General features: G+C 46.2%; 1 protein-coding gene across 4 annotated transcripts; it reads right to left on the bottom strand.

Moving 5' to 3' along the window:
• Positions 1-38,332: 38,332 nt before the first annotated feature.
• NAB1 (NGFI-A binding protein 1) lies at positions 38,333-63,474 on the bottom strand. Of its 4 annotated transcripts, none has more exons than XM_034065472.1 (8): positions 63,211-63,474; positions 56,993-57,826; positions 51,366-51,499; positions 50,345-50,396; positions 45,306-45,416; positions 42,903-43,044; positions 41,584-41,757; positions 38,333-41,012 (listed from the first exon to the last, which is right to left on the bottom strand). In XM_034065472.1, exons 2-8 carry the CDS (start codon positions 57,809-57,811, stop codon positions 40,921-40,923), a joined length of 1,524 nt encoding a protein of 507 aa, XP_033921363.1. In that variant the 5' UTR covers positions 57,812-57,826; positions 63,211-63,474; the 3' UTR covers positions 38,333-40,920. The 4 variants fall into 4 exon arrangements, with proteins under 4 accessions (XP_033921363.1, XP_030901721.2, XP_005145634.3 ...); XM_031045861.2 differs by lacking the exon at positions 63,211-63,474 and adding an exon at positions 62,522-62,804; XM_005145577.4 differs by lacking the exon at positions 63,211-63,474 and adding an exon at positions 62,522-62,800 and having other exon boundaries at positions 41,584-41,733.
• Positions 63,475-72,089: the final 8,615 nt, after the last annotated feature.

Here is a 72,089-nt window from a genome sequence, read left to right as displayed (position 1 = left end):
GCTCAGGTGCAGTGGGTCTTCCGGCAGGACATGGAGCAGAGGGGTTCAGGAGCAAGGGAAGAAAACAATAACAAAGAAATCATGCAAGTACATATGAAAATTACAGCTCCCTGAGTTTTGGCTAAACTTGAACATTAATAAAGTTGTGTGCATCAGAGGAAAGACACGCTGTTTCAGGAGCAAGGACATGAAGCTAATAGATGAGAGAAGCAGAAGCAAGGCAAGGCAGGAATCCTCCCAGCTTGCCAGAAGTGACCATCCATTCTAGACAGCTACTGCCGGTTAACCTGGAGGAACAGATGCTACACGTGGAAGGAAAACTGCCTCACTGGAGTGCAGCAACAGCATCTGGCATGTAATTTGTCACTTTAATGATAATGAAAGGATTATGTTGATAGGCAGGTAGCTATAATGAGAATAGCGACACAGAGCACACAGGGTACATCTTTTCAGATGCAAAAAGGAATGGTCATGGTGACTGAGCAGCCTATTGACCATACAGACAGATGTTTAAAGGTGGGTGCTTAAAACCATATTTTTTCATGAAGAGCAGAGCAAGTGAGTCTTATGTTTTTCCTGTCAGGGTAAGGTGCTGGTTTTCCACAATAGGTCTGATGGCCATCAGCTCAAGAACAGCTGGGATTTTTCTTTCGCAGTGAAAGAAAATATATCATACATTTCAACCCTTAGCTAAAAGCTGTCATCCTGAAATGCTGGATAACATGCTGCAAAACACCAAAGCTGTTTTGTACCATTGCAGAGTTGATTCATGCCTTTGAAGGCTGTGCTAAGCCAAGACAGATGCTAAGCCATGAGGCTACTGGACATAACGCTCAGTATGTGCCACACCAACCCTGGTCAGGTTTAAGGCTTGTTACAGGAGCAGTGCTAACAGCAGCACCTCAGCAGCTGCCTTCGACCATTCTTATTGCCATGGTAGTGCTGCAGCCAGTGGCTGCCCTGGACCTGCTGCAAGGTCTACTGCTATGTGCTTTCCAGGTGTCTGGAGACCACCACGCCAAGGAGCTCACAGCCTGAGGTGTTTAACATCTCTGGTGGACACCAGAGGCACATCACATTGTCTGTTTCTTGTCACCAGCAATGCAGGTAGTACATCTCAACCTGCATAGCAGTGATGCTCAAGAGGACACGTGAACAGCTGCCACCACCACTATGTCAGACACTGCTGTTTACCAGAGCACAAGATGAATGGCGAATGAGCCCAGAAGAGCCTTTGAGTCAAAGGCAAGTCACACTATGCACCTGAAACAACGTTATGTGTTACAACTGTCTACTCAAAAAAGCTACATTATACATTTAGGGATAGACATCAGAAGAGTGGTTAAGGAAAGCATACGCTAAAATCACAGGTTAGAAAAAGGATGCTCAAGAATACTTTTCTACATGTTAAAATACTGGCAAGAGGCAAAGCTAGGGTTTTAACCAAGGCTCACACAAAAGAACTCACACTCTGTTTCCCAAACTATGTGTTGAAGTTACTCATTAGCAGTTCTCAGTCAGACAGAGGGATGGCTAGTCAGGGCAGGAATGTATGTTAGTTTTTATTTTCTCAGAAGCATGTAGCTTACATCTAAGGAAGATCAATTATTAACTCCAGCCTGAGATAGAAGTGTACAGGTTTACCTTTCCTTAGGGACATCATGTTTCTAGATCGGACAGGTTCTGTTGTGGCTTGCTCCCATGCAGGTCACTAGATCTCAGCAAACAGTGAAATGGTCCCACTGGGAGAAAGAACACCACAGTAACTACTGATGGGGATGAGATATGCATTGATTTAATTTAAATTCAGTTGTCTACAGTGTTAATAGAAACAATGTTGTGGGGAAAAAAGGGATTTATTCTTCCTCAGTAATCCTAGGGCTTTGGTTTTGCTAAAACCTGTTAAAGAGTTTTTGTCAAGGTGCAATGTTCTGCACCTGTACTTCATGGGTGATGCTTCAGTCTTATGTATGCATGCATTTAATGGGGAAAACATCCTTGCACCTCTGAAGACTGCTCTTGAAGTATAACTTTAGGCTCATTCATCAGACTTAATTGAGCTTTTGAATACCAGATGTTTCTGCACAAATAGTTTTTCCATGCACAGCCATATATATGTATTTTTACCATTTTATTCTGTCAATCCTTCTGTGAGGGGAATTGTTGCTTTAATTTAATAACACCAGCTCTTTATCTTTGCCACCTAAAATTAACCCGGCTTCACAGCTATGTGACAGAGCAACATCACCCGTACCTACCAAGAGCAGCGGCAGCGGTAGGTACACGAGTGCTCTCGCAAGTGGGTTTCACATGTTACACAGCCAGTTGGCCTCAGGGTGTATTCTGGAGCTAGACCTGCTCCCCAAAGGACCTACCCAGGTTCAGAGCACCTCTGATGACATGTATTAAATGCCTTCCTCAGAGGTACCTCTCCCCTCAAAAGCAGGAGGAGGCTGATCAAGCTGAATTCCCGAAGTGTGGAGGTCTCTGCACCGTGCTGTGGTCTTCAAAGCTGTGCTCAACACCAGGTAAGATCAGGTGAAGCTCTTCTGCTGGATGACAGTCAGCACACAGCAAGCTGGCGGTGGTTTCTCAGTTTTGGCCCTTGTCTTCTAAAATGAGCAAGGGAACTTCCCCACATCTGCTGGTTTGCAAATGCAGTTTCTGTCTGACAGTACACTACAGCAGCCTGCGACAGCAGCCCTGGAGGAAGCACAGGCAGAGCCAGGGGCTGGAGTATTGCCACAATACTCTGCTTTGGGAAGCTGCCTTCCATACAAAGAAGACCTTATACTCTCCCACTAAGGCTGTGTTTCATCCCGCCCCATCCCAGCAAGCCCTCTGCAACCGCTGCCTCACAGCTGAGATGCTGAAACCCAGGGGAGTGACGTGGCTGCGTGGCAGACATTAGCAGATCTATTTAAATTGATTATACTTCAAACAAAACTGGTGCTGTCAACGTCTATTTTTATTAAGGTTTCAGGAACAATTCATAACCACTTACCCTTTTAATTAAAAACATGCATTACCTCTGTTGCTGAGCCAGCAGGTCTGGCAAAGCATCTTTGCTAACTCATAACACTGTGTTAACCCAGGAAGGGACCTGTGGCACAGGAAAAGGAGCTACTGGCCCAATTTCCCCTCTCAAAACCAGTGCACTGCTTGGGCACATCTTCAGATGGATAAGGTTCTTAGAGACTGCAGCATGAATGATCTGCCCCAAAAACCAGAGAGGACAGCTCAGAGTGGGGAACAAGGTGAGAGCCAGGAGCTAAGCCAGGAATGTTTCTTAAACTAGGGAAGGAACCCTCTCCATCCAGCTGAAAGTGCCTGGCAGTCCAGAAGGCATTTATAGCTTCCAGCTGAGGAGAAGTCAGTAGTACCAGTCTGCAACAGAGACACTCCGCACTGGCTGTTACAAAGGAGGCTCCTGTTCAGGCCAATTTGTAGATGTTTCTTTGGCATGTCTGCACACACTGCTCTTCAGAAGGAAGCTGGTGGCCTCCTTCACACTGAAGTCATTTAAAGGAGGGTTGTTTTTCTGGCCATCCTTGCATCCTCCTGTCTGACACATCACAGCATCGCGTTATGGATTGCTCTGCCAAGGACAGGCTTGTTGGAGAACTGCACTTTCCGGCAGCTCCCTTATAAGGCAAAGCTCTGGGCTCAGCTGGGTTTAGCCATTCCCTTAATCTTTAGTCTTCATTGCAAAAATAGACCCGCGCTCTGTTGTCCATTGTACTGGTGTCAAACTGGAGAGAACACGATTCTTCTTTTTCCCTTGGCTAAACACCAGCTGACTTCATCTATTGAAAATAAATAAATAAACAATCACTTCCCCCCAAAACAAGCAGCACAGAGAATGTGTCATGATTGTACCATTAGCTCTGGCCACCAACAATAGCTGGCGAACTCTTCAGCACCCATCTCTTGACCACATGCCCATACAGTGCTTGACTCAACATAGCTCTGCCCCTCATCCCTGAGCCCTGGGCATTACAGCCATGTGATCATCACAGGACATAGGGACAGACCCATCAGACAATGCCCTGTGATGACTTGGGTTACCAGGAGACTGGGCTGGGCCCTTACTCATGCCTCCAAGGAGCCCTCTCACAAAGGGCACCAGAGAATCGCTAATAACACACGCATCAACCCAGCTAACTCCCTTTTGGGCCTTTAGCCAAAAACAACTATTGTCACAAAGGCAGGGGGTGCAACACAGTTTGAAGATGACAGATGCTTTGGTTACTGCAGCAGCAATCCTGAGAAACAAATGGAAGAGGCAGAACACATGTACATGGGTACATTTATGTTTATGCTACGTTCAAGTTAGAAGCCAGGTTTAAGCCCAACCATGCTCATGCTGATAGGGCTCAGCCCAGATCTCAATTCCTAAGTTTTCCAAGGAGTTGCAGAGGTGTAAGTTTTTACTTGGTTCTGCACGTGATTGTGGTGCCCTGGGTAAAGTTATTCTATGTCAACTATCCTAAACCATAAAGTCTTAACCATTAACACTTCACTGCTGTGTAAAGTGGACTAAGCATTTGCCAAAAATGTGCTTTTCTTAAAGAAAACCTATGGCTCAGATCCAGTTTCGACCACAGAGTTGATGAACTACATGGGCAAAGGTGACAGAGAAGATGATAATCTGCAGCAGACAGGGCAGCTGAGGATAGCAAGCCAGTGACCAAGCATGTGTTTAGCTTCAGCCTCCTCTGCTTAAGCAACAGCAATTACTCTGGGATAGCAAAATGACGAAGTCTATTTGTAAATTATTAGCAATACCCCTATTGATCTTCCTATATGCCTGTCACTGGTCTGCTTAGAGCTTGGTGATGAGCTACAAATGCAAGTCACCCTGCTCTGCAAGGCAACTGAAAGGAGTCATTGTGTGCTCCTTGACTTGGAGATGACTCACTTTCAAAGCTGAAATGCACTTAGTTACCTGGTGGTTTCTCAAGCCCAAAGAGCATTCAGTTGGAATAAAGTAATAGGGGAGCGAAAAAGTCACATTAGCTAAAGGGACAAGCTGAAATTCACCACCTTGCAGGTGCTGCCTGCTTTGTTACATGTCTGGCAGGACATCACCTTACTACACGTTGTTTCCGTTTTGAAGGGACACTTCATGAGCCCTTTGCAAAACCAGTGCACAACAGGCTCTCCCTCCTGAGTCCTTTTTCCTCCCTAGCAAACCAGCCATGCTCTTGGGTTGGAAGAGAAGGGCTGGCTCCGTGCACATGTGAGCCCTGCTGAATGAGTGCCTGGACATGTGCAGAGTCAACGGGGGATTTGCTGCTCCACCCAAAATTAATCTCATCATAATCAAAGCTACTTGTACATGAGCATCCGCTTTGCTTTAGATAACAACCAGAGCTGCTGTGATACAGGAGGCTTGTCTATTAGGTGGGGCACGTAGTATCGCCCATTGCTTTCACGTGTTATCTTACAAATACTACTGCTGCAATAAGAACAAAGGCAGGAGGTCATAAAAGGTACTGGAGAACAACACAAATATTTTGATTGGTAGGTTTGTAGTGTGTTGTGTTTACTTCCTTCAGTAATACCACCATGCATACCACAGCAACTGCTTCATCCAAAATAACATTAGTTTTGTGTGTGACAGGAAGAGAACTGGGAGAGGAACGTGCTGTAAAAACAATGAAACTGGGTATACAGAAATGAGGGATAGCTTTTTCTGCGACGTCACTAAGCAAAGCAAAATCAAACCTGTCATGACTAAATTCAACGTATACAATTCCCCTACCACCTCCTGCACCTGCCATGTCCAAGTTACTTCTGCATTTAGCAGCACAGCCCTTCCCTAATGAAACACCAAAATCAGCCCAAGCTATTCAAAAAGTTTGAGAGCTGGTACATTATCAGGCATGGCAAATGACAGTGATATTTCATCATGAGAAACAAACAAACAAATACACATGCTCAACCATAAAAAACTTTATCAATCCCAGCATTTGCCTCATTCCACTGACATTCATTATGCAAGCTCAAACATCCCCACTATATTAGGCACTTCCTTGCAGCCCTTCCCCTGAATGACTGTTTGCTTTGTGAGTGCTGCAGGGCAAAGATCTGTCTTCCAAGGCTTTAAAGTGCTCAGCACACTGTAAAAATATCATAAAGAATACACAAGCATGTATCAGCATAATTATTACCATTCAGGCTGCTGCCGCATTTGCTGCTGTTTTACCCTGCAGTGGCTACCTCACTCTGATTTATTATGAGCTCATGATGGGTTTATGGAGATGCAAGGGTAATCCAGCAAATGCAAGCGATTCATAATTCCCCCAACAAAAATAATCTGCGAGGAGTGAAATACCAAGTGCGTCACTGTGCAGGCAGGGTCTAGGAGAGCAATTGGAGCTGATGAGAAAAGCTGTCCAGAAGCACAACCTACAGGTGTAAAGGGATACTGCACTTAAGGCTGCAGGGCTCACGCTGAGCTTGTGCTTAGGGAAAACCAGCTCGGCTCAGAAGGTAAAGCCCCCTAACAGGATAAAACCGGGTTATGACTGCAAAAGAAAAATGCCCAGAGCATAGCATCCACACGCACCCTCACAAGAGCAAAGCCTGCCACTCACCCGTCCCAGGGAAGGATCTGAAAGAGGATTTCCAACCCAGTTATGAACACAGCACAAAGTGCTGGGGGAAAAAAGAGTGAATGAAGGTTGAATCATCATATTAATGACGATTTTCCCTTTAAGTTCTTCCCTTGAAGTGAATTAGGCACCGTAATTTGTGATATCACTTCCTTCTCCAACAAGTCAGGAAGACTTGGAGTCCGCACAAGCATCATTTACACCTGATACAGAGAAGATAAACAGCATGGCTTACCTCCAGGTGAGGGTCGTGGTCTTCAGGTCTGCATGCACCCTGTCAGCTACCACTTCCATCTCTATCCCCTTTTCCCACAGTGATTTCACAGGGAGAAGTCCAAACTCCATATTCCTATGTCCCAAGGACATCACTTTTATTACGAGGCAATACCAGGAACACCCCAACGGCTTCCTCCAGTCCCACCAGCATACCTAGGTCCAGCAAGCTTATGCACAACCCTAGCAAACAGCTACAGCCAGGGGACTAGGGGTTGTAGGGCACCCATCTATCATGAGCAGAACCATGCTGCTACCAGGTTGCTGTGGTTATCCAAATCATGGGTGGGGGAAGAAGAGGTGAGACCCTGTTGGGTGCTAATGCTCTGACAGCTGTGCTCCCTGGGGTCATACACCAGAAACAAGGAGTCCTTTCAATTTCTCTCTCCCAGGGCAGCTATTTCTACATCATGCTTATCTCTACATCAGTCTTATGACTCCTAAATACATTAAAATCATGTATGTGTCTCAAAGCCCACAGGTGCTCAGCCACTCCAGAACTAGTGAACAAGGGTGTCTCTGGCCTGACAGCTCTAAAAAAGCCTGGATTTCATCTGCAATTCCTCAAAATTGGCTCCACTGGAGAGGTTTTGAGTGGGATGGCCAACAATTGTCTTCAACTCTTCAGACTATCAGCCTTTGTGTTTGCCCTGTGAAGGCCAAATGCAACTGCTCCCAGGTAATTCAGTCTTGCTGTGAACAGCAGCGGGTCTCTGTGTGGAAATTGACTGGAAAAGCTATTTCTGAATCACTGCAGACATTTGGGGATAAAGGGAGCATTATTTCCTTGATTCCTTTTCTTTCTTTCTTTTTTCCTTTCTTTTGGTGGAGAGTCATATGGAGGCAATCATCACATGGGCATCTGGGAGAGATTCCAGAGCAGAAGCAAAGAACAGGTTTTTCTCTGTTGCTATTCCAGTAATTTTCTTCATGTGGAGAAATACTGACAGTGGTCAAGCCCAGTGTTGCTTACCTCTCTTAGGGCATGGAGAAGTGTCACACATGACCTACTTTAGATCTCAGCGTTCCAGCTACACGTGTGATGAAGGCATTCAGCAGGCACACAGATCTGGTAGAGATTTCCAAAAGCATTGGGACCCAGGGCAGGAGTCCACCCAGACAGGCAGCCTCCCCAGCTCCTGCAGGTCCCTCCTTAGCAGCTCATGCTTTCAGGAATGGCAAAAAGAGTTAATGTAGATTCTAAAAGACAAGAAAGCTGCCTTTTTATGAACAATGCATGTATTTCCTTTGCACTCTCCTTGCAAACCAGCAGGGTGTGCCTGCAGACCAGCTTTCTTGCACATAAACAACTCCTGTATTGCTCTAAATGATGCAAACTCTCTTCTGTATGCATCATGGCTTTTTTCAGTCAATAAAAAGGAGAGGCTATGCACCCAGTTAAACTCATGAAAAAGGATCACCCTTGCTGACACTAAACCACCGCTCAGTAGTCTCTCACAAAGAGTGCAACTAAACTTCCTCAATGCATAAAATGAGCAGTGAGCTGAGAAATGGAAACCACCTCTGGTTTCCTAATGAACACAAAATACTCTCAACCTCCTCTTTACGCTACCTGCTCTTAGGCGGATCAGCTTGGCAGCCTTCCCACCAGGACCTCTAAAAGCAGACAGAAGGCAAACGAGGGCACTACAGCTCATTCTTCCACCCTGGTCCCGCCAGACCCTGCTTAGCACCACTAAATTTAGTGACTTCTCCAGCTCATGGGGTTAAGAAGGGACCATGCCTCCAGGAAGTGCCCCATCAGCAGCACAGCCAAAGCCAAGAACTGGATGCGAAGACTGGATTGCACCACACTGAAGGCTAAAGCTATGCAGAATAATACCTTTATAGTATCAGGCAATTTAGTTTACTGCTGGGACACAAAGAACTGGGCTGTGCAAAAGGACAGGAGAAATAGAATCTGAAAAGCTGTTTAAAAGCACTTTGTGCTGCTAAGAGGAACTCTAGGTTTTTCCCTGCCATTGCAATGTTATGCACATCACTTTGTGAGTTCACCTCCACTGACCCAAAAGAGCTACAGCTGGCATTTGATCTGTTTTTGACACTAATGCAAAAAAGCTGTCCTGGATCACTAGCGAGCACCATCTGCTCTTTGCAACTGAAATGCCATCAATTCACACACCAGGGCCAGGAGCTGCAAAAATAGCTAGTCTAAAGTGAGATGCCTTGATCTGTATTTAGGCACCTGCTTGACTCTATGAGAGAGCTGAGCATGCTGCAGCTCCATTAACCTGGATTCAGTGCCCCCTGCCACTGCAGCCTTGGTTGTGTCCTCTGGGATTCTCCAGCCTGGAGGATGGCAAAAAAAGGGCTGGTTTGTATTAAATGCAGATTTAGCAGTCTCCGAGATGAGTGAAATTCTCCAAAGCCTGTAGAGCACCAAAGCTTGAAGTGATCAGATTGCTACTGACTTCCCATTTCTTAAGCCAGAACTACTTTTATCTCAGTTACTTTAAAAACCATAAAGTCAGAATGGTAATTTTCACTTCACGGAGATAATAAAAGACAAACTCCAATTCTAGTGTTTACAAGGTAAAAACCAGTTTGCACGAGCAATGGGAATGCTATACTAAATTGGCAGCTACAGTCCCTTATGCCCTATTTACATGAAAAACTTTCAGGAATATCTTTGTTCATACCACACTGATACACTATTTCATTTTCTTCCAAAGGGGACCAGAGAAATGCAGTCTCATATCTACAGTGTAGGTCCAGGAAGACATTTCTGTACCAGTGGAGATCTGGCATTTTTACAACACAACATAAAAATCCTGAAAGCTATAAAAGATGTTTTCACTGTATTAGTGACTATCATTTTGATGTGAAACTCTCTCTAATGAATACCTGACAACCAAAACTTTTAAAGGAATGATTTGACTTTGACATGAATGCATTCAACTGCTGTTTGTTGAATGATATCCCTCTTAAACAGCCAGCCAAAGAATATAGTGACACTGTAAATCAAGGGTTTGCAGCACTCAGGACCCTGTTTGAAACCTGCCAGTGTGTTCAGGGCAATACGGTACTGGATTTAAGAATCAGATTATGGGGATTTGCACAAGCAGAGAGAGGCCTTCAGCAAGTCTGTAGTTACTGTACAGCCAAAAACCAATCCTCACCACAAATATTACCAGGTGTTGTACACAGAATAGTTTTTTCCATCAAATGCAGACTGACACAAAGCCAGCCTCCATGGACAAGGTGCTCACCAGTTTTAGGTCAGGTCTAGCAGCCAGTAATTCCTGCTCAACTCCAGCCTCACTGCTCCAACCAGAGCAGAACACCGATGTGTGAGTATGCCTGGCAGCTCCATGGCCCATCCAGGCTCTACAAAATGCCATTCAAGCACTCTTGGACCAAGCAGGTCCCTCCTGCACCAGACTTTTGCTGGGACCCATAGAGGTTAGCAGGCTTGCAGGCATGGGGTCTCCATGCTCCTCCTCTCCATCAGTAGTGCCTTCCTCCACAAATGCAGCAGGCAGTTCAGATAACACAGACATCAAAGGCTGCACAAAGCTGATGGTATCTTTACAGCAAAATGACAAAGCATAAAATAAAATCTGGTGACGTTCAAGGGCCCCGCTTCAATGTGAAAATGCAGTCACTTTTGTTCATGGAGATGGCATTAAGCTACACTGCACTGGTTCACATTCAGAGCAGCTTCTGTTGCCACTGAAACATTTTCAAGTTTAATGAGTTTAGGGGTTGGATTCTTTGGAAAGCTTATCTTTTGCAGAATCAAAGAAACTTGATACCTATAGATATATCCTGTACACATAGGTGCCTTGAACAAGTACATTCCCACTGCCAAAATGCATCAGAGTACTGAGAATACCGAATCAGAGCACCAAGAAGCCCTGTACAGGCAAGCGGTAAGAGATGCATGCCTTTTGGATAAATAAAAAGCCACCAAGCAGGTCTGTTTTCTGAAGGGCAGCCATGCCTTTGGTTTACCAGCAGGTGTCAGATGGAAATAAGATGTCTCAGCTGACATTGTATTGTCCCTTTCCCCCACGCCAGCAAGCCTGTCCCCAGCTCAAGGTGGTCCTGTGTCTGTCAGCCGCGATCCTCATCATTTACAGGCACATTACATTCCACATAGGGGTCCCGGATAGCATTTCAGAAGCCACCTCTCGCTAGACAGCTCTCTAACAGGACACACCAGCTTGCTTTCTCATATGAATAATGACTGATAAGGGCAGAGATGCCTGACAAGTAACACTTAGTGTACATGCACGGATGGGGGAATTTAGCAGGACATGTGAGAGCAAGGGTTTGGGTGGTGGTTCTTTCTAGAAGCACTGAGATTCCTTTTCCAAGATGTGAGTTGTAAATGGTGAGCAAAAGAAATCCAGGCGAATAATGATTTCTCATCTCATGGCAATTTCTAAGTGTTGAGTAAACACCATCTAGGTCATTTTCTAAAGCACTTCAACAGCTGCTCTCACTCAGTGGAGTCCTATGGAGCTGGAATCTCTTCTCAAACAGCCTGCCAGAAACAACATGGGCCTCAGCATGTCTGCACAGCAGTGACACTATTCCCACCTCTCTCAGAGCATCATCTGCTGGAAGGAAACCTGCATGGGTGTATGCTAGGAACTCACCCACATTTCTACCACTACTTGCATTGCAGACTCCCCTGCTCCTGAGGACTTTTCACAGGAGGCTTGAGAAAGGTGTCCCCAAGTGCACCATGGGATGGGGCATCTTGATGACAGCCACGCCATAGGACCTCAGCTCTGCAGGGGAAACCCTCTGCTGGACACCGGGATGAAGGGAGTTTGGCCTTGGATAAGTGCGTTCAGCTCTGCTGGACCACTGGTAAGAGGGAGTGACAGCCATTTCTTTGCCCAAAAGGAGAGTCCTGAACTTTAAGTTCATTAATACCCAGACAGTACATGTTACCTGAGGGAATTCTCCATGTAAGCAGCTGCTGCACCACAAAGTCTAGGAGATGTCTAGGGGAGAAGCAAATCATGACAACTGCAACTCTATTAAACATAACTGTTGATTAGCACGATTCACAAAGTCAGAAGTCTTCTAGAACTATGCCATGTTATCTCACTTTAGAAAGAGGTTTTGCTTCTAACTTTGCTTCCAGAAAAGTGGGCATCCATTCCAGAATCCATACAGCCTTGTACTCTGTTCCTCTCTTGGAACAAATACAAAGGGGAAGATAGATGCTTCACAGGTATCATTTTTCAACAGCCCTGTGAAAGTGTGGGAGTATGAATGTCTGACATCCCCCTGCATAGCTCCAAGCATCCTCAGCCCCATCTACTGCTTGCTGGCTCCACCAGCCTATGCTAACCTGAAATACCTTGAAATAGAAATGATTCATTTGTACAAGCCGGTAGCTAGCGTTTCTTTCATCAACCTTCCCTAAGCAAGAGAAGAGCCTTTCAATATAAAAAAGAAAAAAAGACCAACAAAAGCATGAGTTTTACTGAAATGAAACCTTCCACAAAGCTTTGAAACTTAAAAATAAAACATCAGGGTGACTAACATCCTCACTGCAGCTTTTTAAAACATAAAGCGGGGGTTTAAGTTTCCGTCCAATGCTCTCCTTGTTGGTCACGGGATTTGTCTGCCTTTCACAACCTTCTCCAGGGACGGCCAGCCCTTCACATGGACTTGTCAAGCGCTGTTTTTACTGGTTTATAGCACTTCTTCCTTGTGGCTGAACCATTCTGCAGCAGCAGCAGTGCCAGTTCAGGCATGCCCCAGCACTTGCTTCAGCTGAGGTTTGGGTTGCCACCCCTGCTGTGGCCGGCACCTCCTCTGCCCTGCATGAGATGGTCCTTCTATCTGCGTTTCCACTACAGGACAGCTTTTGCTCCCTCCCTCTCCTTCTCCATTTGGTGGGCAGGTTTCCAGTACAGACCTCAGGAAACAAAAACACAGGAGATTTGTGCTTTGTTGACTTGTAGCAAGCAGAGAGCACAGATTGAGTAGCACAAGAGGCACCGAAACGCTCTGCAGCACTGGGACTGAAGTGACCCACACTCATTGTTGCCAAAGAAGCACCAAGTGAAGCCATCTCAGGATGGATATACTCTATCCGGGATGCAGGGTGGAATTTCCCATGCACACACAATGCACACACAGGGGAGAGGAGCAGACAGGAAACACACATGCAGAAACATTTCATTGACCCTGGTGGCTTTGCTCAAGAGCTGCATGGCCGCATCATTCCATCATCTCACCATCAGCCTATTTCCCCACCATCATTTCTCTCCCTTCCCAGGTCTCATTCATCCTGGGACCAGCAGCTCCAAGAGGCTCATGGCAGGGAACACGTCCTTGTGCAAGTCCAGTATAGTGGCTACAGGCAGCAAGCAAACACCTAACTGTTCCCATCTTCCTCTCTGGAGTACAACTGACTTTGACACCCTAACATCTACCAATGTTCAAGTAGAGATAAAATAAGAAACCTATTTAAGCAAACAGATTCACTCTGTAAATGCAATGGGTGGCCAAACTGGATCTCACAAGACACACTGAGCTGCTCCTCAGCTGGTCCAAAGCATACTGCTAAAGGATATTTGTTCAGAGATAACAGCTCTGGGGAGCAAAGGCCGAGCCTTGTGACAGGACAGAGATAGAAATGATTGGAACTGAAAAGGAGGAAAAAAGAAAAAAAAAATCAGAAGGAAATTCAGTGTCACCTTTTCAACCACATATTAATGGACATTGAAGGAAGGCTAATGTTACACTGAAAAACAAACCATATTTTGCCTTGAAGCTGTCACTTACGCTATGCTCTGACGTATTTTTGCAATGACTGATGATTTCCTTGTGCTTTCTTCATCAAGGGCAGCACCATCAGTGAAGGGACTGGCATTTAACCCTGCACAGGCCCAGAGGAGCCCTCTCTGCTCACTCAGAGGGCAAGGAGGCAGGAGCGGAGGCAGAGAAGGGTCCCACAGGGCCAGGGCAGCTCATGCGCCCCTTGCTCCTAAGGCAGAGCTGTGGGCAGGCAGCAGGGCTGGTGGACCCTGGTAAGGTGTTACACCAGATTCATCCGTATGAATCACAGCTCAAAGGCACCAGGAGGAGCAGAGCTGTGTTTTGCTCCTCATATGTCTCTTCTCCTGCAGAAAGACCAGGCTACAAGCACATACATCATGATTTTCTCAATGTGAGTCTTTACTGACCAAAACCCGACCTGCAAGAAACATGTTTCTGGTTGCTACATATAACATGACTTAACCCTTCCTCCTTTACAGGAGGGGAACTGTTATCAATAAAAAGGGGTTTTTTTGAGTGCATATATTTGGATGGAAAAAGAGGATTGTTATTCTTGTGGTTTTAGCTGCATGTGTCAGAGCTACTCTTGTCTTCCTCCCACAGCTGGTTTGCTCCCACAGTCGTTGAATCCCAGCACAGCCAAACCCCTGTGCATTAAACCCATTTACAGACCATTAGCCCTACTGACCTCTTCACACGCTCAGCACTTGCTTGGGAGCCTGGGGCAGCCACAGCCAAATTGTTCAGCTGTATCAAAGCTCTGCTGTGACAATGGTGGGAACAAATTAGCCTCCTGCATCCACAACATCTCACCCATCCTGACTCTTCCCTTCTTCATCTCAATGCTCCCTTCGATTACAGATGTTTGAGTTGGACTTGTTTACTTTTCTCCCTAACCCAAAGGCCTTTGGTTAAACTGAATTACTTTTCCCCTAACCTGCACAGCACAGGTAGTGAGGGGTGATCAGAGTTTCACCATCACCACGTCCTTCTGCAGCTATTTGGCAGTGTAGCACCAGGGAAGCCCCAATAGCAGGACTGTTGATCTAGGAAAAGAGATGGTTTGGAATCAACAATTTCCAAAACATGAGAAGTGGAATGCTTTAGCAATTATGCAATTATGCCATTTAGCAGAAGCAACGTAAAGATAATGCTTGTTTACATTGTCTGAAACAGAACTAAAAATGAATCAGTGTATTTTTTTTAAATGGAAAATTGTTTGTGTGAGTTCACAAAGGAAGAACACTCTCTTGTTCCTCCCTGGTCGCTGACTGCATCTGGTCCGCCACTGGGGGCACAGCAGAAGCAACCCTGTCCCCTGCTCCACTGGGAAATGTCCCCCCAGCACTGGGAAATGTACCCCCAGCACTGGGAATGGGTGGCGTGAGGTGATACACTCCACTGCCCCTTTCTGTGACTGAAAACCAGACACAGAGCTCATCACCACTGAGCTTTGCTGCCTTAGATCACCTGTCAGGCTGCTATCTGGTGCCCCACCACCTTGTTCAGGACAATGAAAGTCGAGGGAGGAGCTGGTCCTGCTGGGCTGTGGGATCCCAGTACTAAGGGGACCCAAGTTTTTAGAGATTGCCAGGCTCTTGGCACCATCCCCTGGGGCATCTGGGCAGATCCAGGAGACATCGTGACTGAACCACATGCGAGGAGGTGAAAAACCAGCATGGCAAAAGGCTGTCATTCACGGTCATCCCGGGTGGCAGAGGGGAACAGCAAGAAGAATGGTTTTGGTTTGTAACTGCTTCATGAGCCTTACAGAAAAAGGAGGAAAAGGGAAAAATAAGGCAGATGCAGTGAGTGGAGGAGCAGCAAATGGCAGCTTTGGTGCAAAGGTGGGGCAGCAGGAGGCTGAGTCAGTGTGAGCAGGCTGGAGCAGGGACATGGGTGGACATAGTCCGGTACAGGCATAGCCCCATGGGTCAGGGAGGCTCGGGGTTCTTGCAAAACACTTCTGCTCCAATTGCCATGGGGAAAACCAATAAATAATAATGGCAATAGTAATTATACTAATGCCTGGATTTACACAAAAGTAGAAAGCAGAAAATTCCACCAGTTAATGGCTCCGGGCTCTCTCCTCCATCCCAGACCTCGGGCAGTCATCTCAACCTGGTTTTAAACCTACAACGCTTCTACCATCAGATATAAGATGCTCCTGCCTGGTTGCAGAGCCACCATGGCTCCACCTGCAGTGTGAGGGGTTTTGGGAGCAGCCCTGGCTCTGGGGAGAGCCTCCAAGCAGGAGAGGGCTCCACTCGCCCAGCCCTTGGTCCCCTTGGAATAGCTTTCCAGATTGAGTGATCATTGTAATTAAACCAGAGTCAAGTGTCATGGCAGGGCAGCAGCTAAATTACAGGTCTCAGAGGTGGGCCAAGGCTTACAGCTGGCTGCCTGGCAATCACATTTGTAAATGGAACTCTGAGCTCCCATACACTGTAATTGCACCCCGATCTGAGAACAGACAGGAACAGGAATTTCCCTCCAAAAAACCCATGTTGCAGTTAAATTTCTCTCCCTTTCTTAACATATAAGTTGAAATATAAGTATTTTAAATTACAGTGGGTGATACTTCTGGAAACCAGATATTGTTGAAAATGAAAGGGCAAAATAAAAAGCTATGTAGTAAGTAAACCTGGGCCACCTCCAGTAATTTATATTCCATGAAACATCTTGCAGACAGTGAAACAGAAACTGCAGCAAATAAGGTGAGCACCAGGGCAGCTGAAGCTGCCCTCCATTCCATTCCTCAGATCCATCCAGGATATCCACCACCCAGGTGGTGATCCCAGCTCATCACTGGGTGCCTGTCCATCCTGCTGGCAGGGATACCTGGCTGTAAGGTATTGGACTGGGCAATCATTTCAGCACAGCCTTCTTTAGCTACAAAGAGCAGACCAGGACTTGTCCAGAAGGGAAGGGAGATCCGGGATTGGAGCCGGCAATGGCTGTGTTGGCGGTGGCCTCTGACTGCACTCAGCAGAGGACAGTGCTGCTCACACACGCTGGGAAATGCTGTGTGGGCTGCTCATGCTACAGTGGACACATTTAGAAGCACTTGCACTGACACTTCAAAAAACACATTAATTTTACACATCTACTAATTCAAGAGGGCTGCCTTATTTATTTTTTAATTTAATTATTCAGAACATCACCCTTTCTCCCTGCTAAAATGTGCTCTGTGTAGCAATCAGGGCGGAGAGCAATCCTGTGGACCTTCCTCTGTGCAGAACATCCCCAAAACATAAAAATACCAATAAGTTATAAAACCTTCCTTCCACAGCCATCTGCTTGGGGAAGGAAATCCCCACTATGCGCATCTCCTTGCAGGGCCAGCAAGGGGGATGCAGGGAAATAACAGGTATTTACCCAGCAATGTCTTAAAAAAGATCTGTGGAAATGCTCTATTAAAATACCACCAACAAACACAGACTGTTTCCACTAGAAGCTAAGGGTTTTTCTGGAGCACATGGGTAATCCTGGACTGGCAGTCTTGGAACATGCAGGAACCCAGTTGTAGGACTCCAGGAGGACATCTCTTCCGGGAGATGTGTTTCAGCACATGAGGCTTCATGGTTTATGAGATGCCTGAGCCGTTTACCCTGGTTGGCAGGAAATCTAACTACAATTCATCATTGAATGCAGCAGGAAAATACATAAGGAACTATTTCCCTCTCATCTCACTTTTACATAATGGCAAAGCTGGCTTCTGAGGATGACTTTTTTCATCTTTTCCCCTTAAAGCACATAAAAATTACTAACAGACCCGAGTAAGGTGATACTACCTATTAAGCCAGCAGCACCGTTACTTAGAAATGAGGCTTAAACATCAAAAGCACAGACGTCAGTCCCAGGCAAGTATCTGCTACTGCAAATCGCTTGCCCAGGTCATGCATGGAGATTTAGCTGGTTATGCAGGTTTGTGGCTACAAGATGTTTCCTCCATCACTTCTTGAATAGGAGCTTATTGATTTATTCATTTTAATCAGATTTCTCTCATGTCATGCACACTTATCAAATCTGACTGACAGGGCATGAAATAGCAATGCCTAAAAACAGTAGCGAGGAAGAGTCTCGCTCTGCTTCCCCCTGAAAGCCCCTGTATGGGGCTGCCCAGAGGTGGGGTCCTGCAAGGATGGAGCCAGCAGGCACTGTTGCCATCACAGGGGCATTGAGACCAGTACACAAAGGAGCCAAATCCAGGTCCCTTGGAGGCAGTTAACTGCAAGTGGTTTGCATTCTCTACAAAGGCAGAGGTACAGCCCAAGAGTGGGCTTTCTGGATTGGAATACTGAAGTCACATCATGAGGGGGATCCAGTGCCAGTCTTTAGAAACGCTAGCATTGGACACCATAGAAAACCCCTCACCAACCTGAGCTTTTCTGTGAGCTCTGGGCATGATCCTAGTCCCACAGAAGTGTGTGGGTGTTCTGCAACTATTCCCAGTAAATGTAGATCTGTTCTCCACTCCTTGTTCCCTTAACATGTCTGCTTGGCACCTCTTCCTCCCCTCGGCTCTCCTTCCCTGGCAGGAGTCTGCAGGTCAGTGCCCGCGGCCTAGGGCAGGGCTCCACCACCCGTCCCATGAGCTCCTTGTGGTGTGCACAGCAGCTGGAAAACATCCAGTTTCCAGCAAGCAGCTGCCTGAGATACCTCCCACATCAGCAGGGATAGCTGGCTCCTGGAGCCGAGCATCCGACGGGAAATGCCCGCCAGTCCCCGAGCTGCTGGGAAGCAGCTATTTGGGAATGCCGCGTTTGTAACCTGTGCCTTTAAATTCGTTTTACTATTACAGTCATTTCACTAAGCACTTAATTGCAGCCATCCCTCTGCGTCTGTCTCGGTCCGACTCCCACAGATGCTCCCACGCCAGCCCACGCTCTGACTCACGCGCCCAGCCGCTGTCAAAAATCCCTGCTCCGCGCCGAACACAAGCGCTCCCTTCAAATGTGTGCTGCCACTTTGATCTATTTCCATAGATTCCTGTGAGTCATCCTATCCGTCTCTGATCTAAACCCAGTAGACTAGAGCCTACATGTATGTTGTTTCACATCAATTTGACTCTCATGGAGGGCTGACCCTGCTGTAATGCATGGGCATGCGAGAGCAGATTCATGGGAACTTCTAGAGTGAATTGCTTACCTATCCAAAAAGAAGAGCAATTATTTCCTATTAAAAAGACCTGTTGTACTCTAAAAATATTATATATATGTATATACACACACATCAGGGATAACAGTATTCTGACATACGTGAGGTCACAGTGATGCTCAGAAACCCTTTCCAAAACCCATTTGCAGCAAGCACTGTATCACGCAGCCTTTTCCTACCTCTACCAGCCCAATACCCTCTCCCTCACTTTGCAGATGGCTCCATGGTGGTGCCAAACCTTAACATGCCCATTCCAGCAGGAGCAGGAGCCAGCCTGCCACTAACAGCACAGCTTAATTAAGGCATCAGGGATGATTAGTCCTGGGCACCTCAAGGTCTGTGCAATTTGGCTGCTGTCACAGAGGAAGGCAATAATGACACCCAGGCTACCACTGAGATGCTGTGCTCATCTAAGATTTGGTATCTACTACCTGTCAGATTTGTGGCCCCTCATTATCCCAAATTCTGAAGCTATGCCCCAGGGGGTACCCAGATTCCTCCCAGGTGGGTATTTTCACCTAGCAATCTGTCCCCATGTAGCAGTTGTGACTGAATCCATGAAAGCCATCAGGGAACATCTCTAAGCCTGCCATCTCTTCAAGCCATGACGTAGTTTTTGGGGCCACTGACGTGGGTAAGTGTGGATACTCAGAGGATGCTCACTCCTATGTGGAGGCTGTTTGCCTCCATGCCAACCTGGGCCTGAGAGAACCCCATTGCCCCTCCACTCCGTGCAGGCAGGACAGCTGGCCATGCCTGCACTTGACATTGCTTATACACTCTCTGCAAACATTGCTTCCAAATCCACTGTTACTATTCTCATTGCCACAGCCTCTCTGCGTGCAGCAGGCGGGCAGGATCCCTTCTTGAATGCGTTGCAGGCATGTAGCAGATGGTGCCTGTCACTGAAAGCAAATAAATGCTTTGGTGCCCTGATTTATCTGTACAAATACCACCTGAATTATCGAGGACAGAAGGCCCAGTTACAAACGCCTTTCTTGGTGTATTTGCACTTGGTGGTAACAAGCACTGAGCACGCAGGGTTCATGCTTTTACAGAGTGTAGGTTATAGCACTGTCGATGGCTTATTTAGATCTGCACAGATGCATTTGAAAGATAATTTAAAAAATAAGAGAAGCCAGATGGGTTTCATGAAGTTGTCACAAGGATCATTCCAAGACATGCCTAAAATGCTAAATATTAAGGAAAAAAATAATGAAACTGAAGGTCTACACCTGAGCTTCCTGAGCTCATTGGCAAAGCTCCCATCATCTCCCTGTGAGCAGAGGCTGCAGGCATGCAATTAGGGATGGGGAACCCAAGGCTAAATTGCTTCCTCTTGCTCCCTGGGTATAAATCCAGCTTAACTCCCTTCTGCACAGCAGATTAGTAACCGAAAGCCAAACCTTGCTGCTAGATTCAAAGCTTCCTGCTGGCTAAGGCTTAGGCTCACCATTTTATTTTCCCTACCCAACCATCCGTTCTCCTAATGGGTCTCAGCATTGCCATCACACCTGCACCAGCGGGGTGGAGGGTACCCACACACATCCATCTCCCCCTGCAAAGCACAGCCCAGTTGTAAAGGAGTTCTGGGAGCTGGAGGTTTATTTAAACCAAGACAGCAGGGGCTCACTCCACCCTGTGCTCAGGCCTCAGCTCTCCCCAGCTGCTGGCAAGAGAGGTAGCACTGCATCACCAGGCCATTCATCACGGGGATGCACCATGGAGGATGCTGTGCCTGGTGGAGTGCGATGACTGTTATTGAAAACATCTCGGACTAGTGAAGCGTGAGTTTCGGCCAGGTAGATTTCCACAGGAAAAGCATCTGCACCAGGAGGGTGACCAGCCCTCACTGCAACACACAGCGGTCCCCTGGTCCTGAACACCCCCAGAAGTGAAAGACATTGGCTGAGCAGCCTGGGGAGCACAGCAGGGCTCAGCAGCCACCAGGCTCTCTTCCAGGGAACCTATAACTATGTAGCACATCGGTAGTGAGTAACCCCTCTCCCTTTTCCCCCCTGCTTGTTTCCATTAATTTTTATTTGTTTTCGGGAGAACTGGGGGAGGAGGAAGAGAAAGGGGTAGAAAAAACATTGCATGATTTGATTTCAATCACACTGCACTTTCCCCATGCTTTTTCATGCTCAATGGGAGCAACATGTGCAAGCCAGAGAGAAGAACAGTGCATCACACCAGCCTAAAACACATTGCCTTGGGCAGAACCCAAGTGTTCTCCAGCTTCACTGGAAGCTGGATCAAGTCTTTTGAATAGCCAGAGCTGCAGTCTGTGATACGAGGGTGTTTAAGGGAAAAAAAAAAGGTATTATATGGCAACTTAGGTTGCAACAGCCTCAAATATTTTTGATGGCTGTCAACACTGCTGAGCATCACACTCAAAGAGGCACTCAGCCTTTCCTGGTCCCTCGCAGTGCTTCCGAGACGGAAGCAGCAAAGCTATCAAAGCTCAGGAGGGAGAACTTTTGTCTCCCAGTCTACAAATGACATGCAGTACATTAGTAGAGTGGGAAAGAATCACAAACAAACATGTAAACTGACCGTTTTCCCCTCTTCCTCCTAACACATAAACTCTATAGGATACACCCCAGAGGTGCTGCAGTTAAAACATGGTTGTTTACTCATTTATTTCCATATGCATCATCTTTATTGAAGATCAAGACAAATAGAAGCCTGCTCTGCTGGCATTAATCATCTCCCGCATCCCGGGCTGCCGGGGATGCGGGAGGTGGAAGGAACGCGATAGCCGCACACGTGGCAGGCACGGAGGTGGGTGTTTGCCTGTTGGAGCAGAGGTTTGGAGCAAGCCAACATGAATGCTGAAATTCAGAGCATCCCCAGGGTCTATCACAGCACCCCCTGATTATCTGTGCTGTTTCTTTAAAAATCCCTTTTCTTTGCAAGCTTTATCTGTGACAAGGCACTCACTGTCAGGGTTTGGGGCTGGATGTCTCCAGGGAGAAGGCAAAATGTTTGTTTCTCTTTGGTGGAGGCTCACACATCTGACCTCTTTGAACACCTACTTTCAGGCTTGCCTCCGCACCGTGGCTGTAGCACCTTGGCACTTGAGCCCTCTCACCACAAGCCCTCCCCCGTTCAGAGCCACTGAAAGCACCTTGGCCATGTTTGAACAGGAGAAAGTTTGTTCCCACTCTCTGTGGCACAGGGAGAAAGCTGGATGTCAAGAAACAGCATCGGTACAGCGCTCAAAAGTGCACTCAGCATAGCCTCTAACACTGCAGGCGCCTAAGCACGGGCATGGCTAGCACAGCTTGTGGCAGGAATGAAATCGGTTTAGAGGAGTGAAAATGGGCTTGTTGGGAAGAATCACGGCAAAGAGCCATGTCATTGCTCCACAGAGCCGAAGAAGGCCACAGACACCCTCTGCCACACAGGACAGGTTTTCCCTCCACTGCCATCTCTCTGTGTTCCCCCAGCCACTGACTCTTAAACCAGGTCAGACCCCTTCTTGAACATTTATTTAGCTTGACAGCAGCTAATTTCACTGTGAACGTGGCCCTAGTCTGTTTAATTAGCACTGATTAATACCATTTCTACACAAACAGGCTTTTGCACCAACACTGGCAAACCAAATCACACTAAGCCTGATTAAACGCTCCTGATTTAAATATCTCAGTTAATATCTGAATAGCAACACCTGAGAGTTAGTCCTTTAGTTTAAACCCCAGTGGCAGTGTACACCTCACAGGGTGCTATCCCACCTCTTTAATACCTGAATGTTACTTCTTACTGTCATTGAGTCCAACTGTAAACCTAACACTGCCAAGCCCACCACTAAACCATGTCCCTAAGTACCACATATCCTCTTACATCCCACCTAGTTACAACAACAAGGAAACCCATAACATCTCCTATACATGTGATACATGACCCAGCTGTATCCACAATGAATTACATGGCTTTGTAGCACAGCAGGCAGAACAACTCCCTCATTGGGTACCCTCTGCCATAAACAGAGCCCGCATTGGTTTACAGGACTGCTGATGTGAAGATCAACCTCACGCAGAAGAAGCTGACAACAGGCAAAGCTCACAGAAGCAGCAAGGCAAAAGACAGTTTGACCCACCTTTACCTTCTGCTGATGACTGCCAGTAACAGCAAGGGAGGTTTCAATCTCACCAATACCTTAGGCAGTGTGTGATAGCACCCATCCTCTTGCATCCTTCCTTCCCCATCCTTCCTGAAGAAACTCCTTAACATAGCAATGAAGAAAACAGGTCAAAGTGTAGGAACTGCTTAAATTTGCTTTGTGCCTTCTTTTCAGAATGCTTAGCAAAGACCCTGAGGTGGGAGCCCAAGGAGGAACAGGCTGTATTCCGTCCTGCCCAGAGGAAATGTAACCAGCAGAACAGGGGGCAGCTGCTGTCCCTCTCCCAGCTGCGCCAGCACCACCTGTTTGACTTCAGCTCATTTCACTTTAAATGTAAAAACAAAAAAAGATATAAAATTCATGTATTTGGTTCCATTCACCAAGCAGCAAAATGCTGGTGTGGATATGGCAAATGGGAATCCAAGGTGATCTGCACAGCAAAAAGGGCCTCATCTTCCTGCTTTGAAATACATGAAAAGCTTTAAAAGATGATTCTTGTTTAAAGCTAAACAATGAGGAGAAAAACATAAACTTGCCAGTTTTGCCCTCAACCACAAAGACTGCAAATTTATTTTGGGAGAAAGCAAAATGGCATCTCAGAGCCTAACACGTTCAAGACTCCAAGTGCTCCAAAAATAAACCTGAGCATCACAAGGCAGGCAGCACTGTGAGCAGGCTCTGTGCGGAGATCGCCTGCCCCTGTCAGAACAGGTTTTGTGAGGCTTTATAGCAAAGTCATCTGGTGAGAACTCTACTGTCTAATCCACAAAGCACACCTGATCCTGTAGGAAGAAATCTTGCATGTACTCAGTATTCATACTGTCAGATTGGGCCTCCACGGTGCATCAGGAGCACTTTCTAAAGAGGAAAAGTGAGTGATTGGGAAAAGAGGAAAAAAAGGGAGTAAAATACAGGATGATGCTTATATAGATGCAATGGCTATCAAATGGCTTACTTGTTACTTGTAGAAACATGCCTGTTGAAAAATACTAGGTCAGTTGTCTCCCAGTGTTGGAGGATGGACACCTTGTTCTTATACAAAGCACCAGGTAAATATGGTCCTTATGGCAGAAAATTGGTGGGATTTTGCTCCAAGAATAGAAATGGATCATTTCTAGAATTAATATTGAAAGTCAATGCAATGCTTTATCAGACTATAAAATACACATTCCATTTTCTGGGTAGATCAGCTTTTACACAATGCGAGCAAAGGGAGAAGTTCTCTAAACACCACTGAGGGATCAGCTCACTTGAAAGGCCCCATTTTACACAGTTTATTTGTCATTATAAGGTGGTCTTGACAGAAACTCTTTGATCTCATAAGATGCCCCTTGCAGTCCTGCATCCAGCTCTGGAGCTCCCAAACACAAGAGGAACATGGAGCTGCTCAAGCAGGTCCAGAGGAGGCCATGGAGATGCTGTGAGGGCTGGAACAGCTCTCCTATGAAGACAGGCTGAGAGAGCTGGGCTGGGGCAGCCTGGACAAGAGAAGGCTCCTGAAGGGGAGACCTCAGAGCAGCTCCAGTGCCTAAAGGGGCTGCAGGAAACCTGGAGAGGGGCTTGGGACAGGATAAGGGGAATGGCTTGAACCTGCCAGAACAGGGGAGACTGAGATTTTATATGAGGAAAAAACTCTTCCCTGTGAGGGTGCTGAGGCGCTGGCACAGGGTGCCCAGAGAAGCTGTGGCTGCCCCATCCCTGGCAGTGCTCAAGGCCAGGTTGGACACAGGGGCTTGGAGCAAGCTGCTCTGGTAGAAGTTGTCCCTGTCCATAGCAGGGACTTGGAACTGGATGAGATTTAAGGCCCCTTCCAACAGAAACCAGGCTGGGATTCTATGTATTTCCTGCACTCCTAAAAGGGAGTGGGTATCTACCAGCCCCTGGTGCGATGTATTGTAGTAGACAGCCCCAGCAAACAGCAATTGCTCCTGCAGGGAATAGCTGAATAATCCCACTCCCTCCTCCACCTCCTCCTCCTCCCAGCCAGGTCCTTGGCATGACTTCCCTACCCCTGCCAAAACACAGTGGGGATCCCGGCTGCATCATGGTACAAGGCTGAACAGCAGAGCACCCTGACCCTCATAGTTTATTCACTTTCACTGCTGAAGGAAGGAGGTCAGTTTTGGGATGCAGAGTTGGGCTCTGGCAGAGCATCTTAGGAGCCAAGCCGCAGGGTGTCCTCTGCATTTGCTCTGTTGTAGTAGGTCTGTGTAGAATTGATGATGCTTTTGCTATGGGTAGGTGTTAATAATATCTAGACAAACTGTGATTTCAGATGCTGTGTTAAGGCTGTATCCCACAAACATCTACGCTCCTGAGTAGGGTGAATAAATATGCATATGCCTCTGTGGGATCATTCCCCTGACTCACTTGCTATCTTAAACCCTGCTGAAACAAAAGGTACTGTCACCTCCACTGCAGCTCAATATTTAGGCTTTGTGGAAAAACAACAACAAATCTTTACATGTAGTGGAATGTCTTTTGAGGGGGGCCTTGGCACACCCTCTGCTCTTCACCAAGCTTTTCTATTTGGGAACACCATGCACCCATTACTCACTGCTCTGGGCAGTGTGATGGATTGAGCTGTGTTTAAGGGAAGGAACAGCAGTTCCGTGAGCTCCAGCTTTCACAATGCCTGCGTCTCTTCCTCCCCTCTCCTGTGGAAAACAACAGCCATGACAAGCGAGGGTGCAGCATCGCCCACTGCCTGCTCCCACTCGCTTCAGGAAGAAAACAGCCTGCTTCCTCCTCGCTTGTGTTGGCTTCCAGCAGCACACCAGGCTGCCAGCGAGGTAGGGAAGTCATGTCAGCCCAGTGGGAACACCTCTGTGTACATGGGGAGGTCACAGGTTAAGAATCTCATGATTCAGTGCCAAGGAATTATAGGAGTGCTTGAGGGGGTTGCACATTGCCACCGTTACAGGGTGGTGCTCACCTGTAACAGTCACCTATTTGCTATTTATTTCCCTTGGTATCCACAATACTAGGGTGACACCCATCCAAAAAGCTCCGGGCTCCGTGCCATTACTTAAAACACATCCATCCAAAGTCATCCACCCCCAGCAACACCAGCTGCGAGCTCCAAAGGGGAAATAAAAGAAAAGGAAGAAGTAATCCGTGTGCCTGAGATCCTCCTCACGCATCAAACCTCCCTATAACCTCTTTATGACACCAGGTCCCCATATGCTCTCCATCTGTAACCAGCCACAGAGTCAGGACACAAGGCAGACCCCAAGCCTCAGCATCAGCTAATGGCATTGCCACAGCCTTGTCCTGCTGCCGGACTTAGCTAAAACCTCTTCACATCCCTGCAGGTCGCAGGGACACGGGTGGCAATGCCAAGACTGAGGGGTTCTAAATCCTGGTTTCTGAGCAGTTAAATCAGGACAAGAGACCGTCTGCAAGGCGAGGAAGAGCTTTTACTCAAGCCAGGAAAGGGAACAGTGCCTCTTAATATAGCAAGGGGAGTAATATAAAAAGAGTTTTCCCTATCTCCCACCTCACATCCCTCCTACAGACTGACTTATTTTAGTGCCTAACTACACCCCAGCATGAAGAAAATCATTAGGGTTGCCAAACGCCTGTTTCAGGAGACAATTTACATACACAAAATAATTAAGGTTTTATTTGCTGCTCCTCACCAGAGCACCCGAGGCTAAGGCTGGCCAGAAATCCCACTGACAGCTCCTGAAGTTTCAGCTAACTTCACCGGCTGGCTGGCAGCAGAATGCAACTTCTGGCTCCTTCCCCAAATCCCAGGAAGCTTCTCTGGTCCTGGCCTCTGAGTGTGCTGGCAGCTAGGCTGAAGGAGTGGGATGCTGCAGGGCATGGGGAAGGGCCATGTCGGGCCCCTGCCTGCCCCAGCAGCCTGCGAGGGGATGATGGGAGATGTTCAGTGGGCTATGGCTACACAACCTGGCATCAACCTGGAGCTTTTGAGTTTGAAGGGAGGAAAGTGAGACCCCAGCTCTGGAGCACCAAGGAAACCTGCCCTCCTGTCCTAGCCCTCTTCAGCACAGAGACATCAGTCAGAGCCACAAAGTAAGATTGCTGAGGCATAAATTCAGACCACAAAGGCTGTTTGCATGCTGGTTGAGTAAAAGCCTGAGCAAGAGAGTCTCTTGGGAAGAAATCCTGCAGCTTCCCCACTTCCTAATGGTTGTCAGCATTCCTCTCCTAGTTCCAGCGCAGCAAAGCTCTTGCATTGTCCCCTGACACAGGGCACATCTACAAGAATATCTCTGCATCCCAGGCAGCTGAGCACCAAGGACTCATGCTAATGAGAGCCATTCCTTAATTTTTTTGATCAAACTAAGTATTCTCCATCCCAAAGACACTTACAGCAGAATTCAGCTGTTGATGAAACGGTTATTAATGAAAATTGCCACTTAGTAAACACAGGATTCTCCATGACAAAATAAAACATTCTTATTTTATGGAGCTTCCTTCTAATGATATTATTTTCACCTATTATATTGCATATCAGAAGTAGTTATTGTATCATGTCATATTGTGACAAGAATAATAGTTGAAATATTCCCATTTTATTTTCCATTACAATCACAAAGAGCAGCTGTTATCTGGTACTGTTTGAGACATTCTTTCTTTGCTCCAGATCAAAGCGGCTCCTGTTTGTGCCTTAGCAAAGACGTCAGACTGTTTCGTTATGACATGAACAGGAGCTACTTTGATCTGGAAACAAAGGCAAGGCAGCTCAGGCAGTATCGAGCCCAAACCTCTCAATTAAAAAGTAAAAAGTATTGCATCTCTTATGTCATCCGATGATGTGTCAGTAATTGCAAGGCACATAATGCACTGCCTTCACAGGTGTGACATGAAAAATCAGAATGGCAAAACATCCCCCTGCACTAAACAAATTCTGAGATATCCAACCAGATTTTCTCAAAATTCTAAATAAAATAGATTTTTCCAAATCTCCAGTTTATGGAAAATTGAAAATATTTAGGGTTTATTCTAATCCAGCAGCTATAGATTACTTTCCCTTGTGACATTTCATAAGAATCCTGAAATTTAACTCTATCAGTTACTGACTTTCCAAAACCTCATCTTCAAATGACTTCTACTACAGCCTGGTTTGTTTAGGAATGTGTTACCACATGAATTGCTGAATTCTTTCTGAACCAGCAGATCTCCATAGGGAAAAAGAATCAGATACAGTGAATCTGGAATACTCCAAAGGCTGTTTCAGTCTCATCAAGGAGATCCCTAGATAAATAACCTAAGATTTTTCTTTAAATTTATGATACATTTATAGATAAAAATAGCAAAATAAAATAAAAAATACATTAAAATGTTAAAGTGGGGCATTTTTTATATGAATTGCATAAAATAAAGTCTTAAGATGGTCAAAAGACATTTCAGAATTCTTAATTTTTAGATTAGAAGATTACAAGTTTTGGGATGAAGCAACATTCCCGTGGTTTTCTCATCAGCTTTCCCGGCCATCTCTCCTGCTGAAGAGGGAAAGGAAGAGCCCCGTTATCTCCCCTGTGCAGAAATGCTTCCTCGCTGGAGGCTGCAGCAGGAGATGCAGCAAGGACCATGGGTTCATGTTTTCCTCTATAGAACAAAGCTCCTCAAGAAGCCCCAGTTCCTGCCGCTGCATCACAGAGCATCTCTGCTTTCCATTTGTTCACTGCCCCTCAGCCTTGATTGTTGCTTAAAAGTTGCAGACTTGAAGGCATAGATTTGAAAGGAGTCCAGCAGATGCAAAGCACAACAGCTGGATATTAATAGATTAATGCAACTTGGCATCACAACAATTTTGAGGCTGCTTTTTCTTTAATTAACACTCTACCGTATTACAAGGAAACAGTTTCTCTTCTTTTATTTCCATCCTCACCCTGAGCCAAGTATTAAATAAGATTTAATTTAATTAGTTCTTATATCCTCCTCTCCTGCAGGATTATTCAGCAACACAAGGTTCTTACCCAGCTCCCCTTCTTGCAGGCAGATAAAAATCCTGCTGATGGTGGTGGGAACACATCAGATGCCCAATTTACATGCAAGATGTGTTACTGGGTTATGGAAAGCAGAGATATTTTCAACCAGTCCTGAAGTTCACCTTTTGCTCTGCCACGTGTTCACAAGCTGCTGCACTCCATGTGCTCTTCCATAGAGCATGGGGATGTCACCAGCCTCAGACCCTGTGCTCAGCACCACAGGGCTCATCCCACCTTTGAGGTGCTCCTGAAAAGCTAAACCTTCGAGCTGTGGGTTCAAGGTTTATGTGCTGACATCCCCTTTTCCTGCTGGCATCACTCCTCTCCCCCATCTCCAGCTTTTGTCTGCAGACTAGATGAGCCAGTTTTACTTACCCTTGTGGTTTGGAAGAAGGATCAGTGGTCTTAGGAGATGCTTCTGGTCTTCTCTTTAAACATGCTCCTGCCTGGATGTGGACCTCTGATGTTTTCAGACTCAGTGGGCATTTGCATCCGTAAGACATTCTCACAGCTCCGTTCATGAGTCTGCCAAGTAGCACCCCACAAAAGCCTTGCTGAAGACAAGGACTACAGCATCTATTGCATCCCCACATGTCACCACTGAAGAAACTCAGTTAACTGGATGTCAGCTGTGCCCTATGGTCAGTCTATCAAGAGGAGGCTTCCACCAGGATTTGAAGACATGGAGTCACTTCTTCATGTGCCCAAGGAAGAAACTGGCTGAATAGGACCTTAAGAGATGTGGCTGCCAGGACAGAGCTCCCAGAGGGACTGAACTCTTTCCATGAGTGATGTGCATTGGAGCAGGACCGAGTCCCAGTCTAATCTTGAGCAGGAACTGCTTTGAAATGCCTCAAATGGTGCTCACTCTGGGCAGTGAGCAGTAACAGCAGCTGCAAAGGATGCTACTGAAGGGTTTGATGTTTTGGCACTGCTAACCATAGCTTGTCACCTTGATCTGTTCCTTGAGCGATCAAGGGCACTGGGCACTGGGCAGCTCAGGCTGGACCCAGTTTTAGAAGTCTTTGCTTTGAAGTGGGCATCTCATCCTTTTGAGGCACCAATAAATAACCTGAATGTTGGTGTGCAACTAGTCACTTAAAATCAATTGACTTTGACAGTCACAGCCTGGATGGAGCATGGAAAGGGAAGGAGCCCTTGGGAAGGGGAGGCAGAGTGTTGTGTCAGACAGATCATCTCTGGGGAGTACAAAACTGCTCCCTAAGCTTGTTAGCCAGGCTGTGCCTGCTCCATGGACCACACATAGAATCAATCATAGGATAGTTAGGGTTGGAAAGGACCTTAAGATCATCTAGTTCCAACCCCCCTGCCATGGGCAGGGACACCTCACACTAAACCATAGACATGTCTAGCCCAAAAATGAGAGCATCACTTTGAAGCCGCAAATGACAGCAAAACTCAGGGCCTCGGGACAATGGACACAAGAGGATCCAGCTCTGATGGTTTTGCTTGGCCCAGAGCAGAAAACCCATCAGCTGAGTCAGGCTCCTCTGCTGTGAGTCACATCCACTGATATGATGATATCCTGCCAGCAGGCTCGCCTGAGCGGGGGATTAACCCTGCTCTCCACCCAAATCACCCGTGCCCCAAGCACACTCCCCGCAGCAAACCCCTCCGAGAGCCATGCTCCAAAAGTAGAGCAAAGATAAGTTCTGGCCACAAGCAGTATCTGGAGGAGACGTCGAACGGCAGCAGCTTCGTGAGGAGATGGGAGAGATTGATGGGGAGAGCAAGGAGGGGGGAGAAGCCCAGGCAGGAGTGGGTGTCTGGTCCAGGTACTGGTGACAGCTGCCGGGAGGCCTTCGAGTGTGAAAAGCACTCTGCGAAAAGAAAGAAAACACTCGAGCAGTGAGGGGAAAGGTCTGGGAAAAGCGGCGGGCGCGAGGGAAGGAGTAGGAGGAAATGTGGGCACAGAAGTAGGTGGTGCCACATAGCAAGTTTCTGATGTAGCCGGGAGAGGCATCCAGAGCTCCCAGTTCCCAGTCCCACACCTTCACTGGCAGACCATCTGTCCTCTCCCGGAGGGAAGGAGCCCCCAGGTCAGGCGGGAGCGCTTTCCTCATCCCGTGAAAAGCAGGAGGCAGCACGGAGCCTCAGCACAGCACTGCTTCCCATGGCTGTGCCCCGGCAGCTCCGCTCTGAGATGGGGCTGGGCCGGCTGGTACCCACTCCAGGGGAGAGCAGCATCCTTCCTCTGGGACCCGCCACAGTTACCTGCCTCCTAAAATGGTGCCTTAGCAGGTGCTTAGGAGGCATCAGTTGATAGCTCTGATGCTTTCTTCCTTGGTGCACAGCCATTGCTAATCCAGTTCCTCCCTTTGGAGCATCCTAAAGAGAGTTTAGGATTGGGTTTTTTTCTGGTGAAAGGTTCTCTTGCAGGACAACAGACATTCCCCCAAATTCTGTTGAACGCAGATGTAAAGTAAAGCCACCAGACAGTTTAGTGGTGAGTCTCTTTCCTTCCTTTCTCCCCCACTCAGCCTTAATTCAAAGGAAAATCTTAACCATGCTGAGCAGTGATTTTTTTCCCTGGTACCATCTGTGTGTGTGGCTGTGTGAGCAAGCACAACATTCACCCCTTGCCCTGAGTCCTGACACTTGGGCACCACCAGAGGAGGACTCTCAAGGAGTGCTGGGAATAACTTCAGGCTTGTCCGTGCTGCTCAGCTGCAGCAAGGGCACAGCCCCATTGCATTTCACCGACTTCATTCCCTGGAGCTGCCAACACCCTACGGATCATCTGCCCTCCCCCTGAGGTGTTGCGGCAGGTACGGATGCACTGAGCCATGGGGATGATCTGCAGTAGGGAGGACATGGTCCGGACAGGTCCTTCAGAGGGTGCCAACCTACTGGCATGGTGAAGGGGCAGCATGCTGGTGGCCTGGGTGTCCCCTGTCACACAGACCATGTTTTCCAGCATGATCCACTAGACTTCACATTTCGAGTAGTAGAGGATGCCTAAATGAACGTTGAAAGACTGGATGCACACAGCTTCTCATCATCATCTCCCTCTAGGTATGTGAGGCTAAGTTTCCAGGATCAGGAGACAGAAACACTGCTCAAAGCCAAGGTGTAGCTCACCCACTAAGAACCAGGCACCTCTGACAGGCAGTTTAGCAGCAGTTCATGGGGTCAGGAACGGGGTAAGCAGCAGCACGTAACACATCTTACCTCCTCCCCAGTGTGGCTGCGGAACTGCCCAGAAGCCCTTGCCAACAACAATGTGCTTTGCAAATATCACAGCAAAACGCTTTGCCCTGATGTAACAAACAGGGCGCACAGCAGGGACACACACAGGGAAACCCGTCAGCTCCAGACCACATCTCCCTGTATCCCTGCCAGCAGCAAACTCCTCCTGGGGACACGGAGCTGCCAGCACCTCCTCACACAGCCCTTTGCAGTGAGGAGCAAACCAAATCAGCCTCTTTGCATCCATGGGAATGCAAACTTTGACACCGCTGGAGAGGCCCCGTCAGTGCGAGCCGTGCATTTACATGTCTCTGCCTTCTCCCTGCAGAACGCGAGTGCCAGCTCTGCTGTGTTACCAGCGATAATCTCTTAATGCCACGTCCTCAGGATCCCTTGTTTGCCCTGTAGAAAGTTTCCCTTCGTGCCTCAGACTGGGAGAACAAAGCAGGGGCTGTTTAGCCACAGGATTTAACCACCTGCTGTAATACTTAGTTGATCTAATCTCTGGTTTTAATTAAAAGCCTTTCAGTCTGGTTTGCAGGTTTCCCCTCCCTGTGCTGAACGCAGACCTGCCACTTGCTTCATTGGCTCTGTCTCGGCTGTGGGGTTCACATCAAACCTCTTTGATTGCCCCCAAATACATGGAAATGGATAGGAAACAACTCAAAGCCACCAGAGCAAGCGTCCAACCCGAGGCCCACCACTGTGCAGCCGCTGCTTGGTGCAGCAAAGGGTGACATTCAACAGCTCCAAGTAAGTGGGGAGCCAGGAAGGTGTTTGCAGGGTGGCAGCTTCAGTTCAAGCCGGCTGATCTCTATTTGAGGGAAGAAACAAATGGCCTTTGGAATTGAGACAGGACCCTGCACTGTGGGAACCCAGGGGATTGTTTCGGACACCAAGAGAAAGCCATTTCATGATGAGGAGATTTAAACTTGGTTTCAAGCACTGGCACGAATTCTTCCGTATCTCTTAACTAAAACATCTGCAGTTACATCAGAGATCCCTGCACTGGGTGCATGCTTTCAAATGGCCACTTTGAAAATCATCCCAGCTCTTCTTCCTCTGCAAACTGAAACAGAACCCAGACTTCACCAGCCACCAGCAGTCATTGTTAGCCTTTTGAGCAGGTCATTCCAGGAGATGAAAATCAGCAAATACAAGAATGAGGTTTCAGAAGATGCAGAAAAGACAACAATCCAGCCATAGGGATGCCACTCCTGCAGAAGCCATGCACTGGAAATGCCTTCCTCAGCCTGTCATGGCAGGTCCTCAGCAGGAAGATACCATTCACTCTCCCTACCATCTGCAATCCATTGTTCCTATCAAGCTTGAAAAGCTTCTCTATCTTTTTGAGGAGTGATAGCCCTTTAAAACTGGCTACATGCTTAACATGCTGAAAACTGTACTCACACTGTTTCTGGCACCTCAACTTTCAATGCTAGCAACACAGCAGGGAACTTTCTGCGGCTCCAACCTGCCCTATGGAGTCATCTTCAGCTAACGTGGCCACCACCACCCACAAGAAAGAAAAGACAAATATTATCTAAGACAAGTGGAGCAACCTCTGAGCACACCAAATGGCTGCAGCTTTCCCTGCTTTGCAGGAGGTGTATATGTATATGTGTGTGTATATATATATATATATATATATATGTATATATTAAAAGCCCAGACACCTTTTTATGCCGTCACTATTTACTGCACCCAGCATCCTCCTCCAAAGAGGGACTGCTGTAAGAGCCGGCAGGTCCATCCAGCGATGCAGTGGAGATGGCTGCTCCACGCTGTGCCGTCAGGATGCGTCCCGACACGCGGCGTGTCGTGCATCACCGCTTTGACGAGCTACAGGCAATAAGAAATGGATAAAAAGAGTTGGATCTAATATGTGAGTGGGCCGGTATGTGCAAGGGAGATGAATATGAAGTAAAACATGCTGGATGCTACAGTAATAACCGGGTGCACGCAGGAGAGGCTGGAAGTGGGCCAGGGAGGGGAGATACGAGAGGGATGCTGCTGAGATCAGTCTGTGCGTGGCAGCGATGCTGCAGCTCCTGAATGAGCATGAGGCGGATCCTGAGGCTGCCGCATGAGAGCAGGGCTGACACCGCTCCATTAAACCAGTGGGAGCACTCGGCCAGGGCTGTGCCCCCTCCCCAGGCACTCGGGACACTCATCCTGTGTGCAGGGAAAAGGCTGGATTTTGTCCCTTAAAATGAAGTGGCTCTTACACATGCACTGGGTCAACTATCCTGTGCTGCCAAGCAGAGAGGAGTGACTCCAGCTTGAGAAACGTAAGAACATGGAATGTGTCCCACAATATATCTGTGTTTTGGCCAGCAGGTCGAGGAAGGGGATTCTCCCCATCTCCTCTGCAATCACGAGACCCAGCTTGCAGTCCTGCATCCAGCTCTGGAGCTCCCAAACACAAGAGGAACATGGAGCTGCTCAAGCAGGTCCAGAGGAGGCCATGGAGATGCTGTGAGGGCTGGAACAGCTCTCCTATGAAGACAGGCTGAGAGAGCTGGGCTGGGGGAGCCTGGACAAGAGAAGGCTCCTGAAGGGGAGACCTCAGAGCAGCTCCAGTGCCTAAAGGGGCTGCAGGAAACCTGGAGAGGGGCTTGGGACAAGGGCCTGTAGGGACAGGATAAGGGGAATGGCTTGAACCTGCCAGAACAGGGGAGACTGAGATTTTATATGAGGAAAAAACTCTTCCCTGTGAGGGTGCTGAGGCGCTGGCACAGGGTGCCCAGAGAAGCTGTGGCTGCCCCATCCCTGGCAGTGCTCAAGGCCAGGTTGAACACAGGGGCTTGGAGCAAGCTGCTCTGGTAGAAGTTGTCCCTGTCCATAGCAGGGACTTGGAACTGGATGAACTTTAAGGTCCCTTCCAACCCAAACCAGGCTGGGATTCTACGAAAGGGGGCACCAGCTCATGCTCCTTTCCACAGCAGGGCAGTGGTGACTTTGTGTCCATGAAAATCCCATTCTGAGGACAAGCAGGAGAGGGGCCGAGGTCACAGGCAGGCACCCACCACTGAGCTGCATCCCAGTGCCTGCAGCATCCCAGTGGCCATGCCTCCATGCCCTGCCCACCAGCAGCAGTTAGGAAGGGCTGTCTGCCCAAGGGTGCGCAACACGGCCCCTTTTTACCAAACACACACTGAACAAGCACAAGCTTCTAATGGCACACAGATGAGTCATGAAGGGGTTTCAGAATGCGTCAATAGGCTCACATCCTCACTCAGTGTGTCACCGGGGAGCTACCCTGGACCTGGGGTTACTCGGCTCTGCAGCAACCTCGGAAACTCCTGCCCAGCCTTGCGATGGCAGAATGCATTTGCATTCGTGTCACAGCATGCACAGAGTTAATTCTTAGGTTTGCTTTTCCGTTTGGCACTGGGTTTCAGTGGAGGCTTATGTGCAGTTTTACAACCCGGTGCTGCTACGTTTTGCACCACCAATTTACAACCGAGTAATAAGTAAACACAGGATTTTTTGGCTCCACAGAATTTTCCAAGGTGATTAAATAGTTTTCTACATGGCTCTCAATGAAGCTGTCTAAAATCCCCAGGAAATCCACTGCATCCACAAGTGCTCTAAAGACACAGGAGAATCCAAACTTGCTGAGAAATAATATAAAGTATTTAGGAAACCAAGCAAAATTGAGCTGCCCCCCCCCCCCCCCCCAATGTAAAGTAAATCTACCTGAGCCAGCAGTGACTGCCTTGGTTGTGACAGCTCCTCAGGGGACTCCACATGTGCACCAGGCTCCCCAAGGCCCCTGCTCCAGCAGGGACCACAGCAGTGGTGCACGTCCCGGATGAACCCACCTTAAAGACCTCTGAATATTCTGTTAAATGGGGAAAAGCGTTCTTCAACTCTTTCAACATCTCCAGCCACTTCCCCCTACATGAGAGCCCTGTTCCTTGTGGACTTACCCAGAAACAGGAGCAACCCAGATTTGGCTAGGGGGTTGGTTTTGGGGTAAGCATTTTTGGGCACCATCTGATGACCCAAGGACTTGGCTATAGCTTACATTAGGTCTTCCCAAGCTTGTCCACAGTGGGAGCCACCTCCACCTCCTCCCCTGCTCTGGAGCTGCTGCCTGCTGGAGCTGCCAGCTCACCCAGGGATGGGCAGCCAGCCTTGACCCAGCTGCAGCCCAAAACCACCTGAGAAGGGGATTTGCCCTTCATTAAGGCTTCAGGTGCAAGCAATGGGGCAGGGCGGACTGCCCAGCCTGGGGTCCTTCCTGGATCCAGGGCAGAGCTTCCTCCCAGCATGGCCGGGCAGCAGGAGCTGGAGGAGGAAGGGCTCTGGAAGCCATCCCTCCTGAGCAGCTCGAGGAAATTCATATTTCATGTTCTGCTCCTTGCCTGCCCACGGAGTTCTTTCTCGTGGTGGTGTGTAGGTGTATGTGAGGGATTTATCCTTTCCCCACTGAATCACTGCAGCACAACATCTTTTCAACCCTTCTGTACAGCAGAAAAGAGCCTCATGGCATTTCTCCTCGCTTTCCTGCTTAAGGAGGCAGCCAGAGAGCTCCTCCGTGCCACTCAGGCACACACACCCCAGCCCAAGCAAGGCTAGAAAGCAGCAGGACCATTCCTAACCCCGGTGGGGGGATGCCTGAGGCAGCAGACAAGCCCCCTCCTGCTGGCTGGCACCCCCAAACAGCAGCCCTGCAGCCAGGGATGCTGCTGCTTTTTCAGCTCTGTGCTCAAGGGAAGGAGTAGAGCAGGGCTCCCTGAGCACAGAGCGCTCTTCCCATCACCTCAGGAGCCCAGATCCAAGGCAAAGCTTCACCAGATCCCAGTTACTGCAGTATCTGTGTCTGTGCTCTAACTGCGGCCCTTTGGAAGACCTTTCACCACCAGTCTGAACCTGGTATTTGTCATTTTCTGTGTTTTGAAGAGAAAACGCAGAGGGAATGAGTTATGATGGGCAAAGTGACAGCCATCAGTAAAGGCACAGCAGCAAGCAGATGTTTTCCCTGCTGACCCTCATACAACTTATTTAGCAGAAGACACAGGAGCTCTAGGCAGGTAACCAGCAATAAGTTTTAACAGTAGTGAGGTTTTTTGGCTGCATGAGAAACTGGCACCTCCTGACATTTCAGATGAACATTAATGGCCCTTCTGTAACAGGTACTTAATCCAACAGCGCTTTCCAATGGAGGACCTCACAGCACCAAAGCTTCACAACACCTTGCTGAGACATGGAACCTGGTGAGGCTGCCACAAGCCTGTGGGCCCCAGTAGGACCATGCCTGTCCAGCGTACTGTGGCTTTATCGAACTGCAGCCACTGCTCAGCCCAGATGAAGCCAAAACCAACATCTATAGGTTTTTCAGTTATGCTTGCGTGCAGCCCAGCAGATCAGTAACTAACTGGCATATTCTGTCCCAGCCTTGCACCTTCAAGACAGCAGTACCTAGCTCCTTCCTTCCTCCTCCCTCTCCAGGAAAAGGGGAGGATGACATTGGAAGTGCAGACAAAACCCAGCAAACGTTAAGCCATTGGTTCTGATTTCCCACATTTAATCTCTTCCGAGCAGGGAGAAGTCAGGGGGATTGCACTTCACTCTTGACTCCATCAGGCTGGGCCCCTCTGCTTTGAATCACACCCGACTTTTACACCAACTCAGCAACCTGCATGTTTCTGAAGGTCTTTGGTGGGTTCCCCCACTTCTTTTGTGGTTTTGCTTCCTGGTCTGTTCCTCTTCCCTTTTTATACCCCACCTCCTATTTGGTTTGTCCTCCAGCAACACTTTGAGATGTGAGCCACCATTTGTAAAGCCAGTTGAAACAGGGTGGACCATCAAGACACTTGAGGGCAGGCTGGCCAGCGATGCTTCGTCCCCCGAAGTCCCAAAGACCATCTCTAACTGCCTGGTACCACCTCCTAGCAGATAACTGCTGCTTGCATTTTTGCACCAATGTAAGCACACACAAAAGCAGGAGGTGGAAAGAGCCTTAGGTAAGACTGCCATGCTGCAGAGACCCTTTCTGGGTTTCAGTTCATCCCCCTTTGCCTTGGCCCACTACAGCTCTGCAGGCTGTGTACATACGGCCACCCATAAATGAGGGCTCAACCACAAGAGCAGGAAATTGTTTCCTCTGGAGAGAGCTGCTCCCTCCTCCCCTACCCCCAGAAAATTAACATCTCCTTTCAGAGAACACCATTAAAATAAAGGAAAAACCCTGGGGAAACTACAGAGTTCTCACGGTGAATTTTATTTTGTAAGCAACAATATAAACATGTGAATAAGAACAAGCATCATCTGCAGGGCCGGCCTTTGATCCAGCGTACCCTGAATCTACCAACCCTTCCAGAGCAGATGAGGGCAAGCCTTCACCTGCGGCTCCAGAGGCTAAGCCAAGTCGCAGTCCACCAAGACCTCTGTCATGGAAAGACCAATGCTTGAGTATTTGCTATTACCAAATGTATGTGCAAACTCGGATGCACCTCCCGCCTCCCCCCCAGGTTAAAAAAAAAGTAATTATCATACAGCTGCAAACCAGTAAAAAAAATTGCTTCCAGCTTATTGAGACTGAAATGGCCTGTTGGACTATAGACTGAAATATCATCCTGGAGAGAACCAACTGGTCGTGACACAAAGTACTGTATTTACAACTCAAAAATATAACTGTTAGATACTTTAATTTATAGCAAATTTAATACATTAGTGTTTACAAAATAAATTCTGGACTCAACTGAAACAGCGTGCTGCTTAGCAGGTTCTTTTTCCTTCCTCTCACTTTAATCCAAGAGACCAGCAAGCTTAAGAGCTTCTTCTGTGATCCACACAACAACTGTTGATCATGCCAGGGGTTGAAAACCCAGAACATTTCCTACATCTCTACAGTTTTGTGGCTTGGTACCTTCTATCACACCAGCTGTACAGTTCAAACCTTAAGCTGTCCTTTAACAAGTCCCATACACGTCTCATGAAAGCTACTCAGATACTAACCAGGGCACTGGCTAACATTACAATCTTATCCGCATCACTAGCTCACACAACAGGAAAGAGGAAATATAACTACACATTCAATCTCTTATTTCTAACAGCAAAGCTGCGAACTCCATTGCTTAAAGATACTTCAGTAAGTGAAACAGTACCATACAGTTCAAGAAACATTTTTTTAAAAAAACAAACATTTTAATAGTATAAAAAGTTGTTTACTGGTGTTTCTACTATAAAGCTTTGTTCCACAAATCAAAAGTGATAAAATAATTAGATATGTTTACAGTGATAAGAGACTGCAGTGTAGACATTTCAGCTCACATTTTGCTGACTGTTTCAGTACAACACAGATTGTGACTGAATCGTTAATACACATCTATGACACAGAGCAAACTGCAGACACGAAGTGCACACCTGAATATGGAAGTTTACCCGCTGGCACGGTAACTTACTGTCTTCAGCCCTCCCTTTCCCCTCCATAACATGTTGTAAGCAAAAACTGTATTCAGAAACTGAGGCATATAACTGGTTTGACTGCTGGAAAGCAACTCTTATTGAGGGAGTTGCGCAGAGGAAAAATGGATGCACACAAACACACCATGGTAAATTCCAAAGTTATATGCCGACTATTTCTCCTTAGATAAAATGACATCTGCAAAAGTGAAAATGTACAAAAAATAAAAACTGTCAAATAAATAAAGAATACAGATGTTAATTAATCACATATATAAAGAAACGTATTGGCATACTGTATGCAGTATACGGTATATTCATAGAATCATGGGGGCTGGACAGCACTTAATTAGGAGTCACACGCTAAAGACGTAACTCCTCGTCGTCTGCTCCAAAAGATCGTATAGTTTCTGGATATCAAGTGCAACCTCTTACATCAATGCATAAATCGTGCACCATACTTTATCTCTGCCACACCTAGGATGCTTTTTGGTTTTGTTTTTGAAAGATCCACAGAGAAGTCCAAAAAGTTATAAATGGTCTGAATCACAATTTTTGCAGCCCTGTCCATGCTACATTGTCTCTTGGGTTTCCCACCAGCTGAGATTTCAGTAATTGTACAGTATTATCAAATCATAGTTTTTTTCCCCAAGGAAATGGGAGCCAATCACGTGGCCTCTTCCAACTGGCATTCTCTACACTCCTGAACTGTAAGTAGGTATTATGCTGTAAGTGTGTTACACAAAGGCTGCTGAAACCATTGAAAGTGATGTAACAATAGTTAAGTGTCAAGTACGTCCGCTATAATACAGAATCAGGGTCTAGGTCTATCAAATGCTATATCCACATAACATTTTAAACCATGAAATATTTTATGCATTTTCCTTTTTCTACAAATATTGTTGCAAACTTGCTGTTAATTGTGTCACAAGGTTCGCATTCCTAATTCTCCAATGAATTTTAATTCAAATGTTTAACAACCATATCTATGCTAGGTACACTTAAAGTAGACATTGAAATTTCAAGTAAAATGAACTGTAGCCACATCTACTGGACTCAATACACGTCCCAACATCTAGATTTACTTTGATAAGTTATACAAACACATAATACATTCTTAAATAACGAAGACCCACAATATTAATTTGTGAATCTTCCCATGTTATAAAACCACTTCTACAGGAATGTTTATTCACCTGTATTACTGTTTTAGTTTGCAGTGTCTCTTGCTTTCCTGTTTCCACACGTTACTGTACCAGTTCTTAGGCTTTGGCTATTGAAATCTCTTATTTGAATGAGGCAACACTGGTTATTAAGGCTGGTTTTTTTCTCTTGCGAAGTTTCACTCGTTATTATGACACCATTTTCCAGAGCAGAATGACTATCTTGTGTCCTCAGGTTCTGTTTTTATGACCTTCCTTTCTATGTTGTTAAAAGCCGAATGAGGAAAATCCTTTAAAATACCAAGGCCTTCTGCATTAAGAAAGAAAAAAGAATAATGTTAAAAGCACTGCTTGGAAACAAATATATTGTGCTCTTTCTCAAGAAAAAGGACCATGAACCATATGGATACTAACAGTTGAAGCAAGGGATTTCGCCTCCTCCTGCTGGGCTTTAGCCCAGCTGGGTTAAAACTGAACATCACTAGGTCCTTATAAATCAGAGTAAAAAGCCATTTTATAAAAAAGCTTGATTCCTTTATAAAGGGTGAAAACATGTTATAATCAAACTGCAGTACAACAGCAACCTAAGTATTTAAAAGCAGTAGCTTGGGTCAATACCACTTTCTGAGGACAGACACATGCCAGAACTTGCTTATCTGAACTTAGTTACTGCACCCTGTAAGCTTTTCCAAACAATATTCAATCTGATTCTAGATTAACAAGTAACACTCCTCTGGAAGTTTTGTCCAAAGGCTTGATTAAAAGGTTATGCACAAAGCATGCCAGGCTGAGCTACTGGCTTCTTCACTCGGAGACATCGTGCATTAGTTCATCACAGCCTTTTAAGAAACAGTGGGTAATTTACAAGAAGCAGCACTAACCCGAAGACTGGGACTTCGCCTCACCACTGGGGTAAAGCCGGATCAGATCACTGCACAGAGGTTTTCCAACATGCTGCTCTCCATCAAGTGAAATGTGCTGCAACTGTCTATTTGGCAGATTGGACATTCGGAGATTCAGCGGTCTTTCACCTGGAAGTTGGTCACAGTGAAACGCTGATCCATTAAAAGCAAAGCAATATTAGAAATTAAACAGGTAGGGACTCAAAGACATACTGATTCTATCAGGAAAATTGCATCCTAATTTCCAGCTGCTCATGGCAGGTTTCTAGCAAAGCAAAGCTTATGTAAACACGCTGCTTTGCAGACACAGGCATTGCTGGAAAGGAACATTCAGCCATACCAAAAGTAAAATTAAAACTCTCATTCTGCTCAAAAACCCTTTTAAGATCCTAAAAATTCCTGTTCCCACTGCACAATGGATAAATGGCATAAAGAAGCTAGCACTATCAAGAAGAGCTGGAGCCACACACCTTACTTTTTCCTGTATAATTGTGTACCGCTTTGCCTGACCAATACACACAAATGAAAACCTGTTTTAATGCTTACTTCCATTGACTCTTTTAGTTGCCTTCTCTACTGTTTATCTCCCCCCTTAAACTAGCTCTAAAAAAACCACCAGGTACAAAAACTTCTGGTTTTATTTCTTGTGCTTAAAACATTTTATCTCCCTTCACAACAGTAAAAGAAGAAATCTAAACAAAAAACACTCAAACAAAACAAACACTCCTACAATTAATTCAAGCTAAGGAACAGCCAGTTGGTAAATCAAAGAGAGAGCCACTAAACTGTAAGCTTTCTGAAGAATAACAAGCTACTAAGGACACCATTAGAATCTAGTTAATTCCAAGTTATTTACATAGCCAGCTCCTCAGGCTTTGTTCCTAGACTGCACAAACAAGTAAACAAAAAAGGGTACCAACTACATTATCTGCTTTACTTTCAATTTCCACAAAGCAAGAACACAAACAAAATGCACCATCCTGCTCTATTTTGACAACTTAGGATAAAGCTAGAGCCAAGGTTTGCTCTCAGTAACACTAATGCACCCTGCCTTTTTCTCTCCCCATAGGATTATCCATAGAGAAAGCAGTTTGCCTGGCTACATTATAGAGTAACAGAGCAGAATGTGACTATACATCTGATTGCATTATTTAGACTCTAAGCACTCCAGGGCAGAGATCCTGACTTGTCCATTCAGCGCTCAGTGTTCTATACTACACAAATAACACTACTGACAAAAGTTGCATAATACCAAATGTATTTGCTGGCAGCAATACCATGCCTGGAAGCTACCATACCTTGTCCATCAGTGTTATCTAATGACATGCCATTTGGGCTGTGCTCTTCTGAGTTCTGCCTGTAACACCCTGTGGAAAGACGTCTCTCTAACGCAGCCTGGTTGCAAAGAAATTCCATCTGTTTTGCCATCACCTTTTCTGACTGCAAATAAAGGAAAAAAGATTATCTCTCTATATACATACATACAGTGAGTCAAAACACAGGGAAAAAAACATTATCAGATGATAAGACTAACAGCCTAGATATAGGTTTTTGTTGACTCATATGTACAGATGTGTGCTTTACGGTTTCTTCAAAACTACCAAGCAAACAAAATATTTTTGCACCCATAGATTTTCATACTGTTCTTCTGAGTCACTCAAGAGTACTTAAAATGCAAGCTGCTGTAGTTCATCCACACAGACATGCAACATTAAATTCTACTCTTTGAAAACACAAAAAACACTTTCTGCACTTTAGGATTGCCGGTTACACTGAAAGAATCTCAAGAAGAGCAGAAAATAATGTCTTAATTATCAGTTAGCTCTCTTCAAATATATGTCTTCACAAAATATTCCAAAAAGTATTCCAAGAGCAATGGCAACATCTGCTAAAAACTCATGCCAAGATTTCACCAGACATCTTGGAATCTTTATTTTAGGCAACAGCACTACACAAGCTTAAAAATCTGCCATTCTGAAAGTGTAGGATCACAGTATGTTTGTGGGGGATAAAGGTGTGAAATGTCTGTCTAGAAGAAGAACAAGACCTATACACCTCTTGAGAGTGAAACTAAACAATGCGGTGCAATGTGGGAGGAAATGGCGTCTGAATGTTTGTCATTGACTTTAATGCCAAGAGAATTCTAATTTCACTATAATCTTGTTCCTGAGAATGTAAATAAGCATCTTGCAAAAATAAAATCACAAGTCAAGAAAGTTGATTTAGAAGAGCCACGAGGAACACAGGAACAGAAAGTGTACAACCTTAACATCTACAACTGATTGGGAAAAAGGCATTTCTCTATCAGGTAATGCAGTAATCATTTCAACTGGTACACAGGCCCATTAACTGCAGAGGACTTTTCTTGGGAGATTATGAAAGCCCTGACTTCCCATGAAGGTCTGCATACCCAGAAGAGTTCAACAATCTACAAATACAATGGAAGCAAAACAGACCAGCAAAATCTGAGCTTCTGCAGCACAGTGATGACCCTGATAGCAGGGTAATGACATGAACAGTATTTACTTACTCTGGCTTAGAGCTCATCAGGTTCTGCAGAAGAACACTGATAGCTCAAGTTTGGTCTTGGGAGGCAAGTAAAAGAAGAAACTGTTCAAATAGTTTACTTTCAAGTGTGCTTTTTGCTATTCCATTTACAACTTCTGAACTTCACAATAGATTTCTAAAAGAGTACAAACTCATGCCGTTTCTGGTTATATAGTTGGGACAACCCCAAAACTTTGACCTTCTTATCACCACAGAAAACCCTGCACAGTCGCAGGTACCTTTAAGCTTAAAATAAATTTCTAGTCCATTGTTAGGTAGCAGTGACCAATGAAAGCTTTAAAGCATATACACAATGAAAATAAGCTTGCAAAAATCAAGTTCAGGTCATCATTATGTGACACCAGAACAGGTAGCATGATCGTTTTTTGATGTATCACGATGAACACATTTATATCTCTGTACCCTACTTTGCAACAGAAGAAAGTAAAAGACAGGGTAACACATCTACTCTCAGGAATGTAACTCCGTAATCTTAGGTGAAAATTTGGTGATTACAGTTGCTCAAATCAGCTATACAATTTGTTGCAACTTAGCATGAAACCCCTCCTTGGCAACAACTGGCAGCAGGAGATGCGTATTTTGCCTCAAGGCTGGGATACACTACAGAAAAGACAAAGCATCTGAAACCTGTCTTCGTTTATAGGAAGCTTTCTGGGTACTTGAAAACAACGCACTGCCACAAGGGTAGATGTTATTTAAGCAATTTATCCTCTCATATCCAGAGGTGCTCTATTTCCTAATTATACTGGCCTTTCTTCTTGTAAGAAACGTCAGAAATGAGGACTCCAAGATCGCCTACTCTATTCCTCTACACTCAGTAACTTGAACTTTCCATTTATAGCTAATAACGCAAGTAACACAGCACATACTGTACCAATAGTACCCCACTTGCTCTCAACAGGCAGTCACGTATTTTTCAAGCCTACTACACTAGATCTTACCTCCTTGGAACTAACAAGGCTAAAGCTGTAGTACTGTGTCAGAACACTTCCAGAAGTAAACCCCAATTAAGAGTGATGCAATCACAGCTAAGCTCGGCAGCCTTTGAACACTGATGGTAATTACTTTAGTCATCAAAACAATACACCAAAATCAATGTACAAAGACATGCCTGTGTAGTCTAGTTGGTTTACCTGGGAATTAAGAGCTGTTGAGTCTTCATTCTTCCCTTTAGCCAAAGCAAGTGGCATTTTGTCTTGCTGATAGAGCGTCTGGACCGTGTCCTGGAAATCAGGATAACCATCCTATTGAGCATAAAAAGAAACCAAACAGCAAGAGGGACATATTACTGATTTTTCATCACCCTCTCTGTATAATCGAAAGAAAAAAGAAAAGAGCCAACAAAAAACACATTCCTGAACTTCTGTGAAAATCCAGTTCTGCAATTTATGTGTTCATGCTATTCACATCATTTAGGTTTGTGCATAAAGCATTGACAACCCCTCTACACCAACTGCTATATATCTAAAATGGCATACACAGAAAGTCATCTCTCACAGTTTCAGGTGAATCCAGACTACTGTTGCCACTGACATTAAACTAGTTTACAATCAGCCTTGCCAGGCAGATTTAGGCCCGTGGTTTCTGTCACTTGTTACATACAGCAGCTTTGGAGATTCTTAAGAAACCAATCTTATATCTAGTCAAGATTAAGGCACAGGAGCTGCACATACTGACCTCAAGAAACTGAGCAAAGCCCCCTGAAATTCAAGGTGTTTTACACAGAGCCTACAGTAGCACCACAAAATGAAATATCAACACTTTACAAGCAGGGTAGCTAAGGCTTTATATACTATGGGAAATCATCATTCAATTTTTTCAGTCTCAAATGCTTATGACATGCAAATCTTTTTGCAGCTTGCATATGTACCCATAAAGCAAATAAAGTTCCTGTGAAAACGTGCCAGACTCCATTAAAATAAATTAATCATCCAAGCAAAGGTTCAAGATGAGAAATTTATCCTGCTCAGCATTATAAAAGGAAAACTCATGTAAAAGAGAGAGGAACATCCATAAATGTTTACAAAAGCACAGTATGTAGGTGACAGTATATATAGGTGACTTTTAAAATGTGGGAGGAAGCAAGAGATCTAAAACATACCAACACCTGAGAACAGTGACATTGAGGATCCATACGTCCACATATCAAATATGCCAAATTAGACATATTTTCCTTGTGGATTCTAGAGGCTCATGCATGCAAACAACATTTTTTTTACACTGGGTGGACAAATAAGTTACATCCCAAGAATAACAACAGCAATCTTGCAAAAAACCACAAGGGAAGGATGACAAGGTCTATGCCATTGGCAGGCTGCCACTGACCTGCAGCATGGTGGCCAGACCCTCAGTGCAACCCAATGCCAATAAAGCTATTCTTTATGCTCAGAGGAAAAAAAATAAATAGAAATATCTGTCTGAACACTGCATATTGCTTTTATCCACCCATCATACTCCCTCAGGGAAAAAACCAAGCATATAGGTATGCAAAATTTCATAACCAGGTGAATTGCCACAAAACCCCATCCTCTAGACACAAAGGCTTTGCAGCACATCTCCATGAGCACTGACCATTTTCATAGTTAGAACTGAATTTGTTTTGGAGAGGAGAACGATTGTGTGTAGGAAGATGAGAAATTGAATACACAAAACCCCCTATCACTCAGGATCCTATTTTTGCAACAACACAGGTAACACTGCTCTTTATAACATATATGTGATCACTTGCCAATACAAAACTAAAGACTGCTTCCTGAAAGCAAGGCCAGCTGCCCATTGCTGTGACTGTCACCCATCAATCATGCAGATAACTTGGATGATGATGCCGTTCTGGATCACCTTTCCCGGAGCCATCCCCTACCGCTGGCTGTTCTCTGCTCTGCTGTCTCAGCTAAGGGCTGATGAGGAGCAGGCTGGGCCAGCTGACAACCTGCTCTGCACCATGTTTGCCTAGAGGCTCCTTTTCCCTCTGTGGTCAGAAGTGCCTGCTGTATGCAGCGCAGCAGTTTTGTTTTGCCCATGCTGCTGCTCAGTTGTTTTTCAAGCAGCTTCATGCAGCAGATGTTCTCAGTCCCACATGTGCTTTTTCGCTCCCTCTAATGACATTTTTCCTAGGAAAACAGTAGCTTTTGCTGGTTTTGTGAGAAACACAAATCCCACACTTCGGTTTTCTTTTCAACCTTCTTAGCAATGGTGGAGGTGGGCCTTTTCTCTCCTCTCCCTCCACTCATACCAGCACGAAGGGAAGATGCTTCCTCACAGCCCCCACTCAGGTCTTCCTGCCTGTGCCCCCTGACTCCCACTCAAGCTTTGTGAAATTAGCTTTTGCAGGCTCTCCCCACCCCTCCCGCTCAGCTGAATGAAGACACTGACACACAGAACAATTTCTCCATACCGCAGACAGCAAGAGTATTTTTAAAACTCTCTTTCTTCGCTCTCTTGGCTGTTCACACGGAGGGGGAACCTCACCAACCCCAACACAAAGCAGCAGCAGCGATGAGTAGCCTCTCTGTCCATGCCTTCTGCATGATATACCTGTGATATATTTTGCTTTCCAAGCCGGTGCCACAACAGCTCATCGCTTGGAGCAGTACTGGCATTGACTCATGGAAGATGACAAAACAAGGGGTGCCCCCACCCCATAACACCTATGCAGGAGACAGCCTTGCCCTGCAGGGGGATGTGCTATTCACCTACTTGCAAACAGCACATCCCTATTTGTCTGTCCTGCTCTTTGTCCAGAGCAGATTTAGGAACTACAACCCCTTCCTTATAATCTGTTTCCAAATCCCAATTCATTCCATTCCCTTTTTCACTCCCTCCACACCTTTAGTCTGTCATTTGCCTGGAATTTTTCCCCTTCTCCTCTCTACGCTTCACTCCCACAGCTCGCCCACCCACTCTACGAATAAGAGGGGGAGAGCTCGCTGGGGAAGAGAAAGGCTTTTACAGGTAATTTGATGTAATTCATGGCATATTGTTTCTTTGTAATGCTTTTGTGAGTTTCATATTCGTGAAGAGGATAAATTCGCAATGGTGGCTGTAACCCAGCAATATTCAGCCTGTACACACAGCTCTGCTAGCTCTGCTCCAGGATGACCTTCAGAGTCTCTCTGGAGTTTGGGGGGGGGGGGGTGGTGAAGGGGATTAAGTGTTATCATATTTCAAGATATTAACTCTTTTTTGGTTTTTAAGTAATCTTTGACAATATGCAAACAGTTGTGAAGCCTCTTAAAATTCAAGCCCTAATATTTTAGGCCACGCTTTGCAGAGATGTTAATGACTAATGGGTAAAGGAATGGTGAATCAAAATACAGGGTTCAGCCTTAAAACAGAAAGGCAAAATGACCTTTACAAAAAAAGAGCTAGTTACAACACCACCACACTCTTATTCAGATCCTCTGCATGATACTAGCATGACAGTGAGCTACAGAGCCACAATGAAACATAACAACTCTAAAAACAGGGTAAAGAATTCTCACCCAGAACAGAAGGAAAAATCTTCAGCATTTGCTACCATTTTCATATTTACCTCCACCTTTCTAAGAACGAGCCTCCTCAAAAATCCCCAAACATACTACTAAAAAAAGGCTGCCTTCTTTTTTTAGAAATCTAAGCTCCAGAAACCCAAAACGCCACATGTAAAAGTTACTATGCAATAATGCACCCTTTTAAAATTCATTAGAAGAAAAGTCCATGACTTACAGTGTGTCTCCATTATAATATACTGTACTAATGACTTACTCTTAGAAGACTCCCAAAGGGAAAAAGAAAATGTATGCTGATGACAACACTGGTTACTTCATAATTAATCATATGCTATAATGCTATTAAATGAAAGAATATTTCATTTAGTTTAATTTACATTTCTTACTGTGGAAAAAAAGCCCTATTTCTGAAATAGCCATTTGTACAGCTAGGACATGAATCTTTCACCAGCATTTTAAAACATGACTGGTAGTTCTAGAGAGAAAGAAAACCAAGTAAACATCCTTTCTCAGAATTACTGAACTAAAAGGTGCCTAGAGAAAGCAGGCCTTCCAGACTCAGGATTTCACCACACACGAATATAAGAGAACAGAGATTCCCTAAGGTTGTCCAAATTTCCTGATCTCCAAAAACCCTAAAGTTTCAGCCTGTATTTTTGAGGATTTTAATCTTTCCTTTTCTTTCAATGAATAAAAAAGCACCTCCTTTGCAGTGCGTCATTTTAGATACTTGCTCATCATCAATTATTACTGAATGAAGGAAAAACTTTCTAATGCTGAAGTCTAAGTCAATGAAATACTATTCCAAGCAGAGGAGCAGCAGCTCCCCACCAACTCTCATAAATCAGGACTAGACTGGACAAAAAAGGGGAGACTCAAGCAACCATCCTGCAATGTGCTGGTCAGGGGAGATAATTGTGAAGGTGGATAAAAAGATTTAATGCACCTTTTCTCTGCTCTTTTATTGAAGAACAAGCATATGTCAAAGCAAATCCTAACGCATGTAAATAACATTACTGATTTACTGTCAAAGGTATGAATAAATCCTCAATGCATGTGCATGCTTTATATTATATAAACAAACTACAGCTGTCCACAGACTGATGGAACTTAATAAATAAAAAAAGATTAACTCCTCCATACCTATTCATAACTGCCTTTTCAAAACGAACTGCTTGCACTGAGGTCTGTCTCATGGGAAAAGCCTTTGTACAGGCAAAAGCATCACACTGCTGAAAATTTATGGAAGCCTTGCATTCAGTGCATCATTTGTCACAGAACGAGTTACATGAGAAACGCATTCCAGAATATGCTCCAACTTTCCTCTACAGTTAAAGAATGTATCATATATCTGTGTCACATACAGATCTAACTCAGGCCTAGCTTATACTCAAATGCACATTTAGCCCACACTTTTTGGAGTAGACAGTAAAAAACCCCAAAACACACAATGCTAAGGATGAATCAGATACCCATGTAACAGAGAAACAGTAATCTGTTAAAAAAATACATCAAAAAGGAAGATCTGCTATTCTTATGAGGTATATAGGTATGTACACTTAGAATTCTTTTCTGACCCTATCTTTCAAATGTTTTCCTGACACATTTCTTTAAAATAGCTCACTTCAAAACAACAGTGAATTTCAGCATGCATAGGTCAAAACACAGGACTTGTAATACTTTACCTCTATCTTGATTCTCTTTGGTGACAGCTCATCCCTTTCTCCACACTTAGATCTAGAAAAGAAGACACACAGACTGTCAGTAAACAGCACATTAACCCTGACCAACAGAATTAATAACGAAAAACAGAGTCAAGATAAAAAACCCCAAAACATCAAGCAAGAACAAGTGAGATGCACTCTAATTCACTTGGACGTAGCAGTATATGTCACTCAAGTACAGAGGAATACAGGTGGCTTGTGTGGCTTTCAAGAGACATTCTTCCGAACAGAACAGAAAGCTACCTGAGCACAGAGAACTACGCCTTTGGCACTGCTTACCCAGAATGGATGTATTTTTACATAAATCACTATAGAAGGAAGGGGAGCAAAGGAAAATCATTAGATCCTTCAAGCGTAGGAAAATGTATTTTGAAAGGACACTGCATTACACGTGAAGGAGTTAACACTTAAAAACAATATATAGAAAGTACTGAGACTTTCAGTAACACTTATTAATTCTAAAGTTTTAGTTGCATTTGAAAGTTATTAAGCCTTTGTTACTGTTTCATAACAGCAGTTCATTTAACAGAACAGTAACAACTGAAATTAGGAGTCAGCTTCAGCCTCTTTAAAGCAGATTTATAAGCTGCTCCCCACAATCTTATCTTTCTCATTCCCTGAAAACTAACGAGCTAAATCTGTGTATGTAAAAATACCCAAATGATACACTGAGCAGCTTTGGCTACTTTGCCTATTTACATTAACCTTGGAATACACAAATGCCTCAAATACTTGAAATGCCAGCCTCTCAGATGCCTCTCAGCATGCACTATCATCGAAAACTTTGGAAAACGAGAGAGCAAATAAAAAGGTAATTCAAGGCAGCTAAATCTTAGCAGTTTGAAAGCTTCACGACTTAAAATAGCATTTTTCTACCTTCCTCAGAAGAGCACTTTGCTAGCCTCTAGTACTTCAAAAGAAATGCTATTCGACTGATTCATTCCCTGAAAATAAAGGTCCTTTGAGTTAATTAAAACCTTACTTGGTGGTCCTGTAAGTATACTTGTATGTAACTTCTCGAGAGATTTGCCGAGCTAGTGCGAAGAGTTCATCTCTCCTGGTCAACAAGGCGTTATCTTTTACACACAGCTGAGCGGCTGCTTCATTAACTGTTAGCTGGAAATCAAACACAAAACCAGGGATTCATGATTTTGCATAAGTTCACCCACTGTGCTTGTAAACGTACCCGTTCTTCTGAAATAATGACAAATTTCAGCTGCAAGTAGAATTACCCACAAATGTACAGCAAACCCTGGAGGGTTTCTTCCATTTATTTATACTCTTACTAAGCCAGGTAAGCCTCTGGGAAGAAAAACGTGTAGTTGGGGCACTTAATGCCCTTTAAAGTAAAGATGTTATTGTAAGATACTCTCAATGTGCGCTGCCTGTGCCTCATCCCAGCATTAATTAAATCTCAGTATAAAACAGTAGCTCTGAACATTCACAGTGTTCGGCTCCCAAAGCCTGGTTTACAGGGAACACTATTTTTATAAATGCAATATGCCCAGGACTTGGGGGAAAAAAAAATGACAGTGTGGGTACAGATGGCTTTCCCTGGTGAATACAGCACAGATTCTGTAGAAGGTGATGGTTTAAGAAACGATTAAACTTTTTTTAGCTATGTTTCTCACCCTCGTGTTTGTGAAGACTATCTTCAGACATGAATCAAATGTGACTTGTTTCAAGGATGTTTTCCTGAGCCTGCCAGGACACATTTCTAGTGCCTCTGCTGCTGGCAGTAGCTTCATAAAGAGGGGAGGAGAAAAAAAAGCCCAAAGTTAAGGCTCAAAATGGATTCACAGTGCTCAGAAGCCTACAGAAAGTGGTGATACTGTCATGATTACACCATATACAACACTGCGGTCTGAAAAGCCTATGGTCAACAGTATGGACAAACAACAACACTATTAATACAATGAGAGACACTGAGATGTTGGAGAGGAGATTCTCGGCTCCTTCCACAGTCAGCAGAGGCTGAAGAGACATTTCCATTTCTTCCTCAGCTGAAGAGCAGCCAGCACTTCTAATGAGGCATAAAAGCCAGAGGCCAGAGTACTGCAGGTGGTTTTTTCCCCAGAATGCCCACAACTTTTCTGCTCTTTATTTCTAGAAATAAAGCTGCTTTGAATGGGCCTCGCTTCTTGCAAATGAGCACAGCTGCTTTGCTGCTCCTGTCCACAGTATGTTCTGTATCTGTCTCAGGCTAGTGAATATTACAAAGTACATAGGTTTCCCACAGCACAGTCAGCATATTCATGACAGAATGGGATGTGCCATCCCCAGCCCCTGATCTGGCAGAGCAAACCACAGCCGTAGTGCAGCGCACAGGGTTCTGTGGCCAAGAGCCGACAGGACCACATGTGTAACCTCAGCCACCAAAAACACTGCTGCTACAAGAGCTGCTTTTCATGGAAGAGAACAAATGAGGCTGAGGAGAGGCCAGGAGGTCTGCAGTTAAATGGTGTCTCTTGAGAGAAGGCTAAGAACCATGCTTCTTTACCCTGCTGTCTACCACACTGCAGAATGTTACTTGTGAATTAAATCACAGCAACTCACCCAAAACATCACGCACTCCATCCCTGAAGGATGGAAGCTGTCATAAGATATGAACAACACACAATCATGCTGTCCTTCACTGCAGTGCTTGATGTCATTCTAATTGGAATAGATGTATTTTGCCTAATGCAACACTTGTCCTCCAGGAGGCTGAAAAAAACTAAAAATGTGTACCAGAAGACCTGAGACTCTCTCAGTGGCCTGAGCCCATGCAGTATTTCTCATAAAACCTCAAACAGAACTGCTGTTCCTAATATTTCTTAAGCATTTTTTTCCTGTGTTTAGCATAAAAGCCTCCGATCCAAGTAGGGCATTTCCTGAGATACCCGAATACTAATGACAAACATGCCTTTAACAGGCGAACTAGATATGTTGCCTGATCCTTTGGTTTCTGTACAGACCAAAAAACCCCTCAAAGATCAAATGTACAAGGGTAGGAAGTTTAGATTTAATCTGTGAAACGGCTTGAGGTTACTATGCTCCCACAATGTACTTAAGTAACTGCTACTCCTTAGACAGGAACAGTTGTTCCACAATGTCTATCGTCTCAGCAAAAAAACACCGGGGAAAAAATAAAAGATACATAACCAAAAGATAACTACAACACTGATGCAAAGTATTGCCATCCAAAGCAGGCATTAATTTCTGTGATGGTGATAGCTTGTACTTTGCCAAGGACGAATTAACATGGCCAATGCCCACAAAATAATCTGAGACTGTTCTTATCTGTCAAAGTGTTGAAAGGCTGCAAGGAGCTGAAATCACTGAAAATGCTTTGGGTGGTTGTAAGCAAGTGCTGTTTATCCTAATACATGAGAAAAGCCAAATGTTTGTTTGTTTTTCCTGGTTTCTTCTTTCAGGTCACATCCAGACTTACAAAACTGAAGTGCATTATGGCATCCTGCCTTTTCAGAGGCACAATACTGCAGCTAGAAAGTGTTGCATGCCTAAAAATAATTATTCTGGTTGCTGGAAGCCTGAACGATATGGAGGAACACATAACCATACAGGCTGCATGGAGAGGGATGGGTACATTCCCACGTGATGGGGTTCACAGATTCCCTCACTACAAAACACAAATACCAAGCCCTACTGTTTCGGCGAGTCAGGAAAACAAAAGGAAGAGATCAAGTTAGACCAAATTTATTACTTGCATCTCTTATTCCTGATTCTCACACTATGAAACAGGATTTGTTTGTTCGTTTTATAGGTACCTAGACAAGCACTGAAATATTAAGACAAATTACAAATCTGACTCAAACATGCACAGGTCACCAAGTTCAAGGGCATGGCTCACATTCATCACTTCTCCAGTCCAACTTTAAACGTTAAAGGCTCTCCATGCTTGAAAAGCTGCGTAATACCGAGACAGTAAGTTTATTAGTTCTGGAATATCTCTGAAAGATTCTGCATCAGATTTTAGGCTAATCAGTGCCTTACAGAGATAATCCTACCAATAACACATGTTTCCAGACCAGCTCAGTGTCAACAGCTCCCACTGGCCTCTAAAGGCTGCCCAAGCCCTCCAAGACACTCCAGTGTTCATACTGAAACAGAGAACATTCTCACTAATTTGCCAATAATTCCATCAGATTTGATTTTAATTTGCATGCATCTCCACTCTGCTTGAGGAGCCAGACATAGCCTGATCTTTACATTAAGAAGCTAACCACTACTTAAGCTTTTTAAATTCACAGTGAAGTTTATTCAGCTGTTCATTGCCAGCTGCAAGGAGAGATCCTGAACTGTGATGCAGAATGACAGTCTTGGAATGCATTAACATGTGCAGAAACATAGTCTCTGGACAAGTAGGAACTTACCTCCCTGGTTGCTTAACGTCCTTCCTTCTGAGCAGCAAATTAAGCCATCAAAACCAAAAATCCACTGAATCTGAGTTTACAAAAGGCAAACCCTGGTTTAGCAGATTTTAAACAAACAAACAAAAAAAAAAAGATGGTCTCATTGCTACTATTTGTATATTTACTGCTTTAAAATGAAGACCACTCAAGACAAAACTTTGTGAAATCTGGCCTCTTTAAGCAAACAGTAAACCAATAATGAGCAAATTCTTCTTGCTTGCATGTGTGCAGTTCAGCAAGGCCCCACATGCGTAAATGAGGCATAAGTCAGCCACATACTCCTTTGATCTCATGCCCTTAATCATAATAGCGATAGAAACATTTCCTAAAGCCAAACCATGCTCTCATTCCATTTTTAAACATGGTTTTACAATGATGTAGTAAAGATCTTTAGTGCAGTACTAAAAAATACAATTAACAAGGCAGAGTAATCATCCTTTCCTCTGGTTCTTTGCTACCCTGCACCTTCAAATCACCACCACACTACTCACTCCAGCTTCACAGAGCCACTCCAGAGCCCACCACATGCCTGGCACAGTATCTGCCCCTGGTGCCCACCTCCCATTGCTAGGGAATTATCCTACAAGAAGTCCGCCCAGATTTCAGAGCATATTCTGCAGCCCCAAAGACTGTGAAAGCGCACAGCTTCACACATTGTACATCTTTGACTGTCTCCATGCCTAGGTGGGGAGAACCCCCTTTCTCTGAATCCTAAAGCAACATATACAGGGCATCTACACAATTAATCCTTTCAAGTCCTGAAGTTCATCTCACACACAACTTGTTCCCTACAGATGAGATCTGTTCTTGAGCACACTGGATGAATTCATAGATTGTTAAGTGTTCCACGTAAGCCACAATGCACATAAGTAAAAGCTGCACAGCTAAAACTGTGGTAGAAAAGTCTGTTGGAAGCCTCTCCTCAGTCTGTACTAAAAGTCCTTGGGAAGTCTCTGCTACTAATGTGCAGTTGCCTTATAAATGCAAATACAGAAACCAAAATGTAAAGAAGTGCACCTTGTTTCCTTCTGCCCTTCAACTCAGAAGCATAAAGAGAACCTAGTCTTACGCTGTAGATCACACACCTACAAAACTTCTTCTTGAAGTGAAAAAAGGCTAAGCCAGTACAGCTTTTTTGGCACTCCTGTAACATAAACATTGCCTTTCCTTTTGGGAGCTAAGCCCTACATGCCAAATTTTAAATCCAACTGAAATTTTGCAATCCCTGTTAACTGTGAAAATGCTGATGCAGCATTCATATCAACAGTGTTTTGGCACTGCTTTGAATTAATGTTTGTTCTCCTCTTGTACTGTACTTTGGCTCTGGCAAACTCTTCCCCACACAGACACACCTATTGCGTTACAACATACACACTGTGAGCCTCAAGAATGCCAGAAGAGAAGCAAAGGAGGTCCACATGTTCTTTTAAGGACAAGAGGGAACAGATGCTATGCAGGTATTAAAGGACAAACCTTCAAATTACAGCTACCCATCAATACTGGAGACAGTCCTTTCCCTTCCTGCTCTCACAGTGTGCACTTCACTTCCCCAGCTTAAGACAACTGCCCAAAACAACCTACAAGTTGTATGGTTAAGCATCATCCCAATTCAAACACAAAAATTCCCATCCCACTGGATTTAGGGACCTCATCAGCAAAATCCTTTTTACCTTGACGGCACAAGCTACACAGCAGGGTCTCAAGGTAAGCGAAGACAGCACAGTGTAATAACCAAGCCAAGTGATCCTCTTCCCAGACACAAGCAATTTTAGTTAGTAATCTTCCAAACAACCAGTCTGTTCTCAAAGCTGAAAGGGAACACCAAGCCAGGACTGCTTTAAAAATGTGCCAAGTGCTTAGAATCCCGAGAGCCACGTTCACTGCAACGCTGGTTTGCTATTTCAATGCCAAACTGCTTAAACCCTCTGTCTGACAGGCTACACCAGTGACCAAGCCATCTGATGACACCCAGCTGAAGTCACTGGTGCACACATACACACACCCATACAACAAAGGGGACTTCTATGGCACTCAAGATTTCTATCCCAGGGCAGGACTGCCTACAGCTTCAGTAGGACACACAGCTCTTGCAACCCAGTGAGAAGTGCCTGTACAAAAAGTGTAACCTGTGAACAGCAGCTCATAAAAGGTGTAGGAAAAAGGGAGGAAGCCCACTGTTGCTCAAGGTTTTTACCTCGTGGAGAGTGAGATGCTTGCCATCCTTTCTTTTCGAGTCGAATCTGCCATATATTGCACTGTACTTCCTGATCTCTTCCTCTTTGTGAGGGTCCTCATCACTCATCTCAAAGATGTGACCAATCATCTTTGCCAGTTTCTTATTTGTTTTGAGTAACTCCTTGACTTCATTCGAGTCACTTTTGGGCAAGGAGGGAACCATACGTTCTACGCATTCAGCAACTGACAGAGCAGCAGCAGCATCCAGGGTCTCGCTGTTTTCCTTTGGTGAAGCTGGAGAGCCAAGGTCAGCTGGAGAAAGACTATGCTCACTCTCTGTGGTGTGGTGTCCTTGCCAGAGCCTCGGCTCACTGCCGCTCTGCAGTGGTAAGTTCCCCACCACATCAGATTTGCTTGCACCCACACTCTGCACACATGTCGTGGCTGCACACTTTGGAATCTTCAGGTGAGGCTCCCTAGTGCTGCTGTTCCTTTCGTAACTGCTGCAGGATATTCCCAGCCATGCAGGAGACCCTTCTGGCAACTTATAGATTGGAATGCTGCTGACCGGTAAGGAGGTGAGAGGCTGGTTAAAAAGACCAGGGTTTGTGACCCAGTCCCTCAAAGCCTTCTGCAGCCTTCGGACATGAAGAGGCTTGCTAGCCATGCCTACAAGAGCCATTATCTCCAGAAACTCCTCTTCGCCTGCTTCACAGAGCTGCTGGACGTCATCACCACCCTGCTGAATGAAGGCATCAAAGTAGAATAGGAGATTTGCTTTTTGTAGTATTCGATACAGCTGCAATTCCCCGAGGGTTCTGGGTAGAGCTGACGCCATCACGGATAACAGAACCTGCAAACAGTAAGAACAGAGAGAAGATGAGCACCAGAATGCTGACGCCCAGATGCATTCCCCACCACCCATCCTTCAGTAAAGGCTGTCAACTCAGAGGACAGGATTTCTTTCTCCTGTTATAAGACCAGGTATGGAAAAGAGGGGCAAAAGCTCTACTTTTTAATAGCTAACTTAATGGAAACATTTGTGAAAAAACAAATCAGCAGATAGTTTTGATGCAGCTACAAAAAAAAGATAATTCAAACATGAAGCCAGCTTGTTTTCAGCATTCCCTCTTCATGTTTGTTCCCCAGAATGTCATTCAATATTGCTCACTGCTTCTACTTGACTCTTTAATATCTTCAGATCAAAATGATCACAAAACACCCTGAAGAATTACTGAATACTTGATCCCCTGAAGAAGAAAAAAAAAAGCTCATCAGTTTCAATTCTTCTTAACTCACATCATTTTCCCCCACAGCAGTGTGGAGCACTGTAAAAGGAAAGCAAAGAAGAAAAGTGCTTCACAGAACCCCAGAGAATTAATGAAGCTGGACCAATAAAAGGGTGTTTCAGAACAAAGTATTTCTACAGTTTTCCCCATTTCAAGTAAAAAGAATCTAATGCCTCCACTGATCTCAATTATGGGAGCAACATCCACAGACAAAGCAAAAGCACTGACAGATTACAACACGTATTGTTTAAAAAAGTTATTCTGAATTCACCTGCCTGTCCCATCTGCTACCAGGCCTGCCCTTCATTGATACTTAGGACATGAAATACCGTACAGCAATATAACAATAGTGCTCTAAGGGTTCCCAAGGGACAAATTGCAGCAGTATTCTACCCTTTTGGCTGCAGAAAAACATTTGCAGAGTTTCAGCTTCATAAAACCTGTTATCCACAGTTATCCTGTAAAAAATAAACTCTTCAGAGAGCTGCAGGCCCTCACGCACACATCTCTTCACTCTACAATGGCTTTCACAACTACAAGCAGATAATTTCCAGTATTACTGTGTTAAGCTAAACCACCAATCAGTAAGGTCTAAAGCATGTAATTCACAGTTGGTCAGGCGAGTAACAGAACTAAGGCATGGAGCTGGTCTGCTAACACTACTCTGGCTCTACTATCAGGCTGCACTTCAAAAAACACGCAGTAGTAACCTAAAAATCAGCACTTACAGAACGATTTGCACACACATGGGGGGGAAACTATTCTGACAACATGCAACATGCCTCACCCCAAAACTGTGATGCAAGAATACATCCGTGCTTAGCAGCGCTGGGAGACTGGTAACCAACAGTAAAATTAAGGCAGAAATTGTAATATGCAGTTTTGCGTATTTTTTTACAATATGCATTTTTTTCTTCAGCAACTCAAAGCAAATGTAGAGGTGTAACAAATGTAACTCAACTTCTATTCAAGGAGCATCTGAAGGATCAGGCCTTTGCTGCAAATCTTTGATTAAACTCTGGTAGAAGAAAATAAATGAGGAGACCAACAGAAAGTGTACAAAGATGTATGTGGCAGCACCAGGATACCTAAGAACAACCTCTCCAGGAAAAGAGATGGAGTCCCAGGAAAAGACCAAAATTACAAAAGTCCAAACCCACCAGCTCTACGTATCGTTCTCTGTACGCTGGTGCTTGTAAAACAGAATGGATGTCAGGAGCAGTTCAGATCTGAGCAGCCACCTCATGGAGCTGCTGGTGAGCTCAACAGCAAATGAACTGCACACTCCGGAACTCGGGATGGAATGGGAAACATTTCAGAGCTACATGTGTTAGAAATACAATTTAGCTTCCCAAAGTAACAGCCAATTGCAGAAGAACAATTAAGTACTGTCTACACTCAAAGATGTAAGAGGCAACTAAAGGCAATGAGGAAAACCACGTAAGGTAATCCCTCAAACGGTACGTAATTCTGTGATTCAAAAAACTGACATTACTTCACAGAATTTCTCAGGAAGAGATTTCTCAGGAAAATCCTCCCATTCCACACGAGCTTTGACAAGGCAAACAAAATCAACAGCTTATGGCTTACTGGCAGTTCCATGAACCATTCCTATCCTCCCATTTCAAATTATGTTGACTTTCTACTATCAATACTACAATTGCACTTCAATAACTGCCATAAAAGAATAACCATTTGCTCTGAAAGTCACTCTTCTTAGCACAGAATCTACACAAATGGACTTTGTGCAAAGAGCTAAATTGAACCCTGGGAGGACAGTGGCAGTGAAATTACGCAGAGCTCAGGAGCTCCAGGCAGGGCATGGAGCTCATTTTTCCAGCCCACAGGCTGGAAGAGCAGCAACAGTTCATGAGCAGCCTTTACCTGGAGGCTTCTAATCATAAGTCTCCTCATGACAGATGAAACTGGATTAATAGCTACTATGATGCGTCAGTATTGAGTCCACAGTTCAGACTGTGTTGAGATTTGCATTTAAAGCAAGACTGAAATCCCTTTGTTTTGTACTTTAAATTATGCTTTCCAAATTTAGTACAGTAACTCCTGAGAGGGCCACGCACATTTTCCATTTATGACTGCTACCGATTTCTGCAGAAAACGCACTTTCCAACACTCCTCCTTCTGACCTCTTTTCTCCCCTCACTTAAACGGAGCTCCTTCTCCACTCACCTCAATGACATCCCAAGTATTTCTGAACTTTTATAAGGGAAAGGCTCCCTTCTCTTTCCAAGACAGCCTCACCACACCAACAGCTCCGCTGCTTTTCTACACATTACCAGTCCGCTCCACTGGTTCGGCTCAGCTCATGGCCGACAAAGCTGGGAAAGGAGGTAAGCTAGTTGACCTGAGGAGTAAGATGGGGCTTAGGAAGAGGACAAGCAACACACAAGGTTACCTCAGACAGCAGCGCAGCCCCACCTGCATTGGAAGAAACTGTTAACCCAAAGGCACTGCTGCTGCTGTCGGGCTCTGCTTACCTATCTGGCTATGGCAAAGCCATAGCACATCCACTCAAGTCTCAGTGCTATACATCTTTTGGGTGACTTGTAAGCTACATCTAAGAGACCTAAAGTACTGCTTTCCACCACTGCTGCTCTCATTTCCAGTGCAGCAGGGGCCGTGCTTCTGGGGCAAAGGATGAGCACAAGAAGAGGTTACACAACAGGAAGACATGGGGCAAGCTCACAGCCAGAAGACTTGTGTATGCTTCTCACTGTGAAGAATACCTCAGGTAAGAGCCTAGGGGCACCATGCGTGCTCCCCTCTTTCAATGCCTTCTCAGTAAGAAGGCTTTCTAGTCTGGCTCAGGAATGACAGCCTGGAACCGTCCTCTGGCAAACCCTAAGAAGCTAATGAGAACAACTGGCTGCCTTAGGAGAGAGCAAGTAGATCTTCTAAGGCATGGCCAACTGCAAACCCTTTTAGGGCAAAAGGCAGGAACACAAAGCTGGCATGGAAAGGTCTGCAGGAATAAATGAATGCAGCAGTGGCAGTTGAGCTGCAACTCATCCCCCTTCTTTGCTTGTTGTCCGTAACAGTAAGGAGTGTGGGAACACACAGGGAAGAACATTTTACATATAGAACAAACAAAGATGCTAGGAAAGTCCCCATCACAGACACAGCTGTTTAAAATACATGCAAGGTTGCATACTGTCACAGCCACAGAAGAATCAGGAAATCACAACTTAGATTTTCACTCAGCCTTTTGCAACCCACAACCGTGCATTCTGATTTTCCACATTACCTCATTCACATCCACAGCCTATCACCCCACATGCCGAGCCCTCCTCTCCAAAGGCTGGATGTCACCTTAACTCTGACCACAAACATAACTCCTAGGAAAAAGGAAAACAAAAACCACAAGAACACCACAGAGCACGACTAAATATTTGTAAACAACCGGGGCAGGAATCACAACCTATTCCTGCAACCAGCTCCCTCTGTCAAGATAGCCGGCAGCGGAAGCAGCCCGGCTCAGTATCTCTAACCACGGGAAAACACTCATTTCTTCCCGTCCTGCCTGGTCCCAGATCAAAGCTGCACATTTCCCGGAGGTGGCAGGAAGATACGCGGCTGCAGTGAGCAGGTGGTGGACGTGGGTGAAGGATTGGGAGAAGGAAAACGCGGGAGTTGTGGGATGTAAGCACGGGGCAAGGACTCCACTAGCAGTTTTCCTGCTTTTCCAGGCTGCACTAGAAGTAAAACCAATTGAGCAACCCTAACTGATCTTTAGAGGCTTTTATTTGAGGTGAAATTATATTTGAGCTGTCACCAATTCAATTAGGAATACACACAAGGAGAGAGTGCGAAACATCACATTCATGTATTTTAGGCAAAAGTGATTATTTCATAATATATCTTGATCACTTTGGGCGTTTTGAAAAGTCTCTGAAGACAAACCGGATTCGGATTTGAGAACTGGCTGCTTTGCATATTCATTACATTTCTGCAGCATTTCCAAAGGACTTTTAGCAGGAGAAGAAAATTACATGTAGCTGCAGAAGCGAGACTTAGCAAATTAAATAGTCTTGTCTAGCTCTGAGATGTGCCAAAATACAAGCTATTAAGTGAGTTTCACATCCAAATACAGATGCGTATCTCGCCGCAACTAATAAGAAACTTGAAACGTGCAGAAAAACACCCCCAAACTCATAAGGACAGAGAGAACCCGAGTACTTCGCGACTCCCTCCAGCCCGGTGCAAGCCGTCGGTTCCCACCGGCGCCCAGCCCGGGGGGTTACCTGCAGCCCCATATGCCAGCGGGGCCGCGAACGCAGCCGAACCGAAGGAACCCGACGCAGCGAGCACGGGGGAGGGCTGCGGTCCTGACACCGAGTTCGCATCCGCTGAGCCCGCTGACGGGAACAGCCCCGAGCCGCGGCCCGGCACCCCTCGGGAGCCGGCGACCGCCCGCGGGAAGCCTCCCCGGGGCCGCTTGCCCGTGAAGGCTGCACTGAGGTGCTCGGGTTACCGGGCAGGGGGCAGCGGGACGGTCTCCGCGGGGCCCGGACAACCCGGCACGTCCCACCAAGGGCTGCAGGGCAGGAGGAGGGGGCGAACCACTGCGCGGAGAACGGCGGGGGGGAGAGGCCGCGGAGGGGCAAGGCGCCACGCTGCACGGGACGAGGGGGCGGCCCGTACCAAAGCGCCGTCCCCGTCTGTCCCCCCCGCCCCGATACCCCCGCGCGGGGCCGGCGGGGCGCCGCCCCCGTCTGTCCCGTCCCGTCAGTCCCGCCCCACCGCCCCCCCGCGGCAGCAGGCGCGGTGGGGACGTTCCGGTACTTTCCGCCCACTCCCCGTCCCCCCCGCGCTGCGTTCTCCGGGAATCACCCACGCACGACCCGCCCGCTCCTTCCGGCCGTACCCCGCGGGGCCAGGGCCGCGCTGCCCCCGCTGCTCGCACCCGGTCCCCGGGCCGTCCCGCACGTACTCTGCAGTAGGCTGCCGCCGTCGGCTGCCCGGCGCTTCCCTCGACGCCGTCCCGGGGCCGCAGACTCAGCCCCGCCGAAGTTGCTGCCAGCGCCCCCCCCGCCTGCGCGCCGCCGGCCCAGGCTCCTCCTTTCCCATCGACGGGGCGGGTGGGCGAGCCGGTCTCCGCCACCGCCTGGCTGCTGCCGCCGGGCGGGGGGAGGGGGGGTACCGCCCGGCACAGCTCGCCTCGCCGCTGCCGCTCCTGCCGTGCAGCGGAGGCCGAGCGGGCGGGAGGGAAGGAGGGAACAGCCTCCGGCGCCTCCGCCCCCCTCTCCTCTACCCCCCCCCTCGCCCCGCACACCACACACCGCCCCCTCCCGCGCGCGGTCACATGGGGAGATCCCGCGCGCGCTACCGCCGCCCACCCACGCGCGGGCCGCCGCGTGACGCAGCGCCTCGGCGGGGTCGGCCGCCGCGCGGAGGTGGGACCGGCACGGGCAGAGCGCCCCGCCGCGGCCGCACCGCGCAGGCGCAGCCGGGCACCGCCACCCGCGGGTTCAAACCTTCCGCTCGCACTGGGGGGGGAGCCGCCTTGTCCTGGGCCGGGCACCGGGAGCAGGCCCAAGGCCACGGGGGAGGGAGGTGGTGTCAGAGCTGCAGGAGCGGTGGGCAGCACGGTCCATGGAAGCAGGTCTGGTAGAACACGGGGTGGCAGCAGGACCTGGCCAGCTCGGCCCGCGGCTAGGACTGGTGTGCCACTGACACAGCTGCCCCCGGGCTGGGATCCGCAAGGAGCGTGACACCTTCCAGCCCCCGTCACCCATCGCTCGAAGGATGCCACACATCACCTCTCTGGGGTGAAAACCTTCCTCCTGCGCCTCGCCCAGCACACCAAAACACACCAGCCCTGGGCACAGGTGCAGTCACCATTCAGGCCCGAGGCGCCGGCTGTGTGGGAAGGACATCCTTATGCCTGCTGAGGAGTGGCCACAACACTGCTGCCTTGAAGACTGGGGTTTGGGTGGTGCGGCAAGGGGCAGAACTCAAACTACCAAGCACTAACGAGATTAATCTAACTTTTAGCCCATCTTTCCAGGGTGGAGCAGGGACACCAACTGATGGCCACAGCTTGGGGTACTTACAGGAGGATCTCCACCTGCAGCGCTACGAGCTGATGATGTCCATTCGCCATAAGATTATCCACCGGTAGAGTTTTCCTCTTTGTAAAAATCTTGACGTACAACATGTAATGCAGCTATAGGAGACTCCATTCTTGCTCCTCATGGGAGTCCTGGTGAGCCTAGGGTCAAAACTTAGCCCCTTTATTAAGGTACTGGGATTTCATTCAAATTTCTTATTCTAGGTTTTTAAGTCTGTGCAAAACACAGATGTACAAAAATCTGTATCAAATACAAAGTGTCAAATCGAGCGAGGAGAAAGGATACCATATATGTATTTAACTAGAGAGCTGATTAAAATACAAGGTTTTAATAATGTAAATCATACTTAGTGCAGATAAAAAATAGATGGGGGGGGGGGGGGGGAAATGAGAAAGTGAGGGGAAAAAAAGCCTCAATAAAATATACTTGTCTTGTAGGCGATATCCAGCTCTTCCCACAGCCAGGAATACTTATCACACAGGGTTTCTTTCCAGTCTTCATTGCCTTCCAATCAATCCCTTGGCTATCAGGAGGCTGTGTTGCAACTCATGACTGTTCATCTGAGTAGGGACCGTCTGGGAAGCTGAGCTGCGGACTGGCTCTTCAGTAACCACATACAGATAAAACTGAACATGTCTTTCAGTTTGTCAAATAGAAGGCTACTGGCTTTGTAGCATCTTAATAACAAACCTACATCAAGTCACTGGCGCAGCAACTACACGGATACACCTGAAAATTACTACTAGATTTAGGAACAAAGCATAGAAAGTTTTCTTTCTGTAGCTAGGGAAATGCAAGCGTCTTTATTTCGTATAATTTTAATTTGGTAACACCCAAACTCTGAAAACTTGTGTTCCTGCTTGGGGTATCCTCCTGGTTTTCAGTCAGTGGTGACCATTAAGCTGATCACTTTGCATTAGGCCTGTTGGCAGTGCCAGGCAGGCTCCCATGGGGAAGAAAAGGTGCAAGAGGGGTTTGCCCAGCCATCCATGGCCCCTCTGTCTGCCCCCTCACCTCTGCCTATGGACACACATGACATGGACGTGGCTGACAGGAGCAAGAGCTCTGGCTGCATTGTGTGTCCCAAGCAAGGAACCAGCAACGCTGCTCTCGAGGCTGCTGGCAAACCCATGCCAATTGCCCAATCCTAAAATCATCCTGCAGGTGAAACTGCTGCTCATCCTACAGAAGGGGCATCGCTTGCAGAAAGGGGCAGCACTCAGAGTCCCTCTGCAGAGCAGGGGCAGGGGCAGCCCAGCTTTCACCTGAAACTGGAGTGACTGTGGTTGTCTCCTGGACTCTGGGGTGTGATCCAGGATCCCGGCAGAGCAAATGAGGAGGCAGAGGCAGCTTTCCTCCTTGGCATGCTGTGGTTCCCATGAGAAAACTCAGTTGCGCATTGCCCAGCAAAACCACAAAAATGTTCACAGTGCTGCCTCCTCTCCTCCCACTCACAGTGTTTTTGCATACGCCTCTAGGCACTACAATCATGGTAATTAAAGCTGTAAAATATTATTAGTATCACACTTCTATAGACTTTTTTGTCCTACATGCTTTCTATACCATGCAACCCCTCCAAATGGGGAAAAGGAGCAGGGTACACATGCATTAAGGTGGGAGGTCAAATCTTCACAAGGGATACTCAATGCTCCCAGGCCACCTCTGAAGTCCACCCAGGGCGATCCTGTGCTGGGACTTGGGCAAAGATCCTGCACACCTGGAACTGTGTGTGCCAATCCTGGCAAAAGAGGCACTAATCTCAGTGCTTCGGGAGCATTCCAATGGATTTGCAGAGATGCTGCCAGTGAATGAGGCATAACTCAGCCCCATCCTAATGAATATATCGGGGCAGATAAAGGAGAGAGCTGAGTAGACTGTAACCCTCTGTAGCTTAGACCAGGAGCGGTGGCGTATCTGTTCCAGTCTGGCATCTCGTGCTGGGGAAGAGGAATAGGACAAACGTGCTCTGCTGTCTCCCTTCACCAGCAGATCTGAGAATATCGGGCAAAAAGCCAGAGGCAGCCGAAGAGACAAACTGAGACTTCCCCAGCAAAAAAGCAGGGAAGTGTTTTTACAGTGTTTTTTCGCACTGTCCTATCATTAAAACTCAAATGCTGTCATTGCTCGGGTACTGTTTCTGCTTACATCCCACAGAGGACGAACCAGCACCGAGTTCGATCCCTCTCCCAAATGTCCTGATATCTGGAGGTAGAAGTGTCCTTCAGAAGACATCTGCCCTGCACAAGTGGTAAGGAAGGGATGGAAAGAGTTCTGGTAATTTTATAGCTGGTTTTATCCTCCTGTATTTTGATTTTGAAATGGCTGTAGTGTACTAAAAGTAGATAGGTGACAGCAAGAAATAATAGCACTAAGGAAGTGAATAAATCAGGTGAATCCAGTGATGGAGGTAGCAGAACTTCAGTTCAGAAGACAGCCTATTTCAGGCCTCCTTTCTTTCCTAAAATGCTTGCAAGCTAGAGAATAAATGGCAAATTTTAAGACCATTGTAAGTGTGAAGACTGGCTAATTTGATCTCCACGACACAGGCCCTGCTGAGTGCCAAAAAGTTCATGATGAACATTCAATGTAATGCATAAAAAGCACACACGCCCTTGAACCAAAACCCCAACCATTTACACATGCTTTTCCTACCACTGTGCTAAGGTACCTGGATGGTTACCATTAAAATTCTGCCCAATTCCATGAAGTGATTTATTTTCTCAAGACCTCCAAAGAATGAGAAGCAGGTTCATCTATGGCACATGCAGATTTCCAGGCAGACACGTTCATGTTCCTCTAGGATTCCCCATAGCCATTGCTGTTCAAACAGTCCTGCCCCAGCTCTGCAAGAGGGAGAACATGATCTGCCATGGAAAATCTGCAAGGCTGAGGAGCAGTGTGGGGCATGGGCAGGTGAAGCACAAGGTTAGAAAGGGGGATGTATAGACATGCTGTCACCTCTATGGAGCAGGGAGTGTCATTGCAGAAATGGCTCCTTCCTTCCCCGCTCAGAACACAAACCTTGCTGGTACAGTCTGACTCTGGTGTTCTGATTACACACGAAAAAATTGGAATCACGCATGGCACAGGGACACGTCCATAATATACAGAAATATGCAGATTATCAGATCTTTTACCTCCTCGGGCTCCCCAGATAGCACGGTTGATGAGGAATCCGAGTAGGAGACAAGTGCCACAGAATCAAAGGGAAAGGAGAAAGAAAATGAACCGGCAGCGAGCAATTCTATTCAAGAAGACAGCAAGGCAGACCCAGAGGCAGCTCCACAGCTGCCAACACAGCAGCTGGTACAGCTCCCTAAGGAGCTCCACACAGAATGTCTCTGTGGTCGGTCCCCAGCCTCCCCGAGTGCCACCGGAGGAGGAGGAGGAGGAGTGGGTCACAGGGGTGTAGGTGCCACCTCGCCCCACTGTGCCCCCTTCTAGCTGTCATAGCTGCTGTGTAGCTGCAACACAGGCAGAGGTACTGCTGAAAATGCATATTAATGACTGTGAAGAAAGAGAACACAAATTGTTCACTGCTAGTGGAGAAAAATGCGTTGTATAAACACAAATCTTATTAGCTGCCACTAAGGGGGCTGCATGGTCTAGTGGCTGGACTGTGTATCCGAAGCCAGAGATGGCTGCATTCACTTTCTAACTCCTCTGCTGATGTTGGGTACATTATTTCACCTTGCAGCACCTCAGTTTCCCCATCTGGAAATTAGGATAATGATTTGACTGCTTCCTCATGAAGCAATTCCTGATTTGTTGATGGGTCAGAGGCAAGGATTATTATTTAGCATTATTAATATTCATACTATTGTGCAGTGGGCAGGACTTGCTGAACAGACAACAGCTCTTTGCTAGAGACCATGCCCCAAAAAGTTTACAGTCTTCTCAAGCCTATACCTGTAAGTTCCAATGCAACAAAGAACAGATACGAAGCAGGATGTATTTTTGGCAGCTACTGCACCTGACTGAACACATGGTTGGGAAAAGAGTTTTGAAGAAGAGTTTGTGTGCTCAGTGCATGTAAATCAGAAGGTGGCTTCAGATGAAAAGGACAGTAACCCCCACACATAGAAAGCTGTGCAGGTTGGGCTGGAGTGGAGCTTCCAAGAAAAGATATTTGCGCTTGACTGGTGGGTGAAAACCAGGAGAGTAGGGTCAGGACTGAGTAGCAGAGGAGATTATCTCATCAAAGTGATATCTTTCTATTGATCTTCAAGTGAATAGATTTTATGGCCAGGAGCAACTGCTTAAAATCATCATCATCTCACCTCTTGTACCCTGAAGATCAAAGAATTTCATCTAGCTATTTGAGTTAGGTTAATCCTATGTAAATAAAATAGCGTGCTAATTATGATCAGTTGGAGGATACAGATTCATGACAAAGACACATGCCAGGGTAAGGCTTGTAAAACAAGACTTTGCTAAAGCTTCTCAGTTAGTCCTCATTCAGACTCACACAAACCTGGAATTTAGTCCATTTCAGAGCTGTGTCTGCATGGTATTTTAGCCATGCCTGTTTCAATCCCTTGGGAAACACAGGTCTGCCTCCCTCCAGAGATCCCCAACCAGTGCATGCTTCTACAGCTGGAAGGGCAGCGTCATGGGCAGTTGATAGTCAAACTAGCAACTCCTTGTCTGGCCACCACACACATCACCCCAGCATTTCTTGCAAGAGCGAGAAGGTACTGCTGCTCACTGCACTCTGGCATCACCTAAGCCCTTGGGAAAAGCTGGGCAAAACATCTGAAAGGAAATGTGACAAAACATGGAGCCCTGGAGGAACTGAACATCTTCACAGGTTCAGCCTGTATCTGACAAAGAGCTTCATCTGAAAATCGCAGGGAGGAGGAGGAGCAACTGCTGAGATGTCAAAATACACCATTTCAACATTTTCAAAATAGCAGGGCTGAGCTTTCTTGCCTTTAAGCACCCCATTTCTGATAAAAAGCACCCCAAAACAGGGGTAAAAACAACAGGAAGAATATTGGAAGGAAAATTGCTTTTTTAGAGCTCAGTATGCCCCGTATTGTGATAGTGATGGAAGCATCATCTTGGCTCACACTCACTGCCTTGGTCAAATAAGAAAATGTAGGCACAGCAATAGTGCTTGTAGTTTTACTTCTATGCCTTTCAGCCATAAGACTGTAAAGACCATTCTTTGCCCAGTCCTGATGAAGATACAGGGATGCGGGGAAAGCAAGAAATCACACTGTGAGTGTACCTATCTCACACTAGATTTGCTAGGGCCAGGTTTGTATGAGACCTCTATGAAGTACCAAAGGAGTTGCAACACTCCCCGCGCAGTTATCATCAGCAGCGGCTGCCGATTGCCACCCCTGCCACCCCAGCCCTGGCCCTCATCCCAACTGAAGCAATCCAGAACTGCAACATGAGGCGCCAGCGGAGGCTGCAAACCCCAGCAGCTCGGGAATGCAATGAGGGAGAGTGAAAAAACACCTCCTTGAGCCACTGGGTATTGCTCGGGACCTCCTTCAGGGCAAGTCTGGTTCATTATTTAGTTCCCAGCCTGTCAAAATAGCCAGAGCTGGAGCCAGAGAAGGGTGGCAGCACTCGTGGTGCTGCACCTCCGCAGTGGGAATTTGGCTTGGCAGCCCCGTGCTGGGATCTCATCAATAGCCCCAGGGGGGTTGGTTTGTGACTTTAATCTCTGAATGCAGTGCTTCCCTCGTATGTGTGGGTTTGGAGCACACGTGGTGGGTTAATCCTCTGACTCCTCTCCTCTCTGACAGTGCACCCATGCTCAGCACTCAAGATGAAAACCAAGGCAATGGGACGAGGAGTCATCCCAGGGAAAGGGCTTTTGGCAACTCAGGATTCAAGGCACCCCAAGTTTTCTGAAGGCAAGGCAAGCCAGGGCCAGCAACAGAGGCCTCTGTCCTGGGAAGATGGAGACATGGGCACCAGACCTGGCAATAAAGACACATAACTGCAAATGGTGACATGTGCTCACAGCGGAGACCAGGGTGGTCTTGCCTGTGCAGAAGGGCAGTGCCCTCCAAGAACACCCCCAGGAATAACATCCCAAACTCTCCACAGGAAAGAGCATGCTGGCTCTGCAGCTTGGTACCAGCCTCTCACCACTGACATTTAAAGCTGGAGGGCAAAATCCTGACCTTGCAGGGATCAAGGAATTATTCACCACTTACTTTACTGGGCTTAATCCATTCTAAGTTCCCTTAGAGTAAGCTAGTTCTCCAGTGTGCTGTGCACTTGCATCTCCCAGTGCCTTTATACAGACCCCATTCCCTAACTGTTAGATGCACAGATTTAAACACTCTGTGCCTCAGCTTATCCATGTCTTGATGGTGGCTGAGGGTTACTCACATCACAGCATTATGGGAATCCAAGCATTTGCAAAGAAGCCCAAAGCCTATAGGTGGAAGCCTGCAGAGGGAAAGGGGAGCGATGATTCCCTCGGGCCCTTTTTCCAAGTAAGGAGAAGGCTTCTGTGCCTTCCAGCTCCTCTCTTGGCAATAATCCGTGTGTAGGCAGTGGTCATAATCAGGAAGTGCCTCCTCCAATTTACAGCTGGTGGTACCACCTGTGCCTCTCCAGTTCCAGCCAAAACAACCACCTCCTCAATCCCGCTTGTAAGGCAGGGCAGAGGATCCAGTGATGATGGCTCAGATGGAAAAGCAAGACTTGGGTTTAAGTCCTGACATTTCCCTAGGTGTGTACCACTGTTTATGGGCATTTTCTTTCTCTTTGTAAAAGAAACTGCAGTGTCTGCTGAGAGAAGATGACCCGGCCAAGCCACAACAGCAAGTGATCGGTATGTGGAAGGGTAGGCATGAGACAACAAGAAAGGGTTAAGACATTCAGATTTGCTGGGCCAGCAAGGGACCAATGTGCCTGTGTGGCAGCTGGAATTGAAGCAAGTGGAGCCTTTACTCATCACTTCAAGTCTGTCAAGGGTTTTCTTTCTTGAAGGGAAGTTAGTAGCTGCTGCTGAGGCAGGGAATATTCCTGTGCAATTGAGATACAGCTGTGTATATGGCAGTATGTATATACACATAGCACATCAGTATTACCCCATTGTCCCGTGGTTTCTCATTGCCAGGTCCTCCTTGGCCTTTCACCTCATTGTGGTTGAAGCCATCTCCCTACTTGTGGAGCATCTCAAGAACCAGTTCTGGATTAGCAGTCCATGCTTTAATCTACTCCAGATCCTGCATGGAGCTCCTTTACTTTGGGAACTGGAAAGCTGAGGTGATTGTAAATTACAGAAACTTGTAAGAATAACATCTCTGGTGAGCCAAACCTCATACCAGAAAGGGAAGTCTTGCTGTTTCCATCAATGCAACCAACATCCGAGCTTCCCTGACTTCCGTGGATGAGATAGTCTGAACAAAAAGAACAGAGGCCACTACTTCATGAGCAGGAGTTCATTCTGTGTGACCTAATTTTTCCATATATATGTTCCTTGCATGGTATATATTGCGACCCTGCTCCGGTCCTACTCACAAAACCTAGTCTGACTTCTCTGGAGCATGCAGGGCCAAAAGGGACTGATTTTCAGATTTACTAAATGCCTGCATTTCTACATAATTTTGAGCTGTGGATGCCAAAACCTCAGAGAGAGTCACTTACCCTCATTGCAAATATAACTTCAGCCTTTCTAATGCCACTGGAAAAGTAATAACCTCTTGAGAAGACTTAAGGGCACTCTAAAAGCTATATACAAAAACCCTAACAGGATCAGGAT

The sequence above is a fragment of the Melopsittacus undulatus genome, chromosome 8 (genome assembly GCF_012275295.1).
Source record: "Melopsittacus undulatus isolate bMelUnd1 chromosome 8, bMelUnd1.mat.Z, whole genome shotgun sequence".
Lineage (NCBI taxonomy): Eukaryota > Metazoa > Chordata > Aves > Psittaciformes > Psittaculidae > Melopsittacus > Melopsittacus undulatus.
The sequence above is the reverse complement of the archived record's forward strand: the minus strand, read 5'-3'. Positions and strand labels throughout refer to the sequence as shown.

Coding starts and splice junctions, on each gene's coding strand:
- NAB1 (XM_031045861.2), bottom strand. CDS start 62,623: ATGCGAACTCGGTGTCAGGACCGCAGCCCTCCCCCGTGCTCGCTGCGT. Junction 57,827..62,521: donor GCTGGCATATGGGGCTGCAG/GTAACCCCCCGG, acceptor TACTGTTTGCAG/GTTCTGTTATCCGTGATGGC. Junction 43,045..45,305: donor CAACAGCTCTTAATTCCCAG/GTAAACCAACTA, acceptor CTTTATTTGCAG/TCAGAAAAGGTGATGGCAAA.